The 72089-nt window shown below is 38.1% G+C and overlaps 2 protein-coding genes across 3 annotated transcripts; one reads left to right on the top strand and one right to left on the bottom strand.

Annotated features, from left to right (window-relative positions):
- The first annotated feature begins 47219 nt into the window (after positions 1–47219).
- Positions 47220–51975, top strand: LOC126381668 (methionine aminopeptidase 1-like). Its single transcript, XM_050031127.1, has 6 exons — positions 47220–47411; positions 47486–47756; positions 47948–48119; positions 48249–48543; positions 49582–49718; positions 50806–51975. The coding sequence occupies exons 1-6, from the start codon at positions 47252–47254 to the stop codon at positions 50911–50913; spliced, it is 1143 nt and encodes a 380-aa protein (XP_049887084.1). The 5' UTR covers positions 47220–47251; the 3' UTR covers positions 50914–51975.
- Positions 51976–52013: 38 nt separating this feature from the next.
- Positions 52014–67346, bottom strand: LOC126381667 (uncharacterized). 2 transcript variants are annotated; one of them, XM_050031126.1, is made up of 8 exons: positions 67257–67346; positions 57806–58035; positions 57293–57432; positions 55568–55668; positions 55186–55281; positions 54617–54898; positions 53246–54511; positions 52014–52830 (listed from the first exon to the last, which is right to left on the bottom strand). In XM_050031126.1, the coding sequence occupies exons 1-8, from the start codon at positions 67263–67265 to the stop codon at positions 52618–52620; spliced, it is 2337 nt and encodes a 778-aa protein (XP_049887083.1). In that variant the 5' UTR covers positions 67266–67346; the 3' UTR covers positions 52014–52617. The 2 variants fall into 2 exon arrangements, with proteins under 2 accessions (XP_049887083.1, XP_049887082.1); XM_050031125.1 differs by having other exon boundaries at positions 52703–54511.
- Positions 67347–72089: the final 4743 nt, after the last annotated feature.

The following is a 72089-nucleotide window of genomic DNA, read 5'->3' as shown; positions in this document are numbered from 1 at the left end:
GCCGGTGCCAAGGAAATACTACAACGAAGTACCGATTCATATATTTTTCAATACTGATTGTTTTGTAATTTTTTGTTTGACATTGTTTTGTAATTGCTTTGATATAGGTATTAAACAATATTGTGTGTACATAGTAATTTGATATTGTAGTAGGGTTGTTGTAGCATTTACTTGGCACCGACTTCAGAATTATAAAATAATTAACTAATTGAAAATACGTACTAATTACTTTGTGCGAAGTAAATTTATTTATTGCTTTTTAGTTTTGCGTTTGAAGTCGGTTTTTTTTTGTTAAAAAATTTATTTTATTTTACGATTTTAAGTGATGGTTAGACCGAGCAAGGATGCAGACAGACAGATTTTCTGATTTATATTCATATATAATATTATAATATATTATTAGTAGTGATCACAATTATTATTGATGAACATGTTTACACACACACACTCACACACGCGCTAACGCACACGAGCACACGCGCACGTACACACGCACACACACAGACACACGCACACACACACACACACACACGCGCACACACACGCACACGCGCACACACACGCACACACACACACACATGTGTATGTGTACATACACACATGTGGTTGTCAGTGGAAGCTGCTATCATACACACTCACGCATACATATAGATACAGTAGATTTCGCGTGGTTCGCTCGCTGCTAAAGCAGCTCGCGTGTCCTGTTTATTCGAAACTGTCCCTCTTCGTATGGCGGCCATCTTGTTTTTCCGCCACTTTGTTCTTTTTCACCGGCGACAGAATTTGACCAAGATTTAAATGGGTGTCGTGGAAACAAACAAAATCCAGGTGCAATAGGTTTGCCAGGCCGTAGGATGTCTCCCTGATTGGGAGCAGTTTTCAAAGATGACGTTCCGATCACACGCCTATACATCATTTTTACCCCCAAGACATTTTCTGGAAAAACAAAATTTTGTATGGCGGCCATCTTGTTTTTTCGCCATTTTGTATTTTTTTCACCGGCCATTAAATTCGACCAAGATTTAAATAGGTTTCGTGAAAGAAAAATTGGTTCAGGTGTGATAGTTTCGCCAGGCCGTAGGGTGTCACCCTGATGCGGAGCAGTTTTCGAAAATCGGGAAGTATTTCCATACTTAACATGACGATCCGACCACAACCCCGATATATATTTTATATCCCGAGACATTTTCTGAAAAAACAAAATTGTGTATGGCGGCCATCTTGTTTTTCCGCCATTTTGTTTTTTTTTTATGCGCTATGGAATTTGACCAAGATTTAAATAAGTGCTCTCAAAGAAATATTGGTTCACGTGCGATAGTTTTGCCAGGCCGTAGAGTATCTCTCTGATGCGGAGCAGTTTTTGGTGATCAGAAAGTATTTCCGTACTCTACATGACGTTTTGAGTAAGCGCCCCATACATTATTTTTACCCAAACGGGCTTCTTCCAAAATCGACAAAATTTTGTATGGCGGCCATCTTTTTTTTCCGCCATTTTGTTTTTTTGCACCGGCGATTGGATTTGATCAAGATTTAAATACGTTTCGTGAAAGAAAAATTGCTCCAGGTTGTATAGTTTTGCCAGGCCATAGGGTATCTCCCTGATGCTGACCAGTTTTCGAAGGCCGGGAAGTTTTCCCGAAGCCTAAAGATCGATCCGATCAATATGACTTTACAAACGCACTAGTCGCTCCTACGATTTTTGAAAATTCCCCTCGATTTCTCTGGTCTTCCATCATCAGATTCTGACTTCCTTGACATGGGACCCCCTTGGGTATATCTCCTTTCAAACAAAAAAAGAATTATCAAAATCGGTTCATATACGACGAAGATATGCCCGAACAAACATAAAAAAAAAAAAAAAAAAAAAATATACGGTCGAATTCAGAACCTCCTCCTTTTTTGAAGTCGGTAAAAATAGGACTGCATCTGATGGGATTGTAGAGCTTCCGATAAGTAGAGACAAAATTTTAACAGACTTACCTACTCGTTAATTTGTTGAATTATAAATAGGTACGCGTTGAGGAGAGAGTAATACATAAAATTAAGCATCACGCCTGTATCCCTATTGGGGTGGGGGGTATCTCGATAGGGGTAGCCAGAGGTGTATACCTAAACTGTATATTATATACAGCCACTCCTCGATGTTCCTTAAACATAGCTGATGCATACTTAGTTAATAAGTTGATAAGGCCGCCATTTGCCATGTACCTCGTTAAGAGTCTTTTGTAATTATTTCTTTTTATTTCGATGCAATAAAGTTATTTTTAATTATTTTTTAACAAAATTACATAAGTACATAATATACATATACACTTAATACTATCGCCAAACTACAACCGTAGTTTGTTGGCGTCGCGCTCATTCCCTAATTTTGTTTACCAGCATTTACAACAACTACCCTCCACCCACTAAAATACAAAAAAAAGACATACCACACACAATTAACTTACTAAACATAACTACACTCATTATTTAAAACTATATACTTACACACATTCATACGCACCCGCAAATACTACTGTTTATTTTTATTAGTATATTTGTATTTGTATAGGCGATTATAGCACTAACAAAACCAAAAGTAATGATAATTCCGTGCTCCGAAAGGCACTTAAAGCCGTTAATCCTGGCTACTTAACTCAAGTAAGAAGGTTCATAATTCTTCTTCTCTCGTGTGGGTTGTGAGTGAGGTGGATTATCAACCTCATCAACCCTGGTGTCAGGGTTATTATTGAGTCATCAAAGGCCCCTGACATGGCTCATGTAACGACTACGTACTTACATCAGTAAGTAGTAACCGGAACCAACGCCTTCACATGCCTTCCACGGATCATCTTACTTTCGGACAATCAGATGATCAGCCTGTAATATCCTTACCAAACTAGGGATCACAAAGTAAATTTTGGTGGTATTTTTGTGGTTCATAATTGTTACATGAGGCATGCTGTTAGGCGTGTCATGGGTCTTTGACGTTTGAGTAATTGATGACTCTTAAAAAAATATTGACAGCAAAACACATATATTATACTTTGTTTAGGTTTGTGCTCTGATAATGGCAATAGGCTCGCCCCCAATTACGTGGGACTTAAACATAGCTGGCGAGGTTTGGTAACAAATGTGATTCTATATTATATTATGTTAAAAACATATGTATTTCAATAAAAAAAACATCCCTCTGCAATCAATAAATTCGAATCGAGCAACACAATCGGAATCAAGGTAATTCAATTCAAAAGTTTGACGCGAGTTTTGAACAATAACAATCAGGTTTAGGGAGTTAACGCGACAATTTGGGAAATAAATCAAATTTCGCCTGACACGTACCAACATGACAGTTAAATTTAAGCTTTGTCGAAATTAATACAAATACCTTTACAGCTGAGATCTTAACGACGAACGTGACGTGGTCTTTATGTACGTGAGGTGTTTAAGCAGGGAGTGTAGACATAGAAATGCCTTAGTTATAAATGAAAACGTGTCGTGTTTAAAGTTATAAATGGGTCTACATTATTAAAAGTCCATACGTACATACATACAATACAATACAAAAACTCTTTATTGCAAAAAAAATCAATAAAATCACTATTAAAAATACTTCTCACTTCTAGGCGCAGCCCTCCCCTCAATCAACCGGAGGGGTATGGAGCATACTCCACCACTCTGCTCCACTGCGGGTTGGTGGAGGTGTTTTACGGCTAAAAATCGGGACCAACAGCTTAACTTGCCTTCTGAAGTACGGAACGTAAGATGTTTCCAGACATGATGATTTTTTGACAATGCAAGTGCAATGTCCTCGCTAAACAAAGAACGGCCTCACGAAGTGATTTCCACAGTGTCCATCGGAAATTGAATCCAGAACTCCAAATCGTGAGCCTAATACTCTAACTATTAGACCACCGAGGCTGTTAATAAAAGTCCATCATTTCCGTAGCATTTCCCGTTTTTCACAGAGTCCGGTTTTTTACAGAAGCGACTGCCTGTCTGAGCTTCCAACCCACGAAGGGAAAACCATTCCAAGAAATAGAAAAGATTAGGTCACATACCTGCGAAAATGCATTTCTCGGGAATGTGGGTTTCCTCACGATGTTTTATTTCACCGCTGAGCACGATCCATACATGAATTTGAAATCAAATTGGATAATCATTGGTTTAGTCCTGTGCTGCATTCGGATTGTTCTGGATTGTATGTACCTAGTCACATCACTAATTTAAGAGCCACGCTCTTATTGGTGTAGCATTCTCCATTCTTGTCTATCAAAGGCCAATTCCTTCACTTCCGTATAAGACACGACGTTTGCCTTCTCTGTAATCTGTTACATGTAAGCTCTTCTTGGTCTTCCCCTTCCTCTCTTTCCTTGTAGCTTCCCTTCTATGGTGTTTTTAACAAATTTGTCGTGTCTTATTAAGTGCCAATGTACCTATGTATGTGTTTATGTACCTAGTAGCGAAGAAAAAACAGTCCGGCTGGCCGATGTAAATTACAAAAGTTTTGAAACAACCAAATAGGTATTTGAAATAAAACGTGAACGAAAAGTTGTACAATTTTCTAAAAGTGACAACTACATAAAACGTCTCCGTTGCGTGAACTTTTCCCTCGTAGGTACAGCTTTGATGACACGCCATTTTATTCAACTTATTTATGTTTCTTTTGTAACTACATAATTTTATTTTGCTGCAATTAAGCATATTTGAATTTGAATTTTGAGAGAGAGAAAGAGGGAGAAAGGGAGAGATTTCTATTTATAAACGCCGCGTATTTCCAGTAGGTACCTCTAAGTTTAGTTGTACAATATACACGGCATTAAATTAAAGGTGGGTGACGTAAAGCCTACTCCCACGCAGCCATTGCGATTTATATACGCGCACTAGAAATTAATTAAGTCATCGGATGTTAGTTGTACATACATGCAATTATGTATAGGTACATTATTAATCAACCCTTCTGTAGATGGGAGACCAAGTGTACTCAGATAACATCAATACACTTACTATTATTATTATTACTACACACACACTACATACACAGAAATACATTTTAAAATTCTTTATAATATTGTATGTCGTTACAATTGTAGTTGAAAGGAATGTATTTGTTTAAGTATTTATTTGTTTATAATTTGTGTCTAATAAAATACCTAGTATACACCTACTGATGATGATGATGATGAGAACGTCTAAGGCCCTGTGCCGAGGTTTTTCTTGTAGCTTCTTGTCCCCGGCTATACACGTTGTGGGGAGCTGCAGTAGTTTTAGGCGGATGAGATGTTCGTTATGTAAAAATTTATGTTAATGTTACTTACTGAATAAAGATATTTTTGAATTTGAATTTGATGATACAGAGAAAACCTTGTAAGCGCATTTTTCTAAAATCTTGCAAAAAGTAACTATCCAGCTTACGTTCCCAAAAAAATATAAATAGCGTTGTCAATGTTGCCTTCATTTAACATTCTAATTTCATGAATAACCAGACATCTTCCATTTTTGTTTTTGGGTATAAATGATGACCCTTATTATTGTAATCATTATTCTTATAACAAGTTTTTTACATAAAGTAAGCTTCACATGAGCTTTAAACGTATATTCTGATAAATCCAAAATATTGACTGGTATTTTATTGTAAAAATGTATAAATAAGAAAATTTAATCTAAAATTTTATTTTTGTTCCCAATGGTTGCTCTCTGTGGTTGCTCCCCGTCGTCAATATTTCCTGATCGAAAAGATCAAACAGATGCCAAATGAGAGTTGTAGCATTTTTATTGGTATAACAAATTGCCTTACATGGTGTACGTTGGCTTACTTAACACGGAGCAAACATTAATATAACATAGGTACATTCAATAATCCCGTGTAAACACGAGGATGCTTAACCCAACATGTTTGTAGTAATTAAATCGACACCACAGCGGGTATAGTGACGATATAAGCAAGTCCCGGAAACTCCATACAAAAACTTAATTCTTGTGTGAGTGCAAGGGAGAGAGACAGACCGCGCGCGCTCCGTATGTTTAATAATAATAATAATAATCACTTATTTTCAGATTTACAATCCATAGTTGTTAGTAAAAATGCAGTCTTAACCTATTGTTAGTAGAAAACACAAAATAAGTTAACGATTGCCAGATGTGTGCAATCGCATCCACCGCGCGAACATAGGCGCGTCCCACCTGCCGATCAGCACACTCAGGATACTGTTCGAACTCTTACACATTCGATTTAGGGTCGAGGCGCCTCTCTTCCTCATTATTGTATAGAAGCAGTCTATCCTCGCTTCAGCAAACATGAGAGAAGCGCTACAGAATCGCCATCCCCATTAATCCCCATGAAATAGGGGGCAAGCCTGGGACAAATCCTGGAAGCCACGTGATGTCAATTATCTATCATCCAAACATGAATTCAAACTCATAAAGTTGAATTTAGTGGTTGAATTCAAATCAGAAATCAGAATCATTAATTCAACGTAATTATCATGTTGAAGGTCAATGTAACATTTTTGAATTGACATCATTTCGCAAGGTGTTATGGCTGAGGAGACGAAATGAAAAGAAACTGCACCAGCAACACATTTTTTAAATCTCATAAAGTTGAATTTAGTGGTTGAATTCAAATCAGAAATCAGAATCATTTATTCAACGTAATTTTCATGAATAAACTTGTTGAAGGTCAATGAAACATTTTTGGATTGACATCATTTCGCAAGGTGTTATGGCTGTGGAGACGAAATGAAAAGAAACTGCATCAGCAACACATTTTTTTAAATCAATGAGGGTATATATTACAAGTTATTTAATAACTGCAGGAACACATTCAATACCTGACATTTTTATCATTTCAAATCAAATACATTGCACAGAAATTATTTTTAACAATCAGACATGACACATGAATACACGTACAACCCGGGCGGCCTTAATGCTCTAGAGCAATTCAATCAATTCAGTAATAATTTTCTTCTTATCCTGTAGGTTGTGAGGTGGAATACCAACCTCTTCAACTCTGGTGTCAGGGTTATGATTGAGGCGCCAAAGACCCCTCACATGGCTCATGTAACGATTACTCACTTACATCAGTAAATAGTAACCGGGACCAACGGCTTAATATGCCTTCCGAAGCACGGATCGTCTTATTTTCGGACAATCAGGTGATCACAAAGTCTCCACAAAGTCTTCAGTAATAATTATTAAATAATATCATTCTTATAAGTAGGAATTGCGGCACAGTGATTAAATTAATTATCACAAGTCGATGACACGTGTGCACTCATACCGTACTTCCTTTATCCTGGTCCCTTTGATTAGCACCGAATAATTAATAACAGTACGCGCTTCCTGCGTTTTCTACATGCGGCTTGCTCTTGTAATGAGATGCTCAATATTTGGACTTAGTGAAACGGTTAAAACGTTCGAATGTTCCTTATTTAAATTGTACATTTAAATTTTAAATTGTGATTCTACATTATACAGCCACAAGTAATGGCATACATAAGATAAATAAGATCACGCCTATTTCCCGTTGGGTTAGGCAGAGACGGAATTCCACTTACTGTGATCCTAACAGACCATCGCTTCTCCACTATCATCAGTCTTAATGCATGCTCGTCAGTTTAGAGTACAAGTCCAGACAATGGTGATGAATTAATGCCTAATTCATTTTAAAAAAATGTAGTCTCAAGTACCTATTCATCATCACTATTTTAAGAGCCACGCTCATGCTTACGAGCATGGTCTATGCTGCTTTTTAGGGAAAAATAGGGCATTGGTTTCCCTCTTGCCATCCGCCCCGAAGTACCCTGTCTGACGCGAACGGGATGGCGCTCAGAACAATATCTAATTAACATAATACATGCACCATAAGTTAGAAATTACCTAATCTGTTTTTCTACATTACTCAAAATTGCAATAGACGTAACTAAAACCATGTAACATTTTTTTCCGCCTTTGCCTTCCGCCCCTACCTAAGTACCTATTACTCGGAATGAAAATACGTGAGTTCCATAGTTCTATAGAAGAAAAACACATCAGAATGTGTAAAACAATTTAATAGAGACATGGCACGGTACAGTCATGAGCAATATAATGTACCCACTTTAGGATTCTGTCGCACTAACATATTTCACATTTAGTGAGACTTACACTGCAATTTGTCAAAAAAATTCAAGTTTCATGGTACCAAAATGAATGCATATTGATGGTTGTGACACTACATAAAAGCGCATGAAAGATGATGAAGCGCCTTATCGACAGTCTTAGAGCTTAAACAACCATCTGTTCTTTTACAAATTACCTACACAACTGCGAATCAAATCTGGGACCTTTATTTTTCCTTCTAACAAAAACCATTAATTAAAATACTTACTTGAATCCTTCCTAATTTAGTTACCGCGCTCCAATAGAAAGTATCCAAAAGATCACAGGTATTCCACAGAGTATCACAAGGATAGCACTCGCGCGCACGTTAGTTACTGCGCATGTGCGGGACACGGTCACGCGCTGAAGAGTCCTGCGGTCAACTGATATCGTGTCACAGTCTGGAGACTGGGGTACTGTACTGTAGAAAAACACTCGAGGTTGTAAGAAAAATATCTAAAAAAAAATAGCGCAGGTCCTATGGTATCGTCGTGAATACTTTGAAGACTTATTGAAGGAACGGGTGCTTTAGGCACTTTAGCAAGTACGGTCACGAGTACTAATATATACACTTTGATACCATGTCACATTAACTTTTTTTACAAATTAAACCGTAACTCTCATTAAATGTCAAATATGATAGAGAGACAGGGTTCTAAAGTGGGTACATGATATTACTCATGACTCTCTCTCTCTATTTAAGAGCTGCGCTCTTGTCGGTGGAGTAACCGCCATTCCTCTCTTCTTCCCGCCAAAACCTTCACCTCCCGATACGACACGACCTGCACCTTCTCTTTTATTTGTTTCATAAATGTTATCCTAGGTCTACCCCTTCCTCTCTTCCCTTCAATTTTTCCTTCTATAATGTTTGTTATAAATGAATCGTGTCGTATCAGGTGGCCAATCATATTTCCTCTCCGGTTCTCTATAGTCTTCAATATCATGACTGTACACAGGGAAAAGTTTCCTTAATGAATCCGACCGGGAACTCGTAAGCTCTAGTTTATACCCTTTAAAATGTGAAATTATTAGAATGTCATCAGGACAGATATTGCCTTTCGCGAAAGACAGGAGATAAACGTCTCTTTCGCACTAACGGTTTAAAGCTTAGTACGACAGAGATACGAGATATGTTTTTAATCATGCTACATTTTATAAGGAGTACAGTGACCAAGTTTAATCTTTAATGTAGCATTTCATTTACCTACGCTTCCTTGTAAATTAAATAATGTTACTAAAGTGGTCATTATCTAGACTGACTGCGTTAGGACACCGTTAACTCTACGTAGTTACCTACTTACGCGTTATTTATTTGTTGTTTGGGACAACAACAGCATAATTTACTTGTAAATTACAATTATTTAAAAAAAAGAACTATCCACTTGAGAGTCAAAACAAACTGAGAACAGCGTTACTATTACGACTAAGTACATGTCAAATAACTTAATTCAAAATTAGAACAATTTGGAATTCAAAATAAGAATAATTTCGTAATTCAATATGCGTAAAAAACATCTACAAAAATGTTTTTATTTTGAATTTAAAATTAAAACAGTTTTGTGACTTGTTAAGATACTAGTGTGTTGTATTAAAAGTTATTTCTATTCCCACAATTATAACAACAACAAAAAAAGAAATAAACCTATGTGGTTCTTACTAAATACTTTTTTAATTCAAAATTAGAACATTTTTGAATTCAAAATAAGAAAAAAATTGTAGGTGTTTTTTTACGCATATTAATGCCTCTAAACCGTTCTATCGACGACAGTACCCTGTCTTTATTTAACCGTCTGTCAAAACTGTGCACAAACAAGCGACTATCCATCACTATGTTAAAGTTTATCTGTTTATGTAAACAAATAATAATTGCCGAGTACATTTAACTGATCTAACTTTAATAATAGTCTGCCATCATCTATTTCTATTGTTAGAGTGAACTGGAATACAATATGTTTATGATGCAGAGAGGTCACTCACCTTTGTATTATTGTTAATAAAATAACTAATTCTCTTAAAAGTACTATTACGTCTCAGGCATCGCTAGGGAACAAAAACGGAAACAATGATAAGATTTTTTTTTTGTTTCTTATTGTAGTTCGCCGCATAAGGCATTAACTTCTGGCCGAACAAATGGGGAGCGCTAAGGGCTCTCGCCCGACGAGACGATAGCGATACGCGCTTAATGAGGAAGATCGTCGACAACGCGTCTTTATTAGAGTCCTGGCACATGATAAGTATTACGTACACACAGACTATTAGCAATGTTTCTGCAAACGACGCGAAATGCAGACCGTGGGCTCGTGTGGGAATAATGCGACGGAGAGAGAGATAGCTGTACTTATTAGAAATTATTTTTCTGAACATTTTTCACCGAACATCTGAAGTGGCATCAGAATCGATAAAGGATGCGACGTTGTTTGAGTATCGGCTATAACCTGAATAACAATAGGGTCTACCGTCTGATATACCAGCTTATGAGCGAATTTGGGTCGAGAGCATCTTCATAATTCTAATTTTAAGGCAATGAATCCGTAAATGAAAAGGTCCAGTACGATCTACTCTGACCGTGCGTGTATGAAACGATTGATGAATGTGGAAGAAGCAAGGGATCGCGATCCTAATTTATGATCCAAACATGTATTCGAAAAACAAATTTGTCAATCATTGGTTTAGGCCCGTGCTGGATTCGAACCTGCGACCTCTAAGTAGAATAGAATAGAATAGAAAAAGTTTATTATAAAAGGACGCCACATACAAAAAAAATAAGACAACAACATCATATCTATCCACTAAAACAATTACAAAAAAAGCAGGGTATTTGCAGGATAAGTGAGAGGCAAGCGTTCTACCAACTGGCCTACCACGGTTCTGTCTATGTCTATATCTGTTGTAAGTTAAACTACCTAAAAATAATTACTTTATACCACATTTCATTATCGTCGCCTTAGGGAAAATCATGTAAGCCCTTTTTAGAAAACTCACAGTCGAATTATGATATTTGATAACAAAACCTCACAAAAAATGTGTACTCAATTAATTGCCGGATTTAAATTAAGCTAAAAATAGATACATTAGGAAAAGGGAACCGTGTTACCCCGAATTTAACGCAAGCGAAGCCGCGGGCAAAAGCTAGTATATTATATAATTATAATTATTGTTGGTAATACCTATTGTCGAGCAAATTCCCTCGTGTTGTGTAACCTACCCACGGAATTTAACACTTTATTCTAAAGTTAATGTTATGTAAAGTGCCTAATGGTCTAGACTTGACTGTAGGTATTATGTTCCGTGATTTATAATATTGGTTGCGTGACCCCTTTCCCAGTAGTAAAGTTCGTCTTAAGGTGTAGTATTCGTGTCATATCATACCGGCCGTGGTACGTGTTCTATCCAGATAGAGCGATACCATCACTTTGATCTCACACTCTTCATTGAAGAGGATACGGGTAGTTTTGAATTCCGCTGATATCCATAAAACTTTTAATGTTATCGTCTTTACTTGTAGGAAGTAATAGATAAGGTGTCTGAGTATATTATATTCGTGTTTAGGTATTTGGAAATTAAGCAAAGATCAATCGTATAATTAAAAAATTAGAGACTAGAGGTTTACGCTCACGCATTCATCCTTATTCTATCGTGTGGGTAGGTGGATGACCAACCTCATCAACCCTGGTGTCAGGGTTATTATTGAGCCGCCAAAGGCCCCTGGCGTGACTCAAGTAACGACTACGTACTTACAACAGTAAGTAGTAACCGGGACCAACGACTTAACGTGCCTTCCCAAGCACGGATCATCTTTCTTCTGAACAATGAGGTGATCAGTCCAGACCACAAAGTCATTTGTCCCCACCGGGATTCGAACCCGGGACCTCCGGATCGTGAGCAGAACACTTAACCACTGGACCACGGAGGCCGTTACGCATTTATTTATTAATGCTTATAATTTTAATAATTTTTATGGTTATTAAGTTCTTTTTAAATATTCACAACGTTGTCATAACTTTGTTCATTTCCGAACGTTCTTCTTCAAAAGTAATTTCTGATCGTTTTTCAGTTTTGACAGAATGAGATTTTTCGAACGCGCAACACGTTGCGACTTGTACCGTTTAATAAAATTCTGTTCAAGTATAAGAAATACAACTAAAGTTACGCTACAGTAAGCCGTTTTAATCGAAAGCCTCCATCATCACTAAACACTGTCAATGAGAACATAATCCAGAATACCGTGACATCGCGATGCCTAATACACGGAATTGGTCACCCCGACGTGATTTGAACCCAAGGCTTGTCCATCAAGAATAGCATTTGTAATTAGAGTTTCTTACATATTTCTCAATCACTTGATACCAACCTAACTACAACCTACATTCAAAATTGATGGGTTCTTTTGATCCTCATTCTTTTATAAACCCAAATTGAAAAATAAACGGTTTGACGTTTAAATTAGGCACTTTATCCTCTGTCTAGTTTAGTTTTATGGTCATTGCAAATGGCTCTTCTAAATTAGATGACACATTTCTCGACCTGTTCCGACGGATCGGATTTCCTTCATTACCGTGTCGTTTCTCATCTTCTTTAATCGGCAATAAAATTGCAGATGAATTGCGAAAGTCATTCAAAAGTAGCATCGTTAATTCTTTTGATTTGCTAACACGGACAATTTTTTTTTTAACACGCATAATGGGCCATCTTAGAGTCTAAATGCGGAAAACAGAGCCCACTAACATAACGGACAATTTTGAAAGAAATAGGTAGAAACCAGACCACCTGGTGACCGGAAAGCAACTCATACGAGAGAAGAAGAAGAATTATTAAACAAAACCTACTTACAGTAAAGATATAGACAAAAACAATATAAAGAATTAAAAACTAAAATAAAATTTGTAAGAGTTATGTTTTAAGATTTGTTTCTAAGATTTATCAAAGTACACAACATAATATAGCTGAGATAGAGGAGTAATTTATATGCTCATTAGCATTATAACAGTAGTTTTACTTGAGATGAGAGCAGTTGACACCTGCGCACGCACCGTAAGCACGCGACTGTTTCTCGCCGCGACGGAGATCATCTGTCTCTTTCTGTGCAGTACTGTGAGAGAGTGACGGGTGACGTATGTCGAGACGAGAAAGAGTCGCGCGCTTACGGTGCTAAGCCCACTGGTGCCTTTTTTGGTTGCTCCACCATGGTGTCCTAGTGAGATACGACCCTAAGTGTAGGCGTAGAATACAAGTGAACTTTTAATACAGTCATAAGATGAGCATGGCAAACGTAGATGATGTATAGAATAGAATAGAAATAGTTTATTATAAAAGGGCGCCACACACAAAAAAAAGACAACAACATCATATCAAATTTCCACTAAAACAATTACAAAAAAGCAAGACGGATGTTTGTGTAAATGATCATAAGGTGGTGGTGGACGTCCTGAGATAAAAGGGCCTCACTCAGCACAAGCCGCGGTGTGAACCACGACGCTGTAACTATGATGATGATGGTGATGATGAGTGACAGGTGATCAGCCCGTATTCCAATAATAGTCCATCATGTGGAAATGGACACAGACCCTTAACCTCTCATATGCCGAGATACCAGACACAATAGATTTTACATTGTGTCTGGTCGAGATCCGCGTTCCGGCGTTTAAGGGGTTAATAAACTTTTCTGTACCAAGTCGAGATCGAGGTTTTTATGTTACATAGTTAAACGTAAACATGATGTTCCATTTTTAATTAACCTGCTTTATAGTTTACTAGCGACCCGCCCCGGCTTTGCTCGGGTGCAATGCTGAGTTAAAAATGAAATTATTTACGACATCACATTAAAAACCTCAAAAATAACAGTATTTCTCCACTATTTAGTGGATGTTATTATGCATATAAACTTTCCTCTTGAATTACTCTAGCTATTAAAAAAAACCGCATCAAAATAATGTTGCGTAGTTTTGAAGTTTTAAGCGTACAAAGGGATATAGGGACAGAAAAAGTGACTTCGTTTTATACCATGTATGTTATGTTATGTTATGTTAGTGGGCTCTGTTTTCCGCATTTAGACTCTAAGATGGCCCATTATGCGTGTGATTGTTGACTACGTAAGCCAACCTATCTCCTTCCAGAAGCTCAGAAGCCTCCTGGGGTTTTCACAGGCTTCGCGGAGCGACCCCATTTCTTTGAGGATTTTTACCCGTTGTGCTGACACTCCCGTGCATTCCAGGATTACATGGGGGGCAGTTTCTTCTGCGTCTAGACAGCCTCTGCAAAGTGGGCTGTCCGTTATCCCTAAGTTAAATAGGTGCTTGTTGAGTGGGCAGTGACCCGTAATACTGCCCACTACTATTCGAAGGTCATTGCGGTTTAAGCGAAGCAGTCGACGAGTGAAGCTCTTGGATATCATAGGCATGATATCCTTCGACTGTCTGCATGTGGGCAGCTGTGCCCATCTGTCGTTGTGTAGTTGCAGGGTATGGTCCCGTACCCACGCGCGTAACTGACTGAAAGGTATCGGTAGGATTGGTTCGGGTCCATGTATCCTTGTGTCTGATCCTCTCCTTGCCAGTTCGTCGGCGGCATCATTACCCAGCGATCCACTGTGCCCTTTAATCCACTGCAGGGTAACCTTGTTAGTTAAGGCCATCTTCTGCAGTTCTCTGTGGCACTCGTATATTAGCCCCGAGGTTATGTTGTCACTATTTAGGGCTTGTAAGACAGCTGCGCTGTCTGAGAGGATTCTGATGTCATAACCCTTGACATTTCTCTTCCTAACTGTGCTGGCGGCCTGAATTATGGCTACACATTCGCATTGAAAAATGGAGCTGTATTTTCCTAAAGCCACTGATTTTTGAATGTTTAAGTCAAGAGAGAAGACTCCGGCACCCGTCCCTGAGGACATTTTGGAACCATCTGTGTAGATGCGGAGTTCCCTGATGCCGGATTGATCTCGCTCTGTTTCCTGCAGACTTATCACATAATTTCTTTCTGTAATCTGTGTTTGTGGGATTCTGTCGCATGGGGCGAGTATACCATGTAGTGATAATAGTGAATAACAATCTAAGACTATCATAATATTTAAATTCAAGTTCAACAATGTTCAATTCACGTCTTGAAATTGAAGTTTATCGACGTCTTATCCATGGCAATTCCGACTTTATTCCCAAGTAATTATCCCCTAAAGCATTTCACTTGTATCCGACATCCAAATAATCGTTTCACATGTGAATCACCATCTAAATTGCATTGTCTCAGTGTTAAACGCGTCATTTTTCAACCCGGAGGGTGGCCTTGAGCCCTCCGGGAATCAATTCGTCCCCTCATTACCTCTGGGGAAACTTTCACTAATACTGTAAGGGATTTATTAGTTTCGGATATGATTTATAGCCGCCAAAATTGGTTTGTAAACTTATTTTTTGTGTTTTTTTCTTTGAATTTGTAGTGTTGGTTTGAGATGCATGAAGTAAATGCTGTAGGCGAATAAATTTAATAACTAAGAACATGTTTAATAATAATACAAATAATAATAAAAGAATATTTAGGTAAAACCTTCGACATATTTAAATCTTTTACATATCGTATACATTTATAACATTAAAATATTTACACATTAATATTTAGTTGGAAATCATCTTTATGTTTTCATATATACCTTTACCATATACCTTTGTATATAGGCGCCGCAGTTCACCAAAAAATCAAAAGGTTCAGTGAAAATTTACCCAGAGGAGATTTTTGATTTTCATTTTCTTATCATATTGGGTGTGTCATTCAAAATCGTCAGAAAGATTAAATATGCCTCTATAAGTTGCACGGCCTCCGTGGTCCAGTGGTTGAGCGTTGTGCTCACGATCCGAAGGCCCCGGGTTCGAATCCCGGTGGGGACATATCAGAAAAATAACTTTGTGATCCCTAGTTTGGTTAGAACATAACAGGCTGATCACCTGATTGTCCAAAAGTAAGATGATCCGTGCTTCGGAAGGCACGTTAAGCCGTTCGTCCCGGTTACTACTTACTGATGTAAGTACGTAGTCGTCACATGAGTCATGACAGCCCTTTGGCAGCTCAATAATAACCCTGACACCAGGGTTGCTGAGGTTGTTAATCCACTTCACAACCCACACGATAGAAAAAGAGTTCTTGCAGGCTAAAATACATAATATATTCCCTAATTAATATACATGGTATGTTAGTCCAGATATTCTACATCGTCTAATTATTGTCTCTTTGATATTAGTTCGCAGTAAATCACCTACTTATATCCTCGTAAGGCCCGGATTTCCAGACACAATAGTTAAACAATGGGATTTGGATTTTAAAAGGACTTTGGGCCTTACGACTATATATTCTAACGTTGTTAGTCTTAGAAGGAAGTAAAATCAAGTAAGATAAATAATAGTTGGAAAAAAAATTGGGCAAATACTTCACAAGTCGCAAAAATAAAAGATAAGATTCCGTATATACCGTTCCCATCCCTAGTTCCTATGTAGGTACAATAAATTCAGACGTTATTCCCCAAATGAGCAATCGTGCAGTTGAAGAATGGGACCCGCCGACGTGCCAAACTGGCATTCGTCTTACAATGCAATAAGGTATATAATAAAGACGGTGATTTACATCTTTCGGAATTCAATATGTCCCAGAAGATTGAGGACTGAGAAAATAGAGTATAAAGTTCGCTAATCAATCTCTTTGCTGGAAGGTGATAAGTTTCTTGAGATTTATAGGGTTACTTGCGCGGCATTGGTACAGTCATGAGCAATATAATGTACTCACTTTAGGACTCTGTCGCACTAACATATTTGACATTTAGTGAGACTTACAGTTCAATTTGTCAAAAAAGTTAATTCACATTAACCAAAGTGTATACATATTAATGCTCGTGACCATACTTGTTAGTTGGTATAGGAGTTAGGCAAGTTGCAAACGATGACGAAAAACGACAGTTACTTACAGTGATAAAAATGTATGAGATTGACTTAAGATGGCATGTCAATCTCATATATTTTTATCACTGTCATCGTCTTCCTAGCATTGTCACGTTTTTCACAGGGCCCGCTTACTTAACCTGAATATTTGACAGGTCCGATTTTTATAGAAGCGACTGCCTGTCTGACCTTCCAACCCGCGAAAGGAAAACCAGCCCAATACAGGTCACATACCTCCAAAAATGGATTTCTTGGGAAAATGGGTTTCGTCACGATGTTTTCATTCACCGCTGAGCACGTGATAATCATTTATGATCCAAACATGATTTTTTTGTGTGAACGCGTGCATACAAATTTAAAACTTTAAGACATAATATAAAGCTCACGACTACCAACAAATGTACATCCATCGTATGGTACACTAAGTACCCACGCCTCACCTAATTTTCTGTTAAAATTAATAGATGGCCACGCGGCGACACGGTTTCATACAAGTAGTATTTATCTAAACGCAAATCAATGTAATGTAATTAGACTTCGACAACGCTATTGTAAGAAAAGGACAACGAACATGTATTTGCTCTTTACACATAATAGAACCCTTTTAGAGAATGTCATCCACGCATATCTGAGCAGTTTATGCAGGATTCTACTCAAATAGGCGCAAACAATATAGGTATTTCCGTACGTGGAATTACGGTACTACATTATTCATAGTTGCCTATAAAGACTTGGAGGTAGGTACCTACAATAGCGACCATGCGGCTATTTGGGCTACAGTGGGTCACATTATGGTACTTGTATATCTATTTGGGCCTCGGTGGCTATGTGTAACGACCCATTGTGCTAGGGTTGGCGAATCTGTAGCATGCACTGTTAGTAACTTACGTAACGCACTGCTGGGCACAGGCCTCCCCTCAATCAAGCGGAGGGGGTATGGAGCATACTACACCATGCGCCACTGCGGGTCAGTGGAGGTTTTTTACGGCCAACAGCTTAACATGCCCTCCGAAGTACGAAATCATCTTACTTTTTCGACCAATCAGGTGATTCAAGCCTGCAAAGTCCTAACCAAACAAAGCAAATCACTAAGTGATTTCGATTATGACCCCATCGCCAATCGAACCCGGACCTCCAGATCGTGAGCCTAACGCTGTTTATCAATAGTAACGTAATATACGTCAATCATTGACCGACATCAATGGGTATATGTGACAGATCGGCATTGACAACTAATGTCATGTCTACCATATTATAAACAAACGGCTTATAATATTATAAAAAAACGGATAGATATTTATCTAAAATCATACTTAAACAAAAAGAAGATCGACAGCTCTAACACTAGTTTAGCTTTCAAAGCGACCGAAGAAAATAGAAATGTGAAAATTAAGAAATGTAGGAAGAGAAGTAACGGTGAAGTGTTCCATGAAGTGATAGTGATTGTGTTTAGTGGAGTGTTCAGTGAAGTGTTCGTTCAGTGACGTTTTCAGACAAGTGTATAGTGCGGTGTAAAGTGAAGTGACGGATTCAACTCTGGACTTAATTTTTCAAACATATCGTGCAACTTACACTTATCCTCACTTATTGTGGTTTTTCCCGCATGGCATTAACTACAGGGTCAGTCAAAACCCTGTCGCGGTAGATACAAGAATGTTCTACAGACTATAATTTTATAACAAATAGACTATTGTTGATGGAGTATTTATCAAATAAATACTAAATGAAAGCTTTTTTAGGGCGCATATACTAAAAGTGTAGTCAAATTATCATCCAAATGACTTGTGGCTCTTTCTACCCAGCTAAAGGGTCTGAGCTCACATATACATCCCTAGTATCAAGTATATAATGTATTACTTGTATATTTACCAGCCCTGTAGTAAACTACATCTCTACGGACGGCGTAAATTTCCGTAATGTGTCGATTTTGTCGCGTTTACTTTCAATCAATATCATAGAGGCGATACAATAGATTGTACTGTCTCCACGGAGAGATGTGTTGTCTTGTATCATGTTAAAGTGACTAGTGTTTTTTTTTTTTAGAAATGTTCACTATCTTTTAGTGTATAATTTTTATTACATTACTGGACAGTTAAAGCTTGCTATCAATAGTATATTCAAGTGACATTCGAACTACATCTTTTTATCCGTAGTACTTAATAAGTAATCAGACTATACCGAAATATTAATACAATAATATGATAATAATATGATTATTAAAAAATAAAAATATATGAAATACCGGAAATAGACTTACTACGTTAGTAGTCCACAGCCCAAACACATATAAAGTCAATATTTTGCACAAACTTCGTTCTAAGAGAAAGTTGAGCGCTAGAAAGGGTTGAGAACTAATACTTATTCTATTTAGGCCTCGACCAATATCTACTTATCTCATAATGAATGTTTATGAATATTTATCATTGTTTAGGTACTTACCTCATAATATTTCTAGAAATGTCCTGTCTTATCTAATGGTATATAGATCAAGGAAACGGACGTGACACAAATTTTAACACAATAAAAAATTGTATGTGGAGGAAGCCGAACCTGACCTGAACCGGACCTGTCAAATCATCAGATTAGGTAAGCGGACCCTGTGAAAAACGGGAGATGAAGATGTATGTGGAGGAAGCAAGAGAAGTGTGATAGGACCGAAGCAAATGGAATTCCATAGTCTGATTACCCCGGTGTTTATTAAATATGTTTGCTGTCGTTACTTGTGAAATATTTTCTGTCTTCGAAGCGGACTGCGAGTCAGTGAAAGATCAGATTGTATAAGGTTATAGGATGTGTTACCCTAGTCGTCATGCCCGTGACGAGGGTACAGGCGACGCCATTATTTCGTATTCTATATTGAAATAAATCACCCTTTAAAGAAAAAGTGTTTTAACCACATTTCGGGGAGAATTTCGGCTTTCTAGCTTGAAATATGGGATTGAGGCAGGAACTATTAGCAATAAATTGCAGATTAAATAGAAGAAAACCTCAACTATACCGGAATAAATGTCTGGAAAATATTCCAGACATTTATTCCGGTATAGTTGAGGTTTTCGGTAAGTTTGACATGCTTCAATATCTATTATTTTCTTACGTAGTCTGTAGTGAAATGATACCTATTGTGTCAAACTTAGTGTTATCCTAGTGCATACTATAATACTATGAAGTCAAATGTAAATAGTGAAATTCAACTTCACTAACTTCAACACAAATACGTCACCACTAGGTATTTCTATTATTATGTCATATAAGTAAATTAAATTCATCTTTTTTTATAATAAAATACCAGTATTATAAATATGCCAGAAAAAAAAATAAAGCACATGTGAAGCTTACTTTATGTAAAGAAGCTTATTATAAGATTAATGATAGATGCGTTAGTGTTGCAGAGTCTTGTCATTTCTTCTCCTCAGCCATAACACCTTGCGAAATTACGTTGAAAAATGATTCTGATTCTGGTTGTGACTCTGGCTCTGACTCTGACTCTGACTCTGACTCTGACTCTGACTCTGACTCTGACTCTGACTCTGACTCTGACTCTGACTCTGACTCTAGCTCTGATTCTGATTCTGATTCATATAAATCTTCACTAGTAAAACCCCAAATCCGATGAAATCAATCGGGAATCTATTCCAAGTTAAATCACGACACTCGTAATGCCGACAGAGGTGCCTACATTAAAAATCGGGGTCATTTCAAAGATATAAAGCAAAGCTAGATGAACTGGTTTTCCTGATTTTTCTACAATAATTACCAATTATGATTTCGAATTTAAAATTTTTGGAAACACTTTTCTGTTCTCATACAAAGTAATACAATTCTTATTGCAAACGGAAATAAGTAACAAACAGTAGAACCCGTTCCTGATTCATTGTCAAAATCAAATTACTCTCGCGACACACATTAATGAGGTCACTCGTGTAATCCTTAACGGGGTGGGCAGAGACCTTTTTTTAAGATTGTAGATTTGTCGCAAATGCCATTTAACTACTTGGCTGAAGTTGATACAAAATGTATGAAAAAGCGTGTCGACTGCTTGTCACTCGCTGGCCACCACCATTTGCGCCGAGCCTAAGACAAGTCTTGATATTTGGCCCAAAATAAATTATCAGGTAAGTAATTACTTAATTATATATACTTCTACCAAAACAAATAAAAAAAACACTCAGAATAATTACAAAAATATAGTAAGTAGGTACATCTACTTATTTTCATACAATAGGCAAGAAGACCTAGTGAAATGCGATATTTTTTTACGAAAAGTCAAAACGATACATTTCTGATGTATGTGGAAATACACACGTATGACGTCATCGATAAACGTGCTCAAACGTTGCGTCGTAATTACTTTTTGCTTTCTTATTCTTCGGTCAAAATGAAAAATGAGATTGAATTTCTATATCTGACTGGCTTATATTTCTAGATTATTAACTATTTATCTATCTTTGAAAAATTAAAAAAAAAAAAAAAAATTTATTTGCTCATAAAACATGGTATAATAAGTAAGGTTAAGTGTTTTATCTATCTATCTATAATAAAGGTTTTACAATAAATGTGAGAATCTCAAGTCATGATTATTTTCTTTATGTTTTCCTCCGGTTGATTGAGGGCAGGCCTGTGCCCAGCAGTGGGACGTGTATAGGCTGTTTATGTATGTGTGTGTGTAGTTAAGTTAAGTTATTTTAGTGCATTTTCACTTTGCCTCTACCATTTATAGACAGTGATACGACGCACCACCTATCACGTTGGTCTTACAGAAAGCTGCGTGAGGTGTGGGTACTACCCCAATTGCGATATAGTCGTTAGCTTATGTTGTTTATTTTTATTTATACGTGACCGAGTGTGACCTGCGCATGATCCAGTCATCTCGGCTCTTAAACAAACTTTGCGGTATCAATTTATCTCTATATCCGTGGGTTACCTACAATAGGTAAGGATTCCAAAGTAAGGTGAGGACAACCTTTGAATTCCACAGCTACCGATCAATTTGTACGTGAATTTCCAAGATTGTGCCAATAGCCTCAATCCGAGAGCTTTAATTTTCAACAAAGGGCATATCTTGCGATGGATTTATCTGTCTATATCTCCTAAATCTCTGATCTTAGAAAGTTTGGTCATTAAGAGACTGTTATACGTCAATTTGCATCATTTTCGGTTATACTTTATCTTTCGCTTTTTTATTAAATTGGAAACTATGCTGATTACTGAAAGTTGACTCTATCGACAAAAACTAAGTAAGTAAAGGGACAAAAATGCTAATTCTCAAGTAGTTAATGCCATTTGCGACAAATCTACAATAAGTCTCCTCAAAAAAGAAACACATTTTAAATAAAATCTCCTCCTAATAATGGCAATAAATAAATAATAATAGTAATGGTGTAAAATTGAGGTAAGTATCTAAATTATGTAGAGGAATCTCTATGATAGATATAAACATCCTCTCTTCATGATTTGTCGATCTAGAAAAAGTTTTTGACAGCGTGAAGCCTTGTGGATTGTGTTAAAGAAAGCTGGTTGTCCAGAAAAGTTTGTGGCAAGAGTTCGACATGAAAGTGACCTTTCAGACCGTTTTCCAGCAACCAGTGGCGTGAAACAGGGCTGTGTTCTGGCTTTGTTCTCCTTATATTTCGCCTTTATGATGCGTGATGCTTTGAAGACTGCCACTGTTTTCATCGAAATCAAGTCTAGAACGGACAGAAGCATTTTTCATCTCTCCTGATTTAGATCTAAGCAACTTTATAAGGTAAGCAAATTTCCAATTTTAGATATTTTGTACGCTCTTGGCTCTAATGGCCGATTAGTTTTTCCAAGGTTTCGTGACATCTCTAAGCACTTCTTGTCGCAGATTTGGACTGGTTTTAAGCTTCAGCAAGACTCAAGTCTTAAAACAACCACCCAGAGGTTGCCACGAGTACCCTTCTAATGTCACCTTGGCAGATCCTGCGTTAGAGGATGCTTCAGACTTCAAGTACATAGGTACTCGAATTAGGAAATATAATACCTTGGCTTCTGAGTTACCAGCCTGAATAGCGGGCGCGGAGGCGGCCGTTGCGAAACTAAAGGCACGTGTTTGGAACTCACACAATCTTTAGCTGCAAACTAAAATCCTTCTAAGTATTCCAATCGGGTAGTTTCCAACTAATCAAATCAATTATTTTTTACTAAACGTCAAAACACGAAATTACTGTGGAATTTGAATGAGAAAGCAACCTGTGATGTTATAGAAAAATGTGATAAATTCCCGCACTTATTATTAAATTTTTCTTAATTAAAATTCATAAATAAATCGTCATTAGATCTGTCTTTATTTAGTAATCAGAATTTCATAATTTATCTTTGACCTAGGAAACTATCCAATTCTCTGTTTCGTAATTTTAGCCATAATATATATGTAATGACGTAAGATAACAGTCATAACGTAACATAAATATAAACAGCCTATATAATGTACGTCTCACTATTAAAAAATTAAATTAAAATTATATTTTCCCACAATTCGGGAATTTTTCGGGTGTTTATTTATTTTCCCATATTTTTCCGATATTTTTTCTTTCCCACCCAATTTTTTCTTTCCCTGCCCATCACTAGGTACAGGCCATCCCTCAATGAATACTTTACCACACTGCTCCACTGCGACGTAACATCCAAACTTATTTTTAAAGACATGTTTTCTTAAGTTTTACAGTTGATTCGAGAAGCACACACGATTTGTGGAGACAAAGATCGATGGAGACGGAACGAGGAAACTTTTTAATCAATCGTTGAACATCTCGTGTTAAACTGTATCTATAATCTTCACACAGCATCCGTGCTCTAGTGGCTAAAGCGTAGTGTTCACGGTCTGGAGATCCGGTTTCGATTCCCGTTGGGGACATTGTCAAATTCTCTTTGCGAGACTATCCTTTGATTGGTAAGGACATTGCAGGCTTGAATCACCTGGTTGTCCGTAAAAGTAAGCCTTTAGTCCCGGCTATACGCCGTAAAAAACACTTCCACCAAACCGCAGTGCAGCAGCGTCGTGGTGCATGCTCCATACCCCCTCCGGTTGAATGAGGGGAGCCCTGTGCCCAGCAGTGGGACGTATATAGGCTGTTTTTGTCATGGATGTATGAATTATATTTTAAAGTCTTGAAAAGCATTCCAAGACATATACAAAGCGTTTATCCAACTAAGTAAGTATAGCATTCTTACTGAATAAATATCATCCTCCTGTTCTTATTCCGCTCTAGGTGTGGTCGGGACAACATATATTTCTCTTCCATTCATTTCTGTCAGTCGTCATCTCGGTACTCACACCTTTCACACACATATCCTTTTATACACAATGCATCCACACCTTCTTGGGTCGTCTCCTACCCCTTTCACCGAATAAACTCAATCTTACTCTCTGTCCTTTCTCTCGTCTCTTTGTGCCTTACTGAATAAAGGTGTCCATCAGAATCTCCGGTCACTCGAATTTGGCGGCGTATTTTAAGTTGAAATGGTGCTCACTAAACGAGTTAAGAACAAAGACTTTGGATACATTTTCCTCAAGTTTTATACTGGAGTTTTCCTTTTAGAAGTGAAGCTTGAATCCCTCAAGAATCACACTCATAAACCTTCAATATCCCTATCTGAGGGAAACATTTCTGGATAAATCGCGCTGTCTGTCTGTCTGTCAAACTGCATTTACTCAGCGACGGAGCGGAGTGACATGATGAAAAATAGATTCCACTTGCGGTGTAAGCATAAATATTTTTGATAGCAGTGGCTCAGCTTTGGAAATAAATCAGTTGAAACTACTAATACTAAGTAGACTGTATTCGGATTAGGATAAGCCGCTTGTACATAGTGTACATATAAGAATAAGAATTAAAATAAAATTTTATTCCCAGTAACAGTTTACATTTTTCTTTAAGATCTAGGTGGCAAAAGAAAATGGCTCAGCTTCTGTGAAATAGCTACAGTACAAATGAACAACTAGAATTTGCTCCGTTAAAACCATAAGTTGTAACAACATCAGCCTTTAAAAACCCTATTTTGCTTTTTTCATGTCGAGGGTATGTCGGTTAAAATCTGTATTTGTTATCATCATGAAATACAAAAGTCCTTTATGACATTGAATTCTATTAAACGCAACGCACAATGACGTCATTAGTAATTAAATTTAATTACTCAGAGAGTAATGTTTAGTAAATTAATTTGTCACCGTCATCTGCACGTTCCTCATCCAAACGCGGGGTTTTCGCAAAACGTCGAAATCTCGCAAAATGCCTAAATTCCAATGGCCGCGGGCGTGCCATCAATTTGCCTCAATTCAGGTGCGCTTGATGGCAGGTGCCAGCCCTGACCACGCGGCGGGGGCAGAAATGATATAACCGCGAAAAGTGCATTTTTGGAGATGATTTAAAAGTGCTGTTTTTAAACTTGAAACCAAACTTAGTCTTTTAAAATATTATCTAAAATCTATTGGATTCTTTCAAAAGTAAGAAACTAACAAAATGTTCCTCTCAAATCCGACAAATTGAATCGTATTAAATAGAAATATAGCAAGATATACGTGCATTCAGAAAGTTTGCCGAGAGCTCAAGTGGAAGGCAAAGTTTCCTCTATAAAGTCGCCGACGACATAGCAACTTTTTCCCTACACTTTCAAACATCTTTCAAAGAATCGCACAAAGTGAAAACAATGAACAGTGAAGTTTGTCGGAGGATGAAGTGAAGACGTTATCAGCTGTAAAAAGCACTTTGCCGTTAATATGATGTCATATTATAAGCTGCTTTGGCGATGTTTTTTTTTACATTATCTGCCTACTTATACTTAATATCCATAAGATTAATAATAAATACCTACTTATATCTTAGGTACTTGCCAAAAAGGCTTTTAGGTTTTTTTTATTTGAGACCGATGAAATCGGTCTAACTTTATTAAAAAGAAGGATCAAGCTTCAATATAGATTTAAAAAATTTAATTAAAAAATGCCCCAAAAGCAAAAATTACGACCTTACACCCTTTCACCTTCCGACTGAAAAGTTAGCTAATCAATTACGAGTTTTGCGCGCGTGATTAAAACATTTTTGTAATTAATTTAACGGTTTCAGGAGGAACCGACAGAGGGATTGTGTCCTCTAACATGATGGACTAATGTTATGGGCGATAGGCTGATCCCTTATCACCATAAGGTTCATCATATCCATCTTTGGACTTCGTATCAACAGTGGCTGCAAGTTGTCTTTGATTACTTGTGGCTCTGCCCACCCCATTAGGGATTACGGGCGTGAGTTTATGTATGTATGTATGTATGTTCAGGAGGAAAAATAAATGGTATTTTCAGTTCGTGTCATGCGTAAGTACATACATGAGTTCACGCTCGTAATACGTAACGTGGGTGGACAGAATCACAACTAATCGGACAGCTAGAAGGTATTTTTGAAAGGTACGAATTCGTATGGAAAATGGGCAGGTTTTCAGTCAATCGCTTATCATGTTTGCAATTTTATTTAGTGCCCACACAGACCTATATATCCTCGTAAGGCCCGGATTTCCAGACACAATAGTTAAACAATGGGATTTGGATTTTAAAAGGACTTTGGCCTTACGACCATATATATTAGTGATACGTTCACTTCATTTCAGTATCATCTTCGCTACTTATACTTTTTACCGAATTGCGACGAAGCGAAAAGGAGGGTTGTGTGCTTGAATACACTTTGGTACCATGTCACATTAACTTTTTTGACAAATTGAACTGTAAGTCTCACTAAATGTCAAATATGTTAGTGCGACAGAGTCCTAAAGTGGGTATATTATATTGCTCATGACTCATGACTGTATGTGGGCAAATACGTTTGTTCCCTCCTAACTTTTAAACTACTTATCAGAATTTAACAAATGAAAGCGCCCTGATTGTTCGGTGGTTATAGGCTATGTAACGTTACGCAATATTCAATGTGGCACCTTCAAGAGGACATAAACTGAGGAAGAAAAAATAGCCAGTTTAAATGCAGCTTAGCCTAATGGACACGAGTCACTCGTTATTTATTATAGATCTATTCTATTTTTATTTCGCTCGTCTCCAACTACGTGCGCTTTCTTACCGGCTATCTGTTAATCCCTTTATCCCTTATAAGTTATAACTCGAAAGCTAGTGATCCGATTAACGTCCATCTTTTATGCAACAGATGCATCGTAAGGCTCGGTTTAGCGATCTGTCTCACATCGCGACGCGATATCGGAACAATTAACGATTAGAATATAGGGTTGATGACAAACAAGAGTGCGCACCACGAAAGACGGCTTCCGTGGTCTAGTGGTTGAGCGTTGGACTACCGATCCGGCGGGCCCGGGGTCGAATCCCGGTGGGGACATAACCAAAAATTCACTTTGCGATCCCTAGTTTGGTTAGAACATTGCAGGCTGATCACCTGATTGTCCGAAAGTAAAATGATCAGTGCTCCGGAAAGCACGTTAAGCAGTTGTTCCCGGCTCCCGCCTCCTGGTGCTGTTTACTTATGTAAGTGTGTAGTCGTGACTTGAGCCATCTCAAGCGCTCTTTTTTATACGAAGCGCTATATGCGAATAGTTGGGATATCCTCCAAATAGGGATGGAACCCGGCCGTACATCTGGAAGTCCGCAGATAAAGGGGGATGGTAGAATGAGCTCGTAGATCGCGAGAACACTCCCCGAAGTACAGTCTGTAAAATACCGTCATACTGACGACTTTTCGCCTATGTGCTAAAGAATGCAGCTTAGCTGTTAACCGCGTGTTGCTGATCATCTTCTTGGCTCTGCGCTCCACTGAGATCCTGGCTTTGCTCTGCCTTTAGCGGCTTAATAGTAACCCTGATACCAGGGTTGATGAGGTCAGTCATTGCTCTTTTTTAAAGTAAGTTCGTGTTCCACCGCAATCTCTCCTAAAGACGATTGTAAGTAACGATGTAGCTTAAGATAGGACACATTTACCTAGCAAATGCCTACCCATTCCGGCCTTGTAGACTTGAAGGAGCGCTGGTAATGTAGACGTGTTATTTGCAGGTCAATGCAACATCGGATCGTGCAGTGAGGAAGACACAGTTTTATATTAAGACCACGCTAATGAAGCCCTGGATGTTAATACTTTATGAATAGGGCTTTGGTCCGCTTTGTGACTTCCCGTTTCTCCCGAGTGTTGTATTGTACCTAGCTGCAGTATTCTGTTTCTGCGATTGTGGCATAGAATTGTAAATTAGTCTGTGGTATCGAAACCTCGAAAGCACAAATCACTTTTTTGTTTCATCGTAATCTCCCTAGCATTATCCCGTTTTTGACAAGATCCGCTTACCTAACCTGAAGATTTGACAGGTCCGGTTTTTTACATAAGCGACAGTATATCTGACCTTCCAACCCGCGAAGGGAAAACTTCCGGAAATGCATACCTATCTCGGGAATGTGGATTCGCATTATATGTAAGTAGGTATTTATATTATGGTATATTATTATACTTGGTACCTATGTTAAAATTTTGTTGTTGTTCCTTTCAAAAACTTTGCCACTTCTTTTTGATATATTTTATAGGCGGTTCCACTCCAAAAATATAGACCTTTGAGGTCCATGTCGTTATTATCCAGCTGCTCCAAAAGGAGGGTAATGTTTCCTTACAAGTATCGTTAAAGGTTTGGCACGTCTTACGATGATGGTACAGGTATAATAACTTGCGCCAATCTTCTTTACCTATAACCTTTGGTAAACAAAATCAATCGAAGTTCGCTCATAGACGGTAACTTTCGCTTTTTAGCCTAATTTGTAGTTATAGGTCACGAGCTAATTTAAGAAACAATATAACCAGCCTAAATTAGTCCATGTTTTAATATCGTAGTAGCCTAGTTAGAACAACTAGAAGTCTAAGGTTCCAATTTTCGAATTTGTTTACGAATTCATGTTGGACTCTTAAATCATTATAATAATAATAATAATAATAAAATATATTTATTTACCAAAAACATTTTTAACAAGTTACATAAAGAAACAATATAAGTTGAAGTTATACATAGTCAATGCTTTCCTGCCTTCTAAACTAGGGGAACCTGTGTCTTAGGAGGCAGTGTTCATCCGTGAGCTTGTTATTAACTTACAAGTTTATGCTGTTGTTGGGTTAAAATGTTTGGAAGGTGTGTTTGGATGGGTGTTTGTTTGTATGTTTGTGTGTGTGTGTGAGTGTGTGTGAGTGTGTGTGTATGTGTTAGAATTTGGGGGTGTATGTGTGTGTGCGTGCCTGCTTAACTTGTATGTTAGTTTTGTAGGCATTTGGATCAGGACTAAAAAGTTATTATTTTCTCCGTATCATCATAACTTAGATTTAGTAGCCACTTTTGTAGTTGATTTTTAAGGTCATGTTTATTTAGTTTATGTATATTGATCATTTTGTTTATTTTATTGTAAATGCGGGAGCCTAATATGTATGAGAATCGTTTTGAAAAACTTGTTTTGAAAGATTCCATGGCACAGATTGGTTTGTTGGATCGTTGATTTGGATCATGCTCAGCTCGAACTAGTGGGTGTGTAATTATCTTCTTATCCTCTATCGTGTGGGTTGTGAGGTGGATTACCATCCCCATCAACCCTAGTATCAGGGTTATTATTGAGCCGCCAAAAGCCCCTGACATGGCTCATGATGGCTCACTCACTTACATCAGTAAGTAGTAACCGGGACCAACGGCTTTACGTGCCTTACGAAACACGGATCATCTTACTTTCGGACAATCAGGTGATCAGCCTGTAATGTCTTAACCAAACTAGGGATCACAAAGTGATTTTTGTGATATGTCCCCACTGGGATTAGAACCGGTTCGGTTGTTAATAGTGCAATTAACAAAGCGTATTTATTTATAAGTGTATTTATTCTATTATTATTGTGAAAATGCAATTCCATCAAGAAGTCTTCATCTATCGTGTGGGTTATGAGGTCATAATAAAATTAGACAGTGTGTACTGAAATCAGCACCCGTACATACATAAATATACATACATACATACATACATACATACATACATATATAAACTCACGCCTATTTCCCACCAGGGTAAGCAGTGACTATAGAATTCCATTTGCTTCGATTTTGACACATTTCTCTGGCTTCCTCCACATTCATTGATCGCTTCATACACGTACGCCGGTTCAGAGTAGACCGTTCTAAACCTTTTCTAAAGATATCTCCAATTTAGTCAATGTAAGTCCTTCTAGGTCTTCCTCTGCCCGCCTTGCCATCAACTTTCGCTGTATATACCGCTTTCGCAATTCTATCACCAATCAGCACCAGTGTTTAAAGTAATAACATAAAAAGTATGTAATATAAGTAAATTTAGTTAAACGTGAACCTAAGTAGGCATAGATAATAATAAAAATCAACATAATTTAAACCACGTAGGCACAAACCTAACATACTTATTATACTTACATCAATGTTACAAACATTGTAACAGATTTCCGCGAACATTTTCAGGGTTGCCAATTCGAAAAATTAATTTGACATCGAATCGGCAGTTGACATAAATTAATGACATGTCAAAAGCAGAGGGGATCGGGTAAATCGATACATTGTTGTTCAATGTTTCATGAATCGTGTACTGTGGGCAGCGGCCCCAGTTGTAAAGGTCGTAACTTAGAGTAATGTACTGTTATAAGTTGATTCCGTACTGAAATTATGAAATGTTGGATTTCCTTTGGAATAAGCTAAGGTTCTTCAAAAACTATATTCATCATCACCAGCCCATTAACGTCCCCACTGCTGGGGCACGGGCCTTCCCTATGGATGGATAGGGAGATCGGGCCTTAAACCACCACGCGGGCCCAATGCGGATTGGTGGTTATTAACGACTGCTAATGCAGCCGGGACCAACGGCTTAACGTGCCTTCCGAAGCACGGAGGAGCTCGAGATGAAAACATTTTTTTTGTGGTCACCCATCCTATGACCGGCCTTTGCGAAAGTTGCTTAACTTCAACAATCGCAGACCGAGCGCGTTTACCGCTGCGCCACCGAGATCCTCCTCTATTAACAAAAACCATAAACTATATTATTAAGTAAGTATTTCGGTTACCAGCACGTTTTTCCTCTTCGGGGATGATTATAACGGCCTCTGTGGTTCAATGGTTGAGCATTGGTCTCACGAGCCGCAGGCCCCGGATTCGAATCGCGGTGGGGAAATATCACAAAAATCACTGTGTGATTCCCAGTTTGGTCAGGACATTACAGGTTGATCACCTGATTGTCTGACAGTGAGATGATCCGTGTTTTGGAAGGCACGTTGAGCTGCTGGTTCTGGTTACTACTTACTGATGTATGTGGTCTTTACATGAGCCATGTCAGGGGCCTTTGGCGGCTCAATAATAGCACTGACACCAGGGTTGATGAGGTTGGTAATTCATCTCATAACCTACACGATAATAAGAAGGGGCTGATTTTCGGGACAAAAACTGTCCTATGTTCTTCTCTAGGTCTCAAACTATCTCTTTATCTAATTTCATCAAAATCGGTTGAGCGGTTGTTTAATTATTTTCGCACCTAGTGAGGTACTAAGATTTGTGTTTTACTACTACACTAATAATACTCACTGGTTATAAGAACCGTGTGAGAGCCTTCAGCGCTCCCCATTTGTCCGGCCAAGTAGTTAATGCCATCTGCGGCAAATCTACAATAAGTCACGTCAAAAAAAAAGGAAAATAAAACCTGGTTATAAGAAATACAATTCTAACGTAACACCCATGGAGATAAATAAATAATAGAACTTAAATACTATACCTAGCCCGTATGCAACCTCTTTGATGCAATTATTTATAAACCCACTTCTCGCTAGCTGTTTTTAAGTCCCATGTAATAGGAAGCCAGGATTTGTGCCCGGTTAATGAATCAGGCACAAGTCCTGAAGCCATGTTTTTTTACGTCACTTATTGTAGATTAGCCGCAAATGGCATTAATTACTTACTTGGCCGGGTAAAAAACATGTGATATCAATTACCTATGATCCAAATGTTTACTCTAGCCATAGAAGCGACCAATCAGCTCGCGACAACAAACACTTCAGAACCCCGATACCGACTCCGCCAGCATGGTCGACGATTCTCATTCAGCGCTTATCACTATCGACCCCATAGGGTCGATTAATTTTTTCAATATATTTTCGTCTCAGACGACGCCCTGAGTCGATGCTCCCGCTGAACTGGGCACCCTCAGGCCTGTTGTCTTAAGTTGTGTACCGGCTGAGAGCCATCAGCGCTCCCCATTTGTTCGGCCAAGTAGTTAATTCCATTTGCGGCAAACGGCAAAGTCACAAAAAGAGAGCCAAATATGAAATGAAACTTATTAAGTCGAATTCAGGGGTTCAGAACTATGACATAAGGCACGCGTTATCCAAACAGGACTATCTCGGATTCCTGTCTCAACTTAGTTTGTAATTAAGAAGTAAATAATTAATTACGTACTAAACGAAGCATGAAAAGCATGAAAGTAGGATTAATGCCGTAGAAACGAGGTGTTTGTGTAGCATCTGCGGTGTTAAATTGAGTGATAGAGGGAGAAACAGTGTGATAAGAGAAAATGATATAAAAGGCGATATAGTGACTAAGATTGAGAAGGGAATGTTAAGCTGATTTGGACACATAGAGCGAATGAAGGATAAGATAATTACGAAAGCGGTGTATGAAACGAAGGTTGATGGTAGGGCTGGCTGACGTATATTAACCAAATTGGAGATGCCCTTAGAAAATGTTCAGTAAGATCTACTTTGAACCGGCGTGCGTCTATAAAACGATTTATGAATGTGGAGGAAGTGGAACTGATAGAGCGAAGTGGAAGAGAAGTACGAAGAAGGCAGACCCCACAATCAGATGGGAATAATAAATGCCAAGGAGAGAGAGAGAATGTGGAGGAAGCAAGAGAAGTGTGTCAGGATCGAAGCAAATGGAATTCCATAGTTTTGGCTTACCCCGGTGGGGAATATGCGTGAGTTTATGTATGTAATTACCACGTTAGGTAACTAAGTATAACCAATGCTGCAAGTTTTCTTCTAATTATTAAAAATATCTTGTGCCCTGTCTATATACTAATATACAGTGGAGTCTCAATGTGTGGTGGAACGGCGGGTTTCACTAATTACACACATGTGCACTCATTTACCAACGGAAAATGGAAAACAGAGTGAGGAGAATTAAATGTAAGCAGAGCGGCCGAATTACCGCTCCGTAAATACTGGTAAAAAACTTGTGAAAAATACGTTTTAAACAGACAAAATAAAAACGCCTCTTAATTAATTCTCTACTGGTCTGGGAGTAAGGGAAAAGCAGAATGTGTCCAGCTTATCCAGGCGCATTGTCAAAACTCTTCTGTCGTGAGTTATGAGACCAATGGGCGACCTCATCGACTAGTGTCAGAGTTAATTACTATTGACCTGCCAAAACTGACGTGGCTCATGTAACTACGTATTAAGTAAATAGTTGATTTTCATCTTACTTTCGGACAATGAGGTGATCAGCATTTCTTACAAATACAATACAAAGACTCTTTATTGCACTTGAATCACATTAAAAATACATTAGTATTATAATTAAATTGGTAGTACAACAGGCGGCCTTATTGCTAAGGTAGCAATCTCTTCCAGGCAACCTTTAGGTATAGGATATGAATTTAATGAAAAATGTAGCGGGATAGACAGTGCAAAAAAAAAATAAAATAAAATAATAATAATAAAAAGTTGAAAAATATAAGTACTTATAACTAGATAAACTACAATATATTAAAAACAATACATAGAAGACAATAAATAATGATTATAATAATATATAAATACGTAAATATATACATACATTACTATGGAAGAAAGGAAACCATGACAGTACTACAATACCTAGTTTATAAAGAAAAAGATGTAAGAAGAATGGAATAGAAAAGAAAAACGTTATAAAGAAGAGGAGAGAGAGATGAGAAAGTGCTGCTTGACTTGCCCTTTCTTCTTTCTTTTCTTTCTTTCTTTCTTCTTTCAAATACGTGGTCGTTATAATATGTCTGTTATCCATGAAATTAGAAGGTACAATACAATACAATACAAATACACTTTATTGCACCAAAATAAAAAGAAATAATAAACATAAATGCAATAACATAATAATAGCATAAATGTTAGTGTGTACTACACAACACTATCTAAGTTTATTCTAAGTTATACCTGTCATTTTCTTATGCGCCGAAAATGAAAGGGACGGAATGAATAGCCTGAGCGAATAAAATTGGTAGCTGGCTGATATGCAACCCGTTTGACGTGTGCTGTCAACTTGCCATTCATCAAGAATTTAATTGAAAATTTGGTTCTTCATACACTTGACGTGTGTTCCATGAATTCTATGCCTGGGCATCTGCGACTGGGCATATCCTTTTCGGCGGATAAGAAAATGACAGGCCTAACATTTATGTTTTTTTGTATTAGGCAACACCGCGTTCTTGTTTCTGTCTTCTACCATGTAACATGATGGTGACGGGTGTTGCTATTTCTATAACATTGTTGATTTCAATAATTTTAAAGTATTACAGTCCACATTTATAAGCTCAAGCATGCGTTTAAATTTATATATCACCAGAGACGCACAAGTGTGCTGGAATCAGCACCTATGTATAAGAATATAGAGCCTAGAATTATTCAAATTGAATCCCGTTTCACGAACAACAGAAATGCTACAGAGTTAACAAACGAAATTATCGTCTAAAACCTAAACTCAGTTTCCATAAAGTTTAATTGCAAAATTCACGAAGCGGCCACGAGTGTCGTATCTCAAAACACTCCGGATTTGTTGTATGTCCTCATAGACACTTCCTTTCCACTCCAAATAACATTACACATGAAGACATTTTTAAGAGCAAACAAAATATTTTTTTAAATATTTTATCTTATATGACGTCGTTAGTAGTAACAGATAAAATGGTACTATCCAACATCAATAGCCGTCTCTCCAAAAGACTTCTAAATATGAAGAGGTCTCAACTAAGACAGGTAACAGATGTTATCACTGATCACAGTGCATTCAACAAACATCTGTTTACACTAGCTATCCCAGACAGTCACTTGTGCAGGGCCTGCATCGAGGTGGAGGAGACAGCGGCCCACGTGCTACTGGAGTGTGAAGGAGTCATCAACTACTGGGCCAAGCACCTTGATCTGACGGGGTGCCTCCCCGAGGAGTTGAGCAACATCAGAGGGTTGTTAGGTTTCCTTGGGAAATTAGGCTGGCTGGAGACGTCGATTATTGATCTTCAGGTTAGGTAACCGGATCCTGTGAAAAGCGGGATAACGCTAGGGAGATGATGATTTTATATGGAAAGATTGGTTGTTATTGGCTTAAACCTCCTCCGGTTGATTGAGGAGAGGCCATGCCCAGTACCTGTTCATGCATAGTTATCTGTTTTATTTTTATCGAATATCTGATTAAAAGTCCCTCTAAGTTTGCCACCAAGTGTATTCCGAGTCTATCTTGGGAAATAGAAATTCCTTTTGACCCTCAGGCTATTATTTTAAGAGTAGAATGTCGGCAACAGTTTATTTTGTACACTTATTGGTTCTTAAGACAACATGCCCGGGGCAAAACGCAGTAATAGATACTTTTAGTAACATAATACCTCTGGAAACAAGGGCGTTTTATTTATAAAACTGGAATAAAAATAAACATACATACATAAACTCACGCACGTGATCCTCAATGGGATGGGCAGAGCCACAGGCAACAAGAATTCGTAAAATGGATATGACGAACCTTACGGTGACAATGAATCAGCCTATCGTCCAAAAGTTGTCTGATAAAAATGCCTCACAAAACAGATATGGTCATAAAATTGAACCTTTGATATAATCGGTACCAAGCTCAGTCACACCCCGGACACTTCATACAAACACCCTCGTTTTACACACACATTGACGTTATCGTACACGCGCATCTGTGTGTGTGATGTCTGACGCCATAATTATGATTCAAGTCTAAACTGTGTTCGAGGGGGGGTGAGGTAAACCTAGCTCAGCCACTGGTGGGGGGTAGAGAGTTACCGTTCTATACGTAGTATTATTCCTTATTCGATGGTTCAGTGCAACCACGTGCAGTAGAACGAAGCGGAAAATTTTAATGAATCCAGGGATTACACGACTCTAGCCACCGTTACGATAGAGCCGCCGAGAATAACCGGGATTAAGCCATATGTTACCGTACCAACTTTTATACCGAGTCTTTTTTTCCTCGTGCATGATGTGTACCATTAATGACGTCATTATATCATACATGCCTATATCCTGTCGCTGAACACGATGTAAGAGATTAGAGATTTAATAATAAACTAAACGTAATGCGCACAAAGACGGGACAAGCTGGTCGTGAAGCGGAATTTTGGTAGCGGCACACAAGTATATAATTGACAATAAAAAAAAAGAAAAAATATCATGAATTTTGCGACGGAAAATTCCACTTGATAATAACTCAGAATCATGGTCTGAATCATCCCCGTAAGTATTCGTTACGGTCACACTAAGACCGATACGTACTTGTACGTACCTACTCGTAATCGCTTGATACTCGTATCAAGTGGAATTTCAAAACGAAAATGAGTTCTAAGTAGTATACAGGATGTTAGTGACAACGTAACGAAAACTTTAAAGGATGATTCGGACTATGATTCTGAGTTGATACCAAGTTGAATTAACCGTCGCAAAAGTATGGAACTCAAAAAACAAAACACTAAAAGTTTCATGAATTTTACGACAGAAAATTTCACTTCATGAGCTGAATCTACCCTCTCAGTATTCGTTACGGTGTCACTTACACCCTGTATATTTTCTCAGTCCCTACAGAGAAAGAAACTTTTTGGACGTAAAAAGAGATCTTATTAAAAACATTTCAGGGGTCATAACATATCAAGATCCTCCACGATGTATCAATTATTTATGAGTCATTAGTGGCTTATTAAAATTCAGAAGCCAGTTCCCGCAATTTGTGTTCGGATTGAAATACGGTATTATACATTCCGGGAATTTAATTCGCCTACTAATAAGTATCAGTTTTAAAATAATTTTACCCGTGCTAAATTTAAGGTTTCGTGGAAGATGAACTAATTTAATGAAGAAGAGGTAAAATAAAATATTTCCAAGATTGCTTACATATTTTTTTGTGAAAAAAATCACAGACTATGGCAAACGTACCAAGTACCTATGTCATCACCTTTCTCTGTTTTTTTTTTGTTATTTATTTTGTAGATGGTGTACAATTAAGGGCAAAATTTTATTTTATTATAAATTTTAATAATAAACAAATGAATTGCAAAATTTTGTATGACGAATATGGAACTATTGATTCTACGAATAAACAATAAGTACCTGACTATTACACACATAGCGAGGAGAACCGATGGCCGCTGGGGCGGAAAGGTTCTAGAATGGCGACCACGTGTCGGACAACGTCAGTGGGTAGGCCCGCTACAAGGTGGACCGACGATCTGGTGAAGGTCGCGGGAAGCCGCTGGATGCGGGCAGCGCAGGACCGATCGTCGTGGAGATCCTTGGGGGAGGCCTATGCCCAGAAGTGGGCGTCATACGGTTGATGATGACCTGACTATTGAGAAATCGAGCTCAAGACAATTAATACACTTAATACAGACAATCTCGCACGTTATTTCCACAGTGATCGAGCACAGTTACAATTCCGTAGACGATACCCGTATCCAATAAAACGTCAACAAATCTCAAGAAGTACCTACTTTATGTCGTCTTGTTCATATCTTTTTTTTCCTTGCTGAATTCTGTCAACCAATATATTTATACCACCTATCTATCTATTCCTTTCTATACCTACTCAAACAAGCTCTGGCAAACTATACTACACAACGTGATTTAAATATGAATAGCACAATTATGACGTCAGGAAAGGCAACAGAAACTAAAACTATTAAGGCACATTAGCCGTAACTTTATTACTATAAACGTTACGAAGCAAATTGTGACTTTGATGAGGGCTCGTACATAATAGGATGGACTTAATTTCGCTTCAGCCAGCATTTTATGATGATAGGATCGTTAGCAAGGCCTAATTAGCCTGTACGATCGCGAGGGGACTGCAATGTGACGAGAAAAAAGTGCTATAAAAATTAAATTACTCTCGTATGCGTATACCTACATAAGAGACACGCCCTTGCAACGTACGTTGATATGAAATATTATTACAAATTACTTAGCCTTTGCCTGCAACTTAGTTCGCTTGCGCATCGTAACAATAATCGCACTAAAAACTGGTCAAATCCTGACTTGGAAACATTGGACAGGGACGGGTACCTATACTTACCCAATACCCGGCCCTGAGTTTTGATCAACTTTCATCAAAATCAGCCCAGTGAGTTACGCGTGAAAATAACAGAAAACCATAGTTACTTTTACATTTATAAATATTGGTATGGAATAATTCAACACGAGTAAGCACAACAAAGTGAATTGGGATGATTCCTGTCAAAGAAATTTTATGAAATTTTGATTACGAAATAAAGACAGATCTAAAGGTGACCAAAAACCTTTTCTATTGTCTATTTAACTTATTTATGAATCTTAATAAAGAAAACTAATAATAAGTGGCTCATTTTGTCACTTTTTATGACGTCACCGGTTGCTTTTTCACACAAATTCCATTGTAATTTTAGTGTTTTGACGTTTAGTAAAAAGTAACTGATTTGACTAATTGGAAACTACCCTATTCTTCTTTGTCGAAAATAAATTAGAAACGTATTCAAATAAAGGGATAATCCGTTAATGTAGAGTCGACATGCCGTCTGGAGACAGTAACATTGGGACCGTTATTACAAGAAGTCCCGTCCGGTCCTGTCTCGATAAAGGCCGGAATTTGTCGCGCGCGTCGATCGCGACAAGCGAGTCCCGGATTATCTTGGATAGAGGAATTCCAATAATATTTCACTAGTCGCCCACTGGGATGCAGTGGTGCAAGTCATGAGATTATGTACCTACATGATTTTGAAGTAAAAAAAAATATAAAAATACGGAAGGTTAAATGGATCCCCCACATCCAAGGGATAAGGAAAAGAAGAAGAGAAGTGTTAGATTAAGGGTCAGGGGGGGTAGGGGATTATTATTTTCAGCACATGCATTTTCTTCTCGTAAAAGACAAAAGGACCGTGTATACCTTGTGATCCCTAGCTTGGCCTTTGGCGGCATAATAACTCGTATGGGGTTGGTAAACCACCTGACAGCCCAAGAGAAGAAGATTATGCTCCAAATCATCTTCTTTGCTTCGTCATGTCACATTCCTTTTAAAATTATCTTGGTTAAAAGACTGGAATGTTTTCGCAGATTGCCCAATCAGCTGATAGTTCCTCACTTACACCACAAGATGGAGTTACATGGTCTATAACTAACTGTGGACCTTTGCATAGAGCTGGCTTTGACGTGCCATTAATTTGGGTGCAGCTTCCGCCTACTGCCCTCACAACGATTAGCTCTTCCGACCTGCGTCTGGATTTACAGGAATTAAGGCTTCCAGCTGAGATCATGCTGTCATGCGCGTTACACCAAGAGCGGCTTGGCCTGGTTCAAATCAAACGAGTTGAAACTAGAACGCACAGTAACACAATACACATTTATACGTCAGCCTCGGTGGTCTAGTGGTTAGAGCGTTAGGCTCACGATCTGGAGGTCCAGGTTCGATTCCCGATGGGGACATTGTCGGAATCACTTTGTGAGAATGTTCTAAGGACTTTTCAGGCTTGAATCACCTGATTGTCCGAAAAAGTAAGATGATTCCGTGCTTCGGAGGGCACATTAAGCCGTTGGTCCCGGCTATTAGCCGCAAAAACACCTCCACTAACCCGCATTGGAGCAGCATGGTGGAATATGCTCCATACCCCCTCCGGTTGATTGAGGGGAGGCCTGTGCCCAGCAGTGGAACGTATATAGGCTGTTTATGTATTTGTAAACGTCACATTAACTCAATGCAAGTACGAATATAACGACGGTTTATAATGAAGAACGCGTAAGTGCCTTTTTGAAAAATCACATTCGTGTTTTTTATTAACAAAACCTCGCAATAGACACGCTAGTTTCGATCCAGGTAAAAAAATGTGACGTCAAAATTTACCCGAATTGAAAGTATTGTAATTAAAAGAAATCGAGGTATTGCTGAAGGAACTCAGAATGTGATTTTTCAAAAAGGCACCTAATAAGAAACTCATCATCTCCCTAGCATTATCCCGTTTTTAACAGGCTCCGCTTACGTAACCTGAAGATTTGACAGGTCCGGTTTTTTTACAGAAGCGACTGCCTGTCTGACCTTCCAAACCGCGAAGGTCACATACCTCCGAAAATGCATTTCTCGGGAATGTGGGTGGGGAACGCGACAATTAGGAACTCTAAAACTGAAAATTAGTGATGTCACATAGCGTAGGTATCTCAAATTACATAAAGTAACAAGCATCACGCCTATTTTTCCGAAGGGGTAGGCAAGGTTGTACCTAAAATTTTTCGATTGATTTTGTTCCTTTTAACAGTACCTGACCTATTATATTTTAATGTTAATAGTTTTTAGACTATTTGCAACTGCGCGAATCTCCACTCGTGTGGATTCACTTTATACCCATTTTCTCTCCTTCTTTTATTCTTCTTTATTCTTTATCCTTTCGTAGGTCCTTATTTCTTTGTTTTTATCCTAAAAGGAACCTCTGCGCAAAAATCTAACTTTCTAAATACAAGATTTTTGGTTGTTTCATATATTTAATTCATAAAAAATCACATCAGAAAACCGTAACAATAATAAACATAAACAATAAATAACTAACATAACATAATTATAATAACCCAATACTTATCACATTATCTGCGTCACACCTACCGCGACGGAATTCCGTACAAACCCAACAGGATAAGAAATTTTCCCCAAACGCGATAACTCAATAAGAAAAATAATGACCCCTGGAGAGAAAAAGAGGCCCTCAGAGATTAGATCTGGCCCTCAGGAAGTGAACAAAACACGGTTAATGGCACAATCTACCGCTTAAATTGCTTTGAATATTATTTCCGTGCGTAGGTACTTACTTATACGTACTTAGGCTTTTCATGCAGCTTCTTTTCCCCAGCTATACAGGTAGTGACAAGCTGCAGTAGTTTTAGGCGGATGAGACGTTCGTTATGTAAAAAATTACGATTCAAAGTGTAACTATGTTACCTACTGAATAAAGATATTTTTGAATTTGTACTTATCTTTAAATTTCACTTGTCTTACTTTTAGTAGTTATTAATAATGCCTAGCCTAACGCGTTATTAAGTAAGCCTACTTATTAGTTATATACCTACTTGTTTTATAAGAACGCATTCCAAATGTAGAGTTCTCGTATAATGAAGAGTATTCGCAAAATTTAATGACTTACTGTAGAGCTGAAAGTGCAGATATGAACAAAGGCTGGTAAAACTTCCTCCTCAATAAATTGAAAATGCAGCTCAACCTAAAACGGGCGCTCTCAACTTTCTCAACTTGCGCTTTTCGTTTGTTCTAAAAATAAATCCATCGGTCGCTGCGAGTGGCACGCGACGAGCCGCTTTGTCCGAAACCTTGAAAGCCGCCGCAGCCGCAGCGTCCTAGAATTCCGTCCGTGAAATAAAAACCCATTACCGCAAAACCTATTTGACCCAGACTGCAGATTACCGGACAGTATTAATTTCCCCTTTGAACAATTCCTCGTCTTGGAAATTGAATCAGCGTGGAGGATCGCGTTTTTTACAAAGTACCCTCGCGATTCGAGAGATTAGAATTTAATGTCGCACTTGAATTAATTCAGTCAGGAAGGTTGGGGTGCCGTAGATTGATATTGAAAAAGACTCTCCAAAATTCACCCAAATTAATAGACTTCCCGACACTTTATCTTTCTAATCATAAAAGATCAAGTTTCGAAAACAAGGATGTTCAAGGTTTTCTTGATTATTCGTTGAAAATTATTAAGTGAACTCTTAAACCTATTATTTTATTTTTTTTAATGATAATGACTTACTATAAAAATAAAATTATTTAATACGTTTAATCAAAAAGTAGTTCGTTTATGTAGAAATGTAGCGAACGTAGATAATTATAAGTACTTACCATGAATGTAATAACAAAGCACAATACGAGATACAACTTAGATCGCGGACCGGTGGCGGGAGTAAAGCGCGACGGGTCGTGCGCTCTCCTCAGCCGATCGAGACGATATGGCGCCCGAAGTGGGGCCGACCACTGAGGCTGTACCTACTCTAAACAATAGAGGTGCCTGTAAAGTTTACTCTGCCATGTATAGAGTACCCCGTAACCCATTCTTGTCGAACGTATTATGATTTACAGCGTAATAGTGGAATATACTGCTAGAGTGAAATTACACTTTGGCGCCCAAATTGGGGCCATTGGTTCTCGGGCGTTAGTGAAGTGAAATTTCTGAAACGATTAGGATATTTCTTTTGCTTATCTGGGATCAGCTGTGCAACTTAATTAAAGAATGTTTTTAAACAAACCACATAAACTTACATAAACAGCATAGACGCCCGAAATGCCCCAGACCGTACTACAATCCTTCCATACATTTTTTTACTATAATATTCTTTACATAATTATTATATACTTGGGATAAAGACGTAGAATATCATATTTGCAGTTTAGTCTTACAAGTTTATCTCTCTCTCTTTATTTAAGAGCTGCGCTCTTGTCGGTGGCGTAATCGCCATTACTCCATAGATATAGGGCGTGTAGGACGGTGGCGTGTATAAGTTTATCGCAGCTGCTAAATACGAAATTGTCTATTGCTGTCTTAAAAAAGGGCCCCATCCAGCCTTGCGTAACTCAATTTATTTATTTATCAGCGTGACGGAACAATTACTGCCCTCCCTTATCTTATCGAGCGCAGTTTAGGTAATCCCTACAATTAACGGACTCAACAAATGGGCCCGAATATCCAACACGGGGATTAGAAAAAGAAGAAAGTGGACTATAAATATCACTAATCCTGGACGTTTTGCTGGAGAAGCAATGACTAGGGTAGACTGAGGGCCAGAGGGAGCAGGAAATACGGAAGTCGATAAAACAGGGTGAAGTAAGCTGAAATGGGAATATTTGGCTATACTGGTGAGTAAAAGAAACAAAAAAAATTCAAATCTTATTTAGAAGTACATATTTTTTCTCAGACAGATAACCCACGCCCGTACCAATTTGGGCGATTCCCACACGCCACAGCACCCCGACATGGTTGACGGTGAAGCAATCGGCAAGGTTGCATTGACTTGTATGTAATCCGCTGATGCGTAACATACAAATATCGCGTCGTGTGAGAATCGCCTTAGGTAGCTAGAACTTTGAACTCTTTTTAGGACACTTCGGTGAATGTGCGCAGGAACTTCACGACTTAATTCCACCTACTCCATTACATGAGGAGCTCGGTGGCGTAGCGGTAAACGCGCTCGGTCTGCGATTGTTGAAGTAAAGCAACTTTCGCAATGGCCGGTCATAGGATGGGTGACCACAAAATAAAAGTTTTCATTTCCAGCTCCTCCGTGCTTCGGAAGGCACGTTAAGCCGTTGGTCCCGGCTGCATTAGCAGTCGTTAATAACCATCAATCCGCACTGGGCCCGCGTGATGGCTTAAGGCCCAATCCCCCTATCCATCCATAGGGAAGGCCCGTGCCCCAGCAGTAGGGACGTTAATGGGCTGATGATGACGACTCCATTACATCTACGGACAACTAGACGTCTGCAGGCATTTCATTTTTATGTTGTGGTTATGCCACCGATCCGCACTAAACGTTCTTCCTTCTTGATGCGAATAGCAAAGGACTGGAACTGTCTGCCGTCATCTGTTTTTCCAACTCGTTATAATCTGGGAGTCTTCAAGGTTAGAGTGAATAGGCATTTGCTAGGTAAGCGTGACCCTACATCACGTTGACACTTACCATCAGGTAAGATTGTGGTCAAACACGAGACTACATTATTAAAAAAAAACTACCTAGTAAAGAGAAGATAACTTTTCGGACACGTTTGTGATCTTAAGATGGAAAATTCAAAATAATTTATACAACGTCCACAAATTATTGTTTTCAAATCTAGCTAAAGACTTGCTATTCATGTCTCACTCCCATCTAAGGCGTAGGTGGCATTGGTAACTTGTCTATCTTTTTTTTTCGTCTGAGGTGTAGATACTTAGCTCATCTTGCGATGAATGTATCCCTGACTACCCTATTGAGATGTATCTAGACGTAGGCTTATAAGTTGGGTGGTTAATTTTCTTTTTAAAATTTTATCGTGTTATCAGTGTCGCACACAGTTGTTGTTGTGCTCTGCCTGGTGTGTAGATTTTTTTTTTTGACGTGACTTATTGCAGATTTGCCGCAGATGGCATTAACTACTTGGCCGGAGAAATGGGGAGCGCTGAAGGCTCTCACCCGGTACAACGTTTAAGACAACAGGCCTGAGGGTGCCCAGTTGGGCTGGTGTGTAGAGGATGGTAAAAAAAATACAGCGACTTTGAGTTGACCACGATATAATAATAATTAAGTAATTAGGCATACACAATTATTCCTTATTTACAGTTCGTTGATCGTAGAAGAAGAAAAAAGTATTGCCATTTTTATGTATTAAAAAGTAAAAATAATATTTTTTTGGATGTTGCCAACAATCAGTATCAATTTTATTCAGTAAACAAAGTTGAATCTTTGATCGTGACAGACAAGGACTCACCGGCAAACACATTATCCCCAAAAGGCGGAAAGGAGAGATTGCGGTGACAAATAAGATTATTTACAAAAGCTCTCACGTATAAACTGTATAGGAAAATAAAAATATCGTTATAAAACTTACGTGTACTAAAATCTTCAGAGATCTTTGAGTGAAAGAAAGTGTGTTCTACATGTGCTAGGTGGGTTTCCTCACGATGTTTTCAAGAGCCAACCCATCAAAGGAAAAAAAATACGAGACCAAGAAGGCGTCTAGGTATTTACGTGTGCTTGGGTGACACTCTTGGGCGCCCAGAGGACTCTTTGATACTGATCCTGCCGGTGTGGTCGACACTTTCCTCCCGTTGGTTCTTCCTCTTTTTCTCTCCAACATAATCCTTTCATACAAAGCTCTGACCCAAGGTTCACACCTAAGCACCCACAGGCCTGTTGTCATTTATGATCCAAACATGAATTCGTAAACAAATTCGACAATCATTGGTTTAGGCCTGTCCTGGATTCGAACCTGCGATCTCAAAGTGAGAGGCAAGCGTTATACCAACTGGGCTACCACGGCTCCATACTGGCATACACGCCGACACGTCACGGCGACACTGAGTCATATACAAAACAGACAATAAAAATGTAACAACTTTGATAAATGTGTACTTAAAATGTCTTAATCGGGCTTGAACCCGCGACCTACATTCTTGCTGCCATACAATTTAACCGCTGATTCATAGGCTAACGACAAACAAGGAAGAGCGGTCCGAAAACTTTGTATTGTTTTGTGAGCGTAAGTGGCGCATTGGGTCACTGTATTATGGTAAGTATATCTGTTTACATTTTGTTCCTGGTTACAATTATTACAACCCTCTCCGCGCTCCCTGTCTGTCCTGCCAAGTAGATAACGCCATCTGAGGGAGAAAAAATAAATTATATTGAACATTTCTTCGAAATATCACAGCTTTTGTAAAATATCTAAGTACTTTACTTCTCATAAACGTAAACATAAAGCAATATATAAGCTCAAAACCATATCCTAATTGAGGTACTCAGAGGTACATCCATCACAATATGAACTAAGTACCCACACCTCACCGAGCTTTCTGTTGGACCAAAGATGATGATGAAAATAAATACCTAACTAGATACCTTGTGGTACAGTTCATCTCGCTAAGAATATTTATAGGCTAGTACTACGCAGAAGCTTTGATAGTACCAAAAGTTATAATAAGCGAACAGTAGGCCTGACTGTACAACAACCCATATCTAATCGCTGAAAGGAGATACAAACCTATTAATATAAAAATAGAACGTACACTGATTTTAAACCAATGTTTTTCTGACGTAAACAGTTAAAACGATAAACAACGTCAAACTGACAGTAAAGCCAAAAGTATGTCCGTCTCAAATTAAAATTGAAGAAAAGTGAAATTTTCAAGTTGGAACGGTGTTTTTATAATTTTAGAAGAATTTGTTTTCATGAAATGAGTGATATAATTTCTGCGTTGGACTACCTTTACGCTCAAAGTAGGAACGCTTTCATTCGCTCCTGGGATCAACCGGAAGGACTGCTCTACAATCTTCGGGTTTTGGTTTACAGTAAGTAAATTGGATGTCATAATTTTCTTATTTTTATTCCTGAAGCCAGAAAGGAGTCCCCGCCGTTTCCGTATGATTACTGTCATGTCATTACTTTATCTAACCATTGGCTCTATCAAAAGTAAAATCTTATTTGTAGGTAGGTAGGCACTCAAAGTATTTGGAGAAAATAAGCCATGCTCTATAAACTTGCTATGAAGTCTTAAGTACCTAAATAATAATGTTGAACCGAAGTTCTGCTAATTTACAGAACATTATTGAAAAATTATAAAGCAGTTTACAAAGATGAGCGATGCGGTGGCCGTCCTACGCCAACCCTGTCTCTCAGAACCATGTTACGAAACAGAAAAAAATGTAGAAGAAGTAGAAGTAGTTGGTAAGATGGATTCTTGTTCTATGAAACTCTGCTAATACGATTTATATTTAAATTATTTTAAAAAACTAGTGTTTATTTTTATAATAATAGAATACTTTGAACGCATTATTTTATTTCTAGTGTTGGTTGCATTGGAAATAATAGTAATGTTGAGAGCGATCGATAAAACTATGCTCGATATTTTTATAGGAACTTCTTAATAATATTTTAATTCAATATTCCGGAGTCAGATAATACACTATTTAACATGATTTATAAACTGCACACACACACACATTCGTATGTCTTTATTAAATTTGTCCTACAATTGCATAAAATTACTTTATCTGATTTGAAGCTTTCTTCGAAATGTAAAAAAAAAAGCTATCACACTGTATGTTAGGTATAGTTACTGGATATTACAGTTATCGTTTTCTCGGAAGGATAGATAGGTAGGTACCGTATTTTGTTTTTTCTGTAAGCACATTACTATTCCTTGTTTGAATGTTGGCAGTACAGAACTTTGACGTTTAGGTTTGACATAACAAAAAATAAGAAAAATGGCTGCGATTGGAATGTGTGAAACTCCTGGCTGCAAATCCGTTGCACAGCTTCAATGTCCGACGTGTATAAAACTGGGTATACAGGGCTCGTTTTTCTGCAACCAAGACTGTTTCAAGAAATCGTGGAAGAATCACAAAATTATCCACTCGTTGGCGAGTAAGTTGTAGGCGAAATTTTAGGTTAAGTTCAGTGTCCGGTGACTGTTTTCGATTGTGTAATTTTTGTTTTAGAGGGTGAGAGTACTGATGGATCGAACGTGGAGTATAATCCTTGGCCGTCGTATACATTTACGGGGAAGTTGAAGCCGTACCCGCCGGGGCCGAAGCGCACGGTGCCGGCTCATATCGGTCGTCCGGACTATGCGGACCATCCGACCGGTTTCCCGGCTTCAGAGAACGCTGCGAAGGGTTCCGGTCAGATAAAAGTGTTAGATGATGAAGAGATCGAGGGCATGCGCGTCGCCTGCCGCCTGGGTCGGGAGGTGCTGGACGAGGCAGCCAAGTAAGTTTACTCATTATCAATATTTGCCATTGGCGTTCGTCCTTGACGTTCGATCTACTTTCAGTACAACAAATTCTTTCAGTGAGATTTATGCTAAATGAAGCATTTACATGTTTTTCCTAACATCGCAATACTATAGCATAAAATAACATCAGAACATAATATTAAAAACAAACTTTTTAATTTTACAGAGCCTGTGGTGTAGGAGTGACAACTGATGAGATTGACCGTGTGGTCCACGAGGCTTGCATTGAAAGAGAGTGCTACCCGAGCCCGCTCAACTATCATAACTTCCCAAATAGCTGTTGTACGTCCGTCAATGAAGTCATCTGCCATGGCATACCTGATAGCCGTCCTTTAGAGGTAATTTGCCTTGGGATTCTTTTTTGCTTAAGAAAATAAGAAGATAGGCACTGACTTTGTTTGTGTTTTGAATTGGAGGGAATTTGGATTGGTTAACATATTTTAAGCACAAATGTTTTCACTTTCCAGGATGGTGATGTCTGCAATGTGGATGTCACTGTTTACCACCGAGGTTTCCATGGCGATTTGAATGAGACATTCTTTGTAGGGAATGTTCCGGAATCCAGCCGTAAACTAGTGCAGGTCACATATGAGTGCTTACAGAAAGCTATAGAGATAGTGAAGCCGGGAGAGAAGTACCGGGAGATTGGGAATGTGATTCAGAAACATGCGCAAGCTAACGGGTTCAGTGTGGTGCGGTCGTACTGTGGTCATGGAATACACAGGCTGTTCCACACGGCACCAAATGTGCCACATTATGCCAGTAAGTGTTGTGTACAAGTATTTTTCAAACAAATTCTCTCTATAGTCATGACAATCTTATCTCAGGGCTTTGTATCAAAAGTATCTTTCAATAATTTGTCTCTCTGCCTTCCTCACTAGGGATCATTAGTGTGAGTGAGAATTTAATTACGTGTGTAAATAATTTATTACAATTATTGTTGTATTCCTATCGCAAAAGCAAATGCTGTCAGACGTCGGGGAAGGCCACGAAAACGATGGCGCGACGAGTTAGACCGCTGTTCGAAACAGTGGCATGGATAAGCTGGGGACAGGGAGGAGTGGAAGGGAAGAGAGGCCTTTGCCCTGCACTGGGACATTGAGGGCTATTAATAATTAGTGTATACAGGGATAATCGCTGGTTGATGTCACATCACATTTAGACTAAATTGTCTTATGGGGCCTCTACGTGTTGGCTTCGGCCCCACACACGCCTTCCAAAAGTCTGGGACTCCATAGTCCCTAAATATGGAAATGACAAACATAATAATAATTCCTATTAAGCTGAAGGCCTTGCTTTTTAGCAACATAAAATTGACTGAGTCATACAATCTTTTAGATTATAGGTTGGGTTCTGAACAGTACTGATAATGATTGTCTTTTTAAAAGTTTAAAATTGTTATGCAAATATGAATCATTTATTTATCATCTACGATTTTGTATAGAGTTGTGAGATGAGGTAACTTTTTACATGACTTATTGTAGAACTGTTATATTTTTTTTCTCTGGGAGTAACTACTATACCTTAACATTCATCAATTAACATAAAGGAAAGAATTGTTAAAAGGGAAACACTCGGATACCGCTTCCAGTTGAATGAGGGGAGACCTCTATAAGCTATTTATAATAATTATAATTATTAAGGAAAAGGCTGCCTTTTGCATTTTTGCCTTTAAGTCTCTATCTAGAGACTTTTTACATCTTAATTCTCTTTGTTATGTTGTAGATGTGTAGATGAGGGAGGGATCTAATAATGTAAAACAAATTGTCAACATTGATTTTAATTTGTATAAATTTTCAGAAAACAAAGCAGTGGGAGTGATGAAGCCGGGCCACTGCTTCACTATCGAGCCGATGATCAATGAGGGCGGCTGGCGGGACGAGCAGTGGCCGGATCACTGGACCGCCGTCACCGCCGACGGCTCACGCTCCGCTCAAGTGAGTTACAATATTACATAATACTGCTTCATACACGGATTGGGATCGGGTAGTGCTATTTGAGGTCAATAACCCTGAATGTTGTGGTCAATGTGGATATCACCACGAGATTTTTGATATATTTGACGTTATAATACTGTCACCTTGTATGTGATAAATAAAAGTAAACTTTTTGAGATGTCATGAGTACAGGCCTACAATTGTAAATGTGAAAGTTTTGAAGTACTATAATGTACGTAAGATACCATCATCACTAATTTGAGAACCACGCTCTTTTCGGTACAGTATTCTCCATGCTACATTTTTAGACAAAATAATAGAGCAGTGGTTTCCCTCTTGCCTTTCGCCCCGCAGTACTCTGTCTGACGCGACTGGGTTAGCGCCCAGAGTACTCAAAGCCGTACTGGGACACCTTTCCTCCGCCTCCGTATAGTACTGACACTTACTGCTGCCCTCTGTCAGGTTGCAGGTTACAGTCCCTGTGACTTGCCCCTTCCATCCTGGATTGCCATACTAATGGCCCATCTCCCCCTCTGCAACCTGTTGACGTTTTCACCCGTATCCCTGGTCAAGGGATATGTAAGATACAAATTACTAAAATAATTCATCGAATATTGTGTTTCGAGATTTCAAAATTTGGGAGGCATATCCATGTTAAGACAAATGTCGCAAATGGCACTACTTATCCCTGAGTTTAAGATTGAGCAGCCACAAAATGGATCATTGGCAGTCCACAATTATGTATTTCTTATCTAGAAACTTCCTGCCTTGCATAACTAAACTGTGGAATGAATTGTCGCCTGCAGTATTTTCAGACCAATACAACCTTCAAACCTCCAAAGAAAGAGTGTACTCCCATCTGAAAGGCCCGCAACGCACTTGTATGGTGTGGTACTGGTGTGCCGACAGTAATTGCTCACTATCAGGTGATCCATCTGCTCACTAGCCTCCTATTTTATAAAAAAAACTTCAACTTTCATGCCCGAAAAGATAGGCAGCTGAACATGTTTTTTTATATGCACCCAGTCCCACATAGAAGTAAAGTACTCATGTTAATAAGTTCTTAAATATTTATTTTATTTTCCAGTTTGAACAAACGCTGCTGGTGACGGAGACAGGGTGCGACATCCTGACGAAGCGCGCCGCCGGCCGGCCGTGGTTCATGGACCAACTAGAGAAGCTCAATAAGTCCTAGTCGTCTATCTACCTGCCAACTATCCACTGAGGTGATGCACTTACTTTGGTCTAACTTTGACACACCACTTTCAAAACAAGGGGAAGGCAGAGGTGTATAGTCCATGGTATACCCACTCCTTACCAGCTACATTTAAGTCCACACACTACATGTAGTAGGGGCGAGCCTATTGCCAATAACCGGGCACGAATCCAGGAAACCACGTGATATCAATTAACTATGATACTGGGCTATATTAATGCCCTTACAAAAGCATTTTATATCGCTATAAAATGCTTTTGTAAGGGCATTAATCAAATCGCTTTCTTGATTAATGGCCCTGCTTCTAAGCATAAGTAAAATTATCACCACAAATCTTAGTGGTAAATTTTAAAAAGAGTAACTGATTTGTTTCCCTATTTGTGGTAGGTACCCAGGTAGAGTGATGCGTCATAAGTTAAACTTAATAATTACTTAATAGTCGGAATAGCGTTCCTAAATGGCTGGTGAATTGGTTTTGATGTGTCAATATTATTGATGAAGTTAAATGTTGAAGTTTCCTATTCAGGAAAGTTGGTATTGACCAAACACCTAACATAATCTATAGCCATAGATATACACAACGCAAGATAAGTCTTTTCTGTGAAAATTGCCCTCTTGATAGTTATCTTAGAGATCTAGGAAAACAAGGTACTCTTAAGTCTTTATTAAAGTGCAATATAGTTTTTATTCAATTAGGCATAATATAATCTGCATGAATGTTTTACCTTAGTGGATCGGTGGTAAATATAGATTAGATAAAATGATTACTAAAGGAAAACTAAATGATAATAATAACTTTGTACAGTTTTCTTTTTAACATGCATACTTATTATGGATAATGTTTTATACGAAATTGTTGTGTTTTCTAGTTGTACGAACAACTGTGGTCGTTGGTGACGTAATGTTTTATATTACTCGTATGAAGTGTCGCACAAAAATACGCGGTCTATCCGCCGTTGAATAATGAAAAGTGATTTTCATAAATTTCATAAATTTGTAAATTTGCATAGTGGTTAATCAAAATAAATGGATTCAATAACACTTAATTGTTTTACTCTATATTTAAATAATAATTTTGGCTTTAATAACAATGTTAATAAATAAAATTCTAAATGCACTAACAACTCTTAAGGGTAACTTATTTCTATTGCATTTATTTACACTAAAATTGAATGTATAAGAATATTGCCGTGCTATGTAACAGTTAATGAAATTCGAATGAATGATTATCCAATATTTTGCTTGTAAATCTAACAAATGAATTTTAATATTATCCTGGTTTTATAGTCTTCTGCAATCTCAAAAAAGATTCCTAAAACATCGTAATACAATATAATGTACATGAATCATATACAATTCAATTCCCATAATACCTACTGGTGTTAGAAATTGTTCATTATAAATATCTGTACATAATACAATTGTGTCATGACCTCGGTGTGTTTCGTAAACCAATGTAGAAATTATAGTCGCAAGACCGAATGTCCTTTTAAAATCCAAGCCCCATTGTTTTACTATTGTATCTGGAAATCTCGGCCTTACGACGTTATAGAAAATGTTATTCTCGAATAACACAAGTCAGTAAGCAGATTTGAAGCTATCTCACTCCTCAGACATGGACACAATTGCTTCGTTTACCTTTACTTATTAATCGTATACGGTAATCCAACATATTTCCCATATCTATACCATATAATCATCGAAGAGTGGCGAAAAACTGTCACTTCTAGATCTAAGTTTAAGCCCAAACTGAGTTACTTGTGTTGGCTCAAACCCGTGGGGTTTGGCTAATGCGTTCACAGTGGGCCGTCTCCACTTATCTGCAGTGTCCTGTTGTCGAGTGACTACTTCCTTAGTGTGCTTGATATTCGCTAGCTTTGAGGCTGTTGCTTCTTTCTGCAAGAAGTATTTTCGAAATTCATTGATATATCAATAACTTAGGCAAGATTTAGAAGAAATATACGAGTTCCACAGACCCTATTAATACAGATCACTCGATTATGTTACATGAAATTGTAGTAGAAGAAAGATCAGCTATAGATGGTGGTTTGCAGGATGTAGTACCATTATTAGATTTAGATCGAAAATTAACAGAGTTGGAAGACTTGGATGAGGTTGCTATGATAGAAGTAAACTGAGGAGTGTTAGAATTTGAAAATGATGATTTAGTTGTCATAAGAAGAACTTTAGGCGTTGTTGCAAAGTCGGAAGACGCTGAAGACAAGTTTATAGATGAAGATATAGATTGACTTGAAGCCCCCTGAAGATCCGAAAAGTGTCCAGTAGATAGAGTGCCATTCATTCCATTTACCTGCGCTGAATTGTCGACGTAACTTGCGTATATTCTTAATACAGGTTCTCCAGTTTTGTCATCAAAAGTCAGTTTACTTTTTGGTGGAATCCTAGCTTTCACTATAGTTACTTTTTGAGGAGCGGCCGGTGTAGTAGTGGTTTCCTTGTTCCGAGTCACGGCTACTAGCCTTAGAGGCGCTCGTCTGTTTAGTAAGTGAGCTTTCTCTTTATTAAAGTCCGAATCTTCGCTTACACTGGCTTCTACTAACTGACCAGCGTACACTGATCCATCTTTTGCAACTTTTGTCTCCTTATCGTCGGACCGCACTAAAGTATATGCGACAGAGTTTGGTGCTTTTGCGAATGGGACGCCAAGAAGAGGTTTTATTTCAGTCGTTTTATTTTCTTTAGCTGTTTCCGACTGCTGAACAAAATATTGTTTCAGATCAGCTTTGATGGTTGAGGATGGAACAGGAAGGAGAGTAGTTGTAATATTTTCCTGTGCAATAGTAGATTCTTCTGGTTTTTCTACTTGTGCTAGAGCAGCTGCAGCTCGGATGTCATTAACACCGGAATAAAAACTGTCGGTCACAACATTACCTGTACTTTGGACAACCTGAGCGTTGGCAATGTTCTGACCAGATGTAGCATCGTCGCTAGGAGTTTGAGTACTCTGACTGACTGTGTAAAAAACTGGAGTCGTTTTCTGTTCTTCAGTAGTCGTTTCTATAATGTATTTTACAGTGGTCGCTTCTGGTTTCGATTCGGCTTGCACAAGTTCTAATGTGACGTTTTGCGGCATTGAAGCAGAAGTCACTTCGAACTCGTGTTCAGTGGCGTTAGTTACGACTATTTGCGGGACTAACGTCACTACATTGCCTTCGTGGGTTTCTCTTAGGAATACGTTCTTGTGGTTTTGATTTTCGGCTAGACCGAAGGTGGGTGGATCTTGTTTGACGATTTGTTCGTTCTGGAGTAAGAACAGGGGTGATGACTGCGGGTGCTGTTGTAGTGGTTGCACAGATTGCGGTTGTTGTGGTTGTTGTGTTTGTGGCACTTGCTGAAGATGTATGGCAGGTACTTGTGATTGGATGGATTGAGACTGGACGGGTTGTAAATCGGCCGGGTAAGGCACGAACTCGACGCCAGGGAACCGTTGTAGCAGTTGATTCTGAAGCTTCTCCAAGAAGGCGGGGTCTGGCTGGTACAACGCATTCGGCGATATCACCAACCCTTCTGGCACCGCTTGTACGATTTCTTGATTATTCTGGATATTGTGTAAATTCTGAAACGTAAAATTTTGCTAAGAACATTTGCAATGCTATAAAATACTGAATTAAACAATATTCATTTCAGGTCTTAAGAGTTCTAGAATGTTATGATAACCTACCTGTAAAGAGAACTGCTGAGGAACTATCCCATGGGGTATAAAGTTCTGTTGATGCTGAGCATGTTGATTTTGATGGATTTGTTGTTGTTGCTGTTGGAATAAGTTATTTTGTTGTTGTTGCTGTTGCAGGCGATTTTGTTGGCTCGCTGCGGCTTGTTGTTGAATGTGATGGTGTATCTGTTGTTGCAGTGATGATGGCAACGCTATCGATGAGAGTCCCAAGTCTGAACTCAGTTGCAGTCCGTTCTTGACTAGTGAATGTAGTTCTGGTGCTGTGAACGACTGGAAAAGATATCGTTTGTTATATCGAGTCTCGTATTATGACCAAATAAGACGGCTAACTAAAACATCGAGTATCATAGCTTTCAGATTAGCTTGGGGTTTCTTTCTTGCATTTGAACTTTGATGCAAAACTGATACATTTTTACAGTAGATATGTAGATATATCATTTAGGAAACAGTTCAGAATGAGTGCCGCAGAGTTAATGATAGGTACGATTATTAGAAGGATTCAAGCCCTTACTAATAGGTTTATAGTGGACCTACATAAAGTGCAAAGAAATACATACTGTGGCTTTGGAGAATCCTATAGGCTTTTCTATTCTAGCTGGGACTGAATTCGAAAAGTGGTCTAGGTATTTTTCTGTCACCTCGTATATTTTCGGCTGAAATAGAAGAAAATGGGTAATGATAGTCTGTTTACAAAAAACAAAGGAAGATCTAAGAAGAACACAGTCAATCCACTTTTGATCCAAATATGATTTAGAAAACAAATTTGAAAATCATGTGCCGCCCTCACGAAGAGTGAGATAAGGAAAGGATGATGATAAATTGGTTTAGACGTGTCGAGATTCGAACCTGCGACCTCAAAGTAAGATTCATGCGTTCTTCCGACTGTGCCACTACGGCTCATTGAGCGAAACTGTAAATAAATACGAAACTCATACTCACAGATTCAGTGACGATGTTATGATGGAAGACGTGGTCATCCATGACGACGATGGGCTTCTCCGACAGGCTGAGGTTGGGCGCTGGTATAGTGTGGATGGCACCTGTCAAGACAAAGCTCTGAACCACGCGGCCTTCGTCCACAGGGGGCAGTAGAAAGTCTCAAGTTGGAATTTTAATCTGGGTCTGGTACCTTTGAATGTCAGGGGCATTTGGCGGCTCACTAATAACCCTGACACTAGGATTGATGGGGTCGGTAATCAAGCTATATAAAAATAATAAAAAGCAACGCACACGATAGAAGAAGACCATGTACCCAAAGCTCCAGTAGGTTATTAAAAAAAAAAAGTCTAATGCCCTGTGCCGTGGTTTTTCTTACAGCTACTTTTGCTCGACTATACAGGCTAAGTTCTTTTAGTCGGATGAGACGTTAGACAAAAATTACAAAACAAAGTGTAACTATGTTACCTAGTGAATAGATATTTTTGAGTTTGAGTAAACTTGAAACTTTCTACCGTCCTATTACCACTGTGGACGAAGGTTTTTATGCTCTTTGTGCAGCAGTGCACTAAGGAGTTCAAAGGAGTTCTAGTGGAACATATTTATTGATAACACGACAAGTGACAAGATAACAGACAGGTAATGAAAGGAATTTACCATTTACCCTCTATAAAAGATTTACGTGTCTGTACTGCAGACTTGTAGGTTTTATACGTACCTACATAGGAAAAAGTGTTTTTTTTTTCGTGTTTGTGTTGGGTAAAAAAAGCCACATCAAAGTTGCAATTCATCTAAAAAAGCAATATTTCAATTTGACATTTGTACATAATAAAAAGTAAGTGCGCAATGCAAACAAATGTCAAATAACAATATTGGTTTATTTTTAGATGAATTGTTTTGATATGGCCTTTTTAACCCCTCAGTAAGTACATTCTGCTTCCATTCATTCTGTCCAACTAGTTGGTTCTTTTAGTTGGTAGGTTGGTACAATTTACCTTAAGACTAACTACCCAATCGGAAAGATAGAAAAGTACCCAATCATCCCTTCCAAAACTAAATACTAGGAGAACATAAGTGCGGTGTACGGTCACGAGTACTAATATACATACACTTTGCAACCATGTCACTTTAACTTTTTTGACAATTTAAACCGTAAGCCTCATTAAATGTCAAATATGATAGTGCGACAGGGTTCTAAAGTGGATACATGATATTGCTCATGACTGTACTACCATAACCCCGTGATAGGCGAATATTATACTTGCTGCGGAAGGCACGCCATGTCTTTGGTCCCGGCTAGTATTTATTTAGTAAGTAAGTAGTAATTTAACTAAGTACTTATGTCAGGCGCTGGCGGTCCAATAGTGACACGGGCGCCAGAGTTGTTGAGGTCCATAGACTTAGGGATCTTGTTCGCTATGAGGTCGATCAGCAACCTCATAAATTAGTCAGGTGAATATTGTCCGCTGGATAAGTAACTAAAAGCTGTAACTAGAATTCTAGATAGGCTATCAGAAAATGGCGAAACAGAGGGGCTAAAAAGGCCAAATTTAAGCAATTCATCTAAAAAAGCAAGATTGCTATATGACTGCGCACTTATTTTTATATGCGCAAATGTCAGATAGCAATATCGCTTTGTAGATGAGTTGCTTCGACGTGGCCTTTTTAACGCACAGGTCTTAAGTATTACGAGAACAGAAGTGCGGTGCAGTGCACTAGCGAGTCAACCTTTACCACCGTCGGTGTGGATCGTGGGCGCGGAGGCGGTGCGCACGAACTCGTACTCGGCGGAGACGGGCGCGCCCGGCCGGCTCGCCTTCCACGGGCCCGTGAAGACGCGCGTCGGGGAGTAGTGCTTCACTGCATACCTGTGGACGATGAAGCTAGGGTTAAGTCGCAAAAGGGTAAATTGTCAATATGGCTAATTTGACTTAGTTGGTAATTTGTGAATTGGATTTTCCTCCTAAAGCCGGTGAAGGGATTGTGGAAGGCTAACTGATTATTTTGCTGGCAGTGCAACGACCAAGAAAAAATCTATAATTCAACAAGAAGTGATACTAAGCATAAAATGTTGGTACTTCGGCAAGTGCTTACTTGGCAATTCAAACAAGATAGTTGGTTTCGCCATCTTGACGGTCACCCATCATATTAGAAAGGACACACAATCCCTATGTGGTGGTTTTTACAAAAAAGTTGGTTGTAAATACTTTTAAAATATTAATACTTATTCTGTTAATTTACCGTTGCGGCTGATTCCTATAGATGACGTAGGGCACTCTATGTGACGCGGCTTGCACCAGTCTCGGATGTGTCCAGGGCCGCAGCATGACGCCGGGGCGGAAGGCGGACGCCCGCACCCGGTTGATGGCGCCCTGGTTGCTATTATGGTTGTGGTTCTGGTTCACCAACCCCATGTGACTGACGAACGCCGCGTCAGAGAGCGACAGAAGCGTGAGGTAGATTAGATGTAGCTGTAAAAAATATTACACATTTTATTAATTGACCAAATTAGGTAGGTAATTTCCATCAAGGAAACAAACTGTTTTAAATTGCATCGGTTCTTGGTTTTACTATGTAAACTGAAAATCTGTGCCCAAGAATCGATATTTTGTAATAAGGTAAATACATTGATGTATAATAGGTATGTTATGTGGGCCTTTGGTTGAAGACCTCAACGGTTGCAGAGGCGGAGATGGGACCCATCGGTACGGCTATGCAGGACGGAAGAGGCGAGTCACAGGGACTGTAACCTGGAACCTGACAGAGGGCAGCAGTAACTGTCAGTACTATTCAGAGGTGGAGGACAGGAGTCCTAGTACGGCTTTGAAATAGACTACTCTGGCGTCACACTGGCGTCAGACAGAGCACTGCGGGGCGGAAGGTAAGAGGGAAACCACTGCCCTATTCTTCCCTAAAAAGTACCATGGAGAATGCGACACCGACAAGAGCGTGGCTCTTAAATTAGTTATGAGGCCTATCTTTAATTTTCTGCCCCAGTACCCAACGTAAACTCCGAATTTTGATTATTGAAACCCCTATGTACATAATAGACTTAGGAGTGCAAATTCATATTTCACTCACTTTTACCTTGGTTTACTTTCTAGGTTTTTTTTTTCTTGTACCCCATTCGTACAAGATAGACAGGGACAAACATACTTCTCTACGGGCTTTTTTCAGCCATTTTATGCTACTCCACTTGCCCTTTATTTGGGCCCTACATACTTTCTAGGTTTAAACCGAATTTATTTAAAATAAGATAACTTCTTAGTAGAGTTAATAACAACCTCCGTGGTCCAGTGGTTGAGCGTTGGTATCACGATCCGGAGGTCCCGGGTTCGATTCCCGGTGGGGACATATCACAAAAATCACTTTGTGGTCCCTAGTTTGGTTAGGACATTTCTGGCTGATCACCAGATTGTCCGAAAGTAAGATGATCCGTGCTTCGGAAGGCACGTTAAGCCGTTGGTCCCGGTTACTACTTACTGATGTAAGTAAGTAATCGTTATGTGAGCCATGTCAGGGGCCTTTGGCGGCTCAATAGTAACCCTGACACCAGGGTTGATGAGGTTGGTACTCCTCACAACCCACACGATAGAAGAAGAAGTAGAGTTAATTTGTAAACTTTAGTTCCTGTTATTACTTATTATGGTCAGTGTTTTGCGCGTCCATATTTGGGAGACATACCGGAACTTTTCAGACAGGGTCTACATAACACCAGCGTCGTGGTTCACGTCGCGACATGTACTGAGCGAGGCCCTTATATCTCAGGACGTCCACCACAGCATTATGATCATTATGACAAAAATACGTTTTACTTATTTGTACTTGTTTTATGACAATTTTAAATTATGTTATTGTCCTGTTTTTGAGTTATATTCTATTCAAACGGCGTGGACTTGGACGCTTACTGGAGGGACTGGCCGGAGTAGGTACGAACAGGGCCGCGAAGAATGGAAAGAGGAAGGGGAGGCCTTTGCCCAGCAGTGGGATGTAGTAGGCTAGATTAGATTACTTGTATTCTTTTCTCAAGTGTATTTTATTTTGTGTGTGCGGTCACGAGTATTAATATGTAGGTATGTATACACTTTGACACCATGTCACATTAACTTTTTTGACAAATTAAACCGTAAGTCTCATTAAATATCAAATATATGATAGTGCGACAGGGTTCTAAAGTGGGTACATAATATTGCTCATGACTGTGCAAGTGTGCACCATAATAAATCAATATTTAATTCGAATATCGTCATAATTTCATCGTAGACTAAACCAAGGTGGTCCGTACCAAGTGCGAGTACATTGATAAGAAATTAAATGCACACTCAAACAGGTCAAGTTGGTACTAGAATGTAGAATTCCATAAATGTAACGTTGTCTTCTAGGCGTGTTCAAACGTCAACCAGTATCGGTAGCAAAACGTGAAAACAGTTCTCAGTAAATGTTCCCATAACATTAACATGACGGTGTGATTGGTATTATTAGAATTGGAGTGGTATTTTCAAAGTAGGTACCAACATAATAATGTTGTGGTTGGTAATATATTCAAATGGTGGGTTAGCTGCGGAGGTCCGTTTCTCTATGAGAGTTCTTCTATCGTGTGGGTTGTAAGGTGGATTACCAACCCCATCAACCCTGGTGTCAATGTTATTACTGAGCCGTCATAGGCCCCTGACATGACACATGTAACGACTACGTACTTACATCAGTAAGTAATAACCGGGACCAACGGCTTAAGGTGGCTGGCCCACCGCACTGCTGGATCACGGAGGCCGTTAGTGACACGTGATCAGTCCATATCATCATCATCAGCCGTACGACGCCCACTGCTGGGCATAGGCCTCCCCCAAGGATCTCCACGACGATCGGTCCTGCGCTGCCCGCATCCAGCGGCTTCCCGCGACCTTCACCAGATCGTCGGTCCACCTTGTAGTGGGCCTACCCACTGAGCGTCGTCCGACACGTGGTCGCCATTCTAGAACTTGATGTATGTACGTAGTCGTTACCTGAGCCATGTCAGGGGCCTTTGGCGGCTCAGTAATAACCCACTGTCATGACACCAGGGTTGATGAGGTTGGTATTCCACCTCACAACCCACATAATAAGAAGAAGTCATGTCACTAAGTGATTCAACATAGGACTTCGTATCAAAAGTGTCTTCAAATTGTAACCTCATAAATATGTGTGTATGAACAATAGGTATAATTACCAACATCTCATTATATGGGAATTCAATACATAAGTAGATGTACCTATCTATATAACGGATAATCTTTTTTGACATTCGACGCACTCACCTAACCCGCGAAAACATCACACGGTTGGCAAATTCTTTCACCACAACCTTGCAAGTCAAAATACAAATGGATATACCATCTACACCACAAATATTACAATTACAACACATCCTTTTTCAACATATTGACAGATAGACACAAGTTAAGAACGTGACTTGTGTATCCTGTCTATAGATGGGTAATTCTCACCAAATCTCGAAATTCCAGTCCTGTGAGTTTATCAGAAAAACTAATCGACAGAAAAGGGATATTATTTTTTCTTTGAAAAGTATATCATTGCTGCTAACTATGGATATTATAAAATGTGACCCAATGAGAACAATTTTTTTTTTTATATAAATATATTACAACATTTTACAACATTTTTTTTCACAATGTTGTGTCGACCGAATTTCGAGATTTGGTGAGAATTACCCAGATATGTCTCGAGCCACAAAACCCATCATGCGCAAACTACGAAATCTCATTAAGTATATTTATCTTATGAAAATGTTCCTACTTCTAATATATGATATTACAAACAATTAAAAACTTGTATTGGTACGTATGTAATCAGCCATTTCTAACCATATCATGAAGCGCATTTCACTTTTAACTTATTAAAATGTTCATCAATAGCACATTATTCCGAGCGTGCGCAACTTGAATGTCTCCTATACGTCCGTCACGGGTGGGTGCGGGCGAAACCGAATGCGCTAGCGCAGTTTCATGACCGACACGTCAGCGAACTGATAATCCATTCCTGGGATGCATTACTAGAATCATTCATTCAACGTAATTATCATGGATAAACTTGACCTTCAATAGGTCAATTTAACATTTTTGAATCTACGTCATTTCGCAAGGTGTTATGGCTGAGAAGAAGAAATGACAAGATACTGCAACAGCAACACATCTTTTAAATCAATTTAGTTATACATTACTGGTTATTTAATAACTAAAGAAACACATTTTATACCAGGCGTTTTTATCATTTAGGTATTAATCATTAATCTTATAATTTATTTAATCATTTATAATTAAGTACTTACATAAGACTTATACGAACGTCATATTGCGACGATCCACTAACACAGAACACAGTAAAAGAAACACAAAAAACTAAAAAACATAGGTAGATGAACACACTAGCGCTACATCTACAGAATATTTTAAAATCACTCAGTATAGTTACGGAATAAAACATAACATTATTAAAATAAAACATTACACAATGAGGAAATATACGGAATACCAAGCAATGGAATCGGCTATAGATTAAAAACTAAATAATAAAACTAATTGATTTGAATTGAAAAACCTCTAACAATAAACAAACTTTTTACATACCGGCCGTTATTTGTAAAAACACGGACTTGAACAAACCTTTTACAGGGAAAGAAAATAAAAAGAAAAAATAACCTAAAGGCATTTTTTAAATATTTTCGTAGAAAATGGCCAATATTAAAAATAAAGTAATTAAAAAAGTTTCAAATATCACACTTTTACTTATAATTTTGTGTGTTTACATTTCTTTTATTAAAGTTTAAAATCTCTTTCGATGAAAAACTTTTTAATTTGCTTTTGGGTAGGTACTGGCCGGGTCATTGCAAAAAAAAATATTAAAATAAGTACCTAGCCATTAAAGCGAAAGGAAGACAAAAACGAAAAAAATACAAAAGGCATTTTTAATAATATTTTGGTGAAAAAGGGCCAGTATTATAAAAATATTACTTACTAAAATCAAAAAAGTTTCTTATGCTTTCATTTAATAGAGATAGTGACATAGTTTTTGCTTGCTGTTTATCCAGGATCTAGGAAGCAATTTTGTCATAAAATGTTATGCAGATTGCTCAAATACTCGCATATAAATTGTCGGCGTATTATGCTGGCCATTCCCAGTACATGATTGCAGTAAATAAAGCAGAACGTTAACGGTGTTCTTCAGTCTAATTGGCCAGTAGTCCGCTAGAGAAAATCGCCTACACATTAAAACATTTTTTTCTCTACTATTCGTCAGTTTTATGAAACGTGAAAATAACTTGATATTTCGTTGAGGTTGAGGTAATTAGGAAAGTAAGTACATTATATGCCTATTTATTTTGAAATCCGGGTTCCTTTTAATCAGCACTAAGTACCTACTACTTATAACAATTATTTTTTAGAAAATATGTTTGGTATCTATGTGGTAGGTATGTACCATCTGGTATTTAGTAACTTTCGCATATATTCTGTTGTTATATCTCTACCTACATATATGTGTAAATATAGTACGATAATTTGACATGTAATTTGACATTTGCGCATAATAGTAAGCGCAATGCAAACAAATGTCAAATAGCAATATTGCTTTCTTAGATGAATGGCTTCGATGTGGCCATTTTAACCCCCCTGTTCCGTACTATAAACTCTAAACCCAAAGAACTGATGATGAATTTTTGATGACTAAAACAAAATTAGAAGCTAGAAGGAAAGAGAGAAAGGGGAAGACCAAGAAGAGCTTACATGGAACAGATTAAAGAAAAGGTTAACGTCGTGTCTTATAGGGAAGTCAAGGAATTGGCCTTTGATAGACTGGAATGGAAAATGCTACACCGACAAGAGCGTGGCTCTTAAATTGATGATGATGAAAACAAAATTGTAAACAAATTAATAAAAAAACTACCCATTCATTACTGAGACGACCAATGAGTAAACATAAACATTTATAGTTTACAACAACTATTTGTGTGTGCACATTGTTTGCCTACTCACTTAGTTTGGCATTCTTTGTATACAAAACAAGAAATTAATCATTAGTTTCGGATATGCATTATGTTGCCGGAAAATTATTTACATAATGTCCGTGTTCTTAATAATAATGGTGAGTGTAATGTAAACACGAGTCGAACGAAAAATCTTTTTGGGTACAGCTGTTTATGTATGAATTTCTGTCAAAACTTAATGAATCATTACCTACGAGTTTGTAAACGTCACTGGAAATCTTCGACTCAATTCATTGATAATGGTGCTAATTCCTGTAAATACCATCTAATTTTATTTCTAGTTATATCTGTCATTTTCTTATCCGCCGAAAAGGAAAGGGACGGGTAATCGACAAGCATAAAATTTATGGAACACACGTCAATTTTAAGCACAAATCTAAACCAACCGTCTAAAAATTTTACATCAGTCAATAACCCGACACAGTTAAGTAGACAGCACGTCAAACGGATTGCATACCAGCGACGTACCTTTTTGATTCGCCCGGGTTATTCATTCATTTACTCATTCTTCCTAAAATTAAGAGCTGTGAATCATCCGTCCCTTTCCTTTTCGACGGATATGAAAATTACGGATATAACTTAAAATAAAATTAGGCGGTGTCTGCCGGAATCGTGGCCAATATGTTACTATAGATTAAATTCTTAAATTCTTCCAGGAGTTTTGTAGTTTATGATACGTGTGCGTTGTCAGATCAGTGCCCGATCTCAGCAACTCTGGTGTCAGGGTTACCATTACGTCGTGTACTAGGTTCAAGATCAATTTTGACATTCTGATTACTAAATAAAGACAGACCTAAAACTAATGAAAAGCTTTTCTTTTTTCTATTTAACTTATTTACGAATCATATAATAAAGAAAACGCAATAATAAGTCCGACATTTTATCACGTTTTTCTATGACGTCACGGTGCGCTTTTTCATACAAATTCCATAGTAATTTCGTGTTTTAACTTTTAGTAAAAAGTAACTGATTTGACTAATTGGACATTACATGGCTCATGTAACAACTACATAATTTACCTATTCAAACTAAATACTAGAGGGGAGCGATTGCTGACCGTTCAGGTCGAATATATTTTTAATTTTAAGTAATTTTAACACAGTTTGGCACATCTCTATAAAAAATACGTTTAAAAAAGGACTATAAGAGGTCCATTGTAGCGCAATACTAACCCTGACGCCAGGGTTGATGAGGTCCGTCAATGATGTTACAACCAACACGACAGAGCGCTATTTCGGTGGAAATAGGAAGCGCTGAGGGCTCTACTCAACGTATACCTACTTAGGACATATTTCTTATGTGCAATATTGCCAACATGGAATTCGTAGATTTCCCCCAAGGCAGATGACATGTTCGTTTACCCGGCTGTCATTAACGCGATGTGAAATCTCGAATGACCGGTTCTGCACTCTCTATAGTGCGTGCTACCACTACTATACCTACTATGCACTTTTATTCTAGATCAACAGTAAATATTAGACTTGTATTGCATTAGGGTACCTATTTGACTGGGTAAAAGATAAATTATAAAGTGCTAATCCAAATAGAAGCCATTACAAAGCAATCTCATTTTACTTTACGGCTTAATTTCGATTTTTATTTAAGAGTTAAGTAACAATGAGAACGACGTTCGCTTTTATTGATGACGTCACAGGACTGTATTGCCATACAAACTCTAAAGAAAACTTTCGTTTTGACGTTTTGTAAAAAATATCTCATTTGACCAGTTTGTCAAGTAGCTTATTGTGTGTGTGTTTTTTTTAACGTGACTTATTGTAGATTTGCCGCAGATGGCATTAACTACTTGGCCGACCAAAAAAAAATATTGTGTGAGAATTGGGTGTCGCGTAGTTTTAGGCGGATGGGACGTTCGTTATGTGAAAATTGACGATTCAAAGTGTAGGTAACTATGTTATCTACTGAATAAATATATTTTTGATTTTGAATTGAATTTCATGCACTCTAAGTAATATCTATTGTGGTTTTTGTTTCTGTTATTATTATTTATTACTTTAATTATTTAAACAGATTTTTAAGACTTTTTTAAATTGCTTTTTTATGATAAGTCTTTGTATTGAGTCCGCCACAATGTATCTAACTAATTATGTTAAGTACCTATATGTGTATTAATTATACGTCTACCATAATGGTAATTATAAACCAGAGCTTGTAAATCACGAGTAAAATTATGAAAAGCGAGAGTAGACAAAGCTAGATACCTACTTGCAATACATATCAGTTTTTTGAGACAATTTCTACAATACGTTCACAAACATTATTTCCTCACAAAAGTGCTTTTTATGATTTCGCACACAACAATGATAATTGCATGTTCGTTGAATGCAAATGAGGTAAATGTGAAAATTTATGTTCGATGTTTTATGCATAGATGTTTAATCTATCGCTTCGTTTGCTACCGCCTTTTGTTATACGATAAAAACACGTGCATGCGTGGTTGAATGTCATCTCACAGCATTGGTATTGTCGAAAAACCTCTTTAAAATTAGTTAGAAACTTAAGGGTGCGTTTCCGCGAAAGCAGAGAGGAGACGACCAGAATTGTGTAAGAATCGGCCAATCGCCGTGAAGGAGACAGTGACAGAACTGTCTTGTTCATTTTCATTGGTCAATTGTGCACGTCTCTACTTGCCTCCTCTTAACTCTTCTCGTCTCCACTTTAGTGGAAACTTAATCTATCCGTACGACTCTATAAAGGATAGGAATAGATTGGAACATAGATATTAGGAACGTAACGCATCGAGTCTGTTGGTTTTTATGTTGTTTTTCTTTTCAGTTTTTATTTTTGATAAAATATTTAAAATAAATTATAGCTATCTTAGTACTTATCAACTGTGTTACTGTGGATCTTGTATTTTCTAGATTGGGATATCTCTTACAACCATCTGACCAAGGGTCTAACATACGTCTTAAAACAAAAAGTCCCACTTTGCTTTAATTTTCTATGTCTTTGTATGAAATAAGACAGTTCTTTATGTCTTCTAGATAAACAAGGGGCCACTGAACGGCCTTGGAACCAGCAGGACAGGTCCAACTATGCAGATACAATTTCTCTACTTACAATAATATTTACCCGTTTCTAATACTCAGCACTACAGATTACTAAGAATTTATCTAAAGCTGTAACGAGCTTTACTTACTGGTTCTATTTAATATACATGATAACGAAAAGCGTTTACCTGACAGCTAAGTTGGAAATGTTCATTTTATACTCTGATTAATTAACTAGTAACTAGGTACTGGAATTCTAATGGTTTCATGACGAATCGCTTTCTGAGTTATTAGTTTGCGTGTGGTAAAGAAACGCTATTGTCAAAGTTGCTCTTCAGTAAATTATTCGTTTTTTAGCAAAATTAACTTTTTCAGTAGGTAACTAATCTTTAATAATAATACGTTTATTTTATTATTGCTTCAAAAATATGTCTGTATTTTTTTGGCGTGACTTATTGTAGATTTGCCGCAAATGGCATTAACTACTTGGCTGGACAAATGGGGAGCGCTGAGGGTTCTCACCGGGTCTAAAAATTGTCTGTATTTAATACCCATGAAAACATACAGATTAAATCGAATAATTAGGTTTTCCACGTTAATGTGACGTTTGTCAAAACTTTAAATAAAAACAATAGTAAAAACTCACCTTCATCATCTTCGAAACTGATCACCAACACTCCTTGATCAAACAGTAAAACACCACTTGCGGTTACAATCCAACACGACACAGTTCAATCACATCATTTACCACTCGTAAAATTAAAAATAAGTAATAAATTAAAAATGTAAAAGTCTATTTCTAAAAAAATAAATTAAGAAATAAAATTCGAAAATTGATTTTTATTTTCTCAATGCGTTTCCCGCGCTTTTCTTAGCGGCCATCGATAGAGTGGCGAGCGGCGCGCGTTGTGAGAGTCGAAATAGGTCACAACGTGAGTTTTATCAACCCCCACTATACTGAGTGACCACTGGCCGGCGAGTGAGTAGTGGACTATGAGTGTTCGTCGTAGCAATTTGAATCAATGTACACACTTGTTGTTATTATCAACCATTTATTATGACTCGCGTATCAGACGCGGTAATTGGTAATGCAACTTTCTAATAAGTTCATCTTAGACGCTCTGCGTTAAGTCTACTGATTTGTTTTTTTCATTGTGACGTACATAAACACCGTCAGTCATATTGGGGTAGGTAGAATCACAAGTCGTAAGGATACAATATATTATGTACCCGAACGAGGCAAGCTGATGTGATCTCACTATTATGACGCGAGGGTAACATTTTATTTACTCTGCCTAAGCATGCATGAATCTTTCAAAGATTCTACTTGTAAATACATATTTTTTATGTTTTAACTTTTCGTTTATATGCAAGACTTTTTTCCAACTTTTTCAATCGTAACTTGACGTTGTTTTATCGTGTACAATCAATAGATTAAACCAGCAATAGCATGGTACTTAATACTTAGATATGTTATTCTCAGTGAGAGTAAGCCAGTTAAGTAAGTAATAATATGAAGCTTGTAGATAATCTTGTATCATATCGAATCTAAATTACTGAGGTAAATTACTGATCGCAATGCTCATTCGTTGCATAAAAAAGTTGCTTTAGGTAGGTAGCTATTTGTTCTTTTATATCTTTGGATTGGCTACTTGACAACCTAGTCAAATGAGATACTATTTGGCTTTTTGGTGGGAAACGGGAACGGGACAGTTGCTTTCTTCATTGAATAATCTAAATAATTAACACGAAGTGGTGTTTTGTGGTTAGATAATGATCGCATTAAGTTAGTTAGTATTCAATAAACAAAGTTTATCTGCCTATTTTCGCTTCGTGCCAAGAAGCCGCTTCATAACTCGAAAGTTTATGCGGACTTTTGAGTTAATTCGTTTGGGGTTCGGAGTAGGAGTCTACTCCGAGGGTGAGGGCTTAGGTTTCATCATCATCACCTTTCATCATTTCATTAATCATCAAGGAAAAAAATAAGTAAGACATGGATGTATGGGCATAGTTCCCTTTGCCTTACCCTTCGGGGAAAACCAAAACAAAAAAAAAAATGAGATACTATTTACGAAACGTCAGGCTTTTTGGCGGGAAACGGGAACGGGACAGTTGCTTTCTTCATTGAATAATCTAAATAATTAATACGAAGTGGTGTTTTGTGGTTGATGATCGCATTAAGTTAGTCGGAAGACATTCGCGAGTGTTATTATATTGGAGTATTCAATAAACAAAGTGTATCTGCCTATTTTCGCTTCGTGTCAAGAAGCCGCTTCATAACTCGAAAGTTTATGCGGACTTTCGAGTTAATTCGTTTGGGGTTCGGAGTAGGAGTCTACTCCGAGGGTGGGGGCTTAGGTTTCATCATCATCACCTTTCATCATTTCATTAATCATAAGGAAAAAAAATACGTAAGACATGGCTGTATGGGCATAGTTCCCTTTGCCTTACCCTTCGGGGAAAACCAAAACAAAAAAAAAAAAAATTACGAAACGTCAAAACGAAAGTTTTCTTTGAAGTTTGTATGGATATACTGTCCTGTGATGTCATCAAAAAAGCGGTCAAATGTTCTACTCAAAGTAAAATAAGGAGGTATCTGCAGGAATCGGGGCCACTGTTTTATTAGAGAAAGACTAACTACCGTCGCAGCGGCGTTATGATATCACTTATATACTTACTACACATTATATACCAATATGGAATAAAAGGAAAACAAAAAAATTGGAATTGCTATTTAGCAATAAGGCCTCCTATTGTACTTATGTTTTTATTCGTATATTTTATTCGTTTATGTCCTTTGTATATGTCGTTGTGCAATAAAGTATTATTGATTGATTGATTGATTGAAAACTATATTAAAAATAACGTTTGAAGTCCACATTAAATCTACTTCTTTAGGCACGTCGTTGGATCGTCTTCAGATACCTACTTTTAAAATAAGGATTCTCCCTTAATGAGTTTGCGTCTAGCTACATTTATATTTTGATAAACTTAAAATGAGGAGCTCGGTGGCGCAGCGGTTAACGCGCTCGGTCTGCGATTGTTGAAGTAAAGCAACTTTCGCAAAGGCCGGTCATAGGATGGGTGACCACAAAAAAAAGTTTTCATCTCGAGCTCCTCCGTATTCCGGAGGGCACGTTAAGCCGTTGGTCCCGGCTGCATTAGCAGTCGTTAATAACCATCAATCCGCACTGGGCGCCCGTGATGGTTTAAGGCCTGAGCTCCCTATCCATCCATAGGGAAGGCCCGTGCCCCAGCAGTGGGGACGTTAATGGACTGATGATGATGAAACTTAAAATAAGCCCACGACTATATCCCAATTCCCTAATTTGTAAGTAGTGAGAGGTACATCCATCGCTATATAAACTAAGTACCCACGCCTACGACCAACGTGACAGCTGGTTAGCCGTATCACATTTTGATTATGGGCATAAATTAACAAGCATTTTGGTGTTTAACAGAAATAAAATAAATTGTTATTTATAAACTAAAGTCAAATATTTTCGTATTTCTAAACTTACAATACAACAATTTTCAATTCAATTTTCAGTTTCTTTTTGTGACAATTTTCGTCAAAAGTTTTCACTGCGTCAACACGGCATTTTTTCTCGGACATTCTTGTTTCCACCGCATTACGTGTTTCAATACAGAATATTTCAGTTAATCCTATTATGCCATTAGTCAAGTTCATTGGCATCATGTTGGTTGAACAATTCATGCAGTGAGAGTTTCGATCGTGTCAGCGACTCCTGCGCACGCAATGTGGAAATCTTCGGCTAGTTATCAGCAAATTTCGGTTTCAGTATTATTTTTGTTCAAATTCTTGTGCGTGGACGCACCCGTAATTGCAAATTGTTGTCGCTACTGTTGCACGCGATTGTAAGTTAGATTATAGTTAGAATATAGTTTTTTCTTATGAACAAGTTCGTAAAAAATCATCATACGAAATTATAGTGATCTAAGAACATTCACATTGCTTTTCAATTTGTTTTAAGATTTTAGAAATGCTTATTTGATGATATGTATTTTATTTTATTGTTTGTTGTAAGTATTTTTATGCCTAAATTGAAAATAAATCACAATCACCAGCAGTGATTTCTCGTAAGAGTCACTTTTAAAATACACGCTCTTTTATATAAGGTGTTAGTGACATCGTACCGAATACTGAGGGAGATTATTTTGACCATGATTCTGAGCTAATATCAAGTGGAATTTTCCGTCGGAGAATTCATGAAATAGTTTGTGTTTTTTAAATAATACTTTTGCGATGGGATGTTCCACTTGATATTAACTCATAACCCTCAGTTTTCGTTATGATGTCACCTACACCGTATACAAGTACTTATAGGTAGCCATACGGGTATGTATGGGTGTTCCTGCCCGTGGAAGGCTGCCTGTTGTGTATTTCCAGCACCATTTCTTCCACCGACGAAAAATTGATACCAAATGAACAGCGCAAATATGCATATACGCATACGCCATTGCAAACATTGAAGTTTTACTCGTAGATTACTCCAATTAACGATTACAGGGGTCAACAGCCCTCACCCCGCAATCACTAGAGGAAAGCGACCACCGAGCCTCGACCAGGAAGGTGCGTACGCGCAGAACACGCTAATGACAGCATTATCGGCCAAGCTATGGTTTTATTTCACTGTGTTCCGTAATCTCAGGAAGTTCAGGCCTGAGACATTTTTTGTTTCAAATTGCTGAGACGTGTCTGGTCGGGTAAGTAAAATAAATTTTGAAAATTTATACCAATTTGTTGTTGGTGATTTCATAAGAGCTATACTGTGGCGTAGTGGATAAGTACGTCGATCATAGAACAGGTGTCCTGAAAATTGGTTGATTTAGATACCTTTTAAAGACATCAGAACGCGCCCTGTCGATGTAAATGGTAATCCGAAGGCTGGCAGTTTCGCCCAAAGCATAAGACACCCCGGACACTTCATACAGACAACCTCGTTTTACGTGGACACTACACATTGACATTGTCATACACGCGCACCTGTGTCTGTGACGTCTGACATCATACGATTCAAGACTAAACTATATCCGAGGGGAGGTGAGGTAAACCTAGCTCAGACGCTGGTGGGAGCGGAGAGTTGCCATTTTATACGAGAGTTGACATTTTTTTTTCCTTAATCTATGGCATAAGTCTCACGGTGCAGCGGAGTAATGTTGCCAGCGTTTTAGGGGAGTTTGCCTCGAGATTTTCCATTTGTAGACTTGTTTAATTGTATGTATCGTGATAAAGTATTTCAAATTGTGAATAAAGTTCTAGTGGCTTTAAGAGTAATAGCTAGCAGAGTAATGGTTAGGCCCTTAGTAGTATAACATACTAACTTTATATTTCTCGGGTAGGATTTCTTGCAGTTTTCTTTTGCCGATACACACGTAATATTTTATGGTCAATACATCGAAAACAAATTCTAAGAGAGTCTAACTTGGAATTCGAACCTGGAACCTTTGGAATTTT

This window comes from Pectinophora gossypiella, unplaced genomic scaffold, assembly GCF_024362695.1.
Source record: "Pectinophora gossypiella unplaced genomic scaffold, ilPecGoss1.1 Pgos_78, whole genome shotgun sequence".
NCBI lineage: Eukaryota > Metazoa > Arthropoda > Insecta > Lepidoptera > Gelechiidae > Pectinophora > Pectinophora gossypiella.
The sequence above is the reverse complement of the archived record's forward strand: the minus strand, read 5'-3'. Positions and strand labels throughout refer to the sequence as shown.

Bases quoted from the DNA above. Each gene is read 5' to 3' on its own strand.
- LOC126381668 (XM_050031127.1), top strand. From the start codon at position 47,252: ATGGCTGCGATTGGAATGTGTGAAACTCCTGGCTGCAAATCCGTTGCA. The intron at 47,757-47,947 runs GTAAGTTTACTC...TTAATTTTACAG, and splicing joins GTGCTGGACGAGGCAGCCAA to AGCCTGTGGTGTAGGAGTGA. The intron at 48,120-48,248 runs GTAATTTGCCTT...TTCACTTTCCAG, and splicing joins CTGATAGCCGTCCTTTAGAG to GATGGTGATGTCTGCAATGT.
- LOC126381667 (XM_050031125.1), bottom strand. The intron at 57,433-57,805 runs GTAAATTAACAG...CATCGTCCACAG, and splicing joins TATAGGAATCAGCCGCAACG to GTATGCAGTGAAGCACTACT. The intron at 55,282-55,567 runs GTGAGTATGAGT...CTTCTATTTCAG, and splicing joins ATAACATCGTCACTGAATCT to CCGAAAATATACGAGGTGAC.